Source organism: Gouania willdenowi, chromosome 20, assembly GCF_900634775.1.
Source record: "Gouania willdenowi chromosome 20, fGouWil2.1, whole genome shotgun sequence".
Lineage (NCBI taxonomy): Eukaryota > Metazoa > Chordata > Actinopteri > Blenniiformes > Gobiesocidae > Gouania > Gouania willdenowi.
This window is the reverse complement of record NC_041063.1, coordinates 5219173-5281133: the sequence shown is the minus strand read 5'-3', so window position 1 is coordinate 5281133 and position 61961 is coordinate 5219173. Positions and strand designations below refer to the sequence as shown.

General features: G+C 39.3%; 1 protein-coding gene across 3 annotated transcripts; it reads left to right on the top strand.

Annotated features, from left to right (window-relative positions):
- The first annotated feature begins 16217 nt into the window (after positions 1–16217).
- On the top strand, positions 16218–42830 carry snx16 (sorting nexin 16). Of its 3 annotated transcripts, XM_028435059.1 has the most exons (9): positions 16218–16446; positions 21994–22510; positions 28842–28928; positions 30116–30264; positions 31862–31931; positions 34207–34343; positions 37925–38047; positions 38358–38404; positions 41264–41399. In XM_028435059.1, the coding sequence occupies exons 2-8, from the start codon at positions 22097–22099 to the stop codon at positions 38374–38376; spliced, it is 999 nt and encodes a 332-aa protein (XP_028290860.1). In that variant the 5' UTR covers positions 16218–16446; positions 21994–22096; the 3' UTR covers positions 38377–38404; positions 41264–41399. The 3 variants fall into 3 exon arrangements, with proteins under 3 accessions (XP_028290860.1, XP_028290857.1, XP_028290858.1); XM_028435056.1 differs by lacking the exon at positions 38358–38404 and having other exon boundaries at positions 41264–42830; XM_028435057.1 differs by lacking the exon at positions 38358–38404 and having other exon boundaries at positions 16218–16464; positions 41264–42830.
- The last annotated feature ends 19131 nt before the right edge of the window (positions 42831–61961 follow it).

Sequence of the window (61961 nt, the reverse complement as noted above, 5' to 3'; positions counted from 1 at the left end):
CCATGTTACTTTTCACAGTTAAAAGGTATAGTAGTAGTAGGGAGTAATACGTGGTCTCAGTTTTCAAGAGCTCCTCATGCTATATGACATCCATTCTGTAAACATTGAAGTCAAACACTCTTATTTTATGTATTACAAGTACACACCTTTGGCTCTGGAAGCTCTCTTAAACTGTTCCTAACAGTATTAGCTATATCAAATATTGAACTGTTTTTTTTTTTTCAAGGAAAAATATTTTTCATGATTTGAAACCTGAGTAAATATTTTCTAATAATAATAATTAAATATATTTAAATGTAGTGATTCCCTTCATGACAATGGTACAGTTTTCTTTCATCTTAGCAGATACAATTTCATCCTCATATTTTGTCTGTATAGTCTGTCTTACCTGTTGAAGCCATTCCTCATTTAGGTTTTCACAGTTTAAGCTTTCAAACTTTACAAAAATGCTAGTTTCACGATTTGATACTCAGAAGAGAGACAGTTCCCAATCTAACCACTAGCACTGAGAGTAGCTACTGCAGTTCTGGTTCTCTTTCATCTCTTCATTCTCTTTCATCTTGCAACCATGGCAACCATTGGCTTTCAAGTAAACACATCATGAAAGTGTTTCCTATATTCGGGTCCGGCCCTGCCGCCAGGCAAACCAGGCGGCCGCCTAGGGTGCCATTTGCTGGTGGGGTGCCACATTGCAACCCCCCCCCAAGAAAAAAAATAATAATAATTTAAAAATGTATAGTACGGTTCATGACTCCTCCATGAACCGCCACCTTAACGTGGTGGAGGGGTTTGAGTACCCGAATGATCCTGGGAGCTATGTTGTCGGGGGCTTATTGTCCCTGGTAGGGTCTCCCAAGGCAAACAGGTCCCAGGTGACGGGTCCGACTAAGAGCGGTTCAATAGCCATATATGTATAATAAAAAACAAAGGCAGTTCATGTCGCCCAGATTGGCGCTACCGGGGCCCCACCTTGGAGCCAGGCCCGGGGTTGGGGCTCGAGTGCGAGCGCCTGGTGGCCGGGGCTTTGCCCACGGGCCCCGGCCGGGCAGAGCCCGAAAGGACGACGTGGGCCCGCCCTCCCGTAGGCCCACCACCCTCAGGAGGGATCGTATAAGGCCGGTGTAGTGTGGATCGGGCAGTCGTCCAGGGCGGGGGCCTTGGTGATCTGATCCCCGGCTACAGAAGCTAGCGTTAGGGACGTGGAATGTCACCTCTCTGGCGGGGAAGGAGCCTGAGCTTGTGTGCGAGGTGGAGAAGTTCGGACTAGATATAGTCGGTCTCACCTCGACACATAACAAGGGCTCTGGAACCAGCCTTCTCGACAGGGGTTGGACTCTCTTCTACTCTGGAGTCGCCAATGGTGAGAGGCGCCGGGCCTCCGACTTAGTGCCTGTACGTTGGAGTTTACCCCGGTAGACGAGAGGGTAGCCTCCCTCCGCCTTCGGGTGGGGGGACGGATCCTGACTGTTGTTTGTGCCTATGGGCCAAACAGCAGCTCGGAGTATCCACCCTTCTTGGATTCCGTAGAGGGAGTACTGGAGAGTGCTCCTTCTGGGGAATCCCTCGTTCTGCTGGGGGACTTCAACGCTCACGTTGGCAGCGACAGTGAGACCTGGAGGGGCGTGATTGGGAGGAACGGCCCCCCTGATCGGAACCCGAGCGGTGTTTTGTTGTTGGACTTCTGTGCTCGTCACAGATTGTCCATAACAAACACCATGTTCAGGCATAAGGGTGTCCATATGTGCACTTGGCACCAGGACACCCTAGGCCGCAGTTCGATCATCGACTTCGTAGTCGTGTCATCGGACTTGCGGCCGCATGTCTTGGACACTCGGGTAAAGAGAGGGGCGGAGCTGTCAACTGATCACCACCTGGTGGTGAGTTGGCTCCGATGGCGGGGGAGGATGCCGGTTAGACCTGGCAGACCCAAACGTATAGTGAGGGTCTGCTGGGAACGCCTGGCAGAGTCTCCCGTCAGAAGGAGCTTCAACTCCCACCTCCGGGAAAACTTCAACCATGTCTCGGAGGAGGCGGGGGACATTGAGTCCGAGTGGGCCATGTTCCGTGCCTCTGTTGCTGAGGCGGCTGATCGGTGCTGTGGTCGCAAGGTAGTCGGTGCCTGGCGTGGCGGCAATGCCCGAACCCGTTGGTGGACACCGGGGGTGAGGGATGCCGTCAAGCTGAAGAAGGAGTCCTACCGGGCCTTTTTGGCCTGTGGGACTCCGGAGGCAGCAGACAGGTACCGACGGGCCAAGCGAAGTGCAGCCACGGCGGTCGCCGAGGCAAAAGCCCGGACATGGGAGGAGTTTGGTGAGGCCATGGAGAACGACTTCCGGACGGCTTCGAAGAGATTCTGGACCACTATCCGGCGTATCAGGAGGGGGAAGCAGTGCACCGTCAACACTATGTATGGTGCGGATGGTGCGCTGCTGACTTCGACTCGAGACGTTGTGGATCGGTGGGGGGAATACTTCTTAGACCTCCTCAATCCCACCGACACGCCTTCCAATCAGGAAGCAGGGCCCAGGGACCCGAGAGTGGGCTCTCCTATCTCTGGGGCTGAGGTTGCCGAGGTGGTTAAAAAGCTCCTCGGTGGCAGGGCTCCAGGGGTGGATGAGATCCGCCCGGAGTTCCTCAAGGCCCTGGATGTTGTGGGGCTGTCATGGCTGACACGACTCTGCAACATCGCATGGACATCGGGGGCAGTGCCTCTGGATTGGCAGACCGGGGTGGTGGTCCCCCTTTTTAAGAAGGGGGACCGGAGGGTGTGTTCTAATTATAGAGGGATCACACTTCTCAGCCTCCCCGGTAAGGTCTATTCAGGGGTACTGGAGAGGAGGGTCCGCCGGATAGTTGAACCTCGGATTCAGGAGGAGCAATGTGGTTTTCGTCCTGGCCGTGGAACTGTGGACCAGCTCTACACCCTCAGCAGGGTCCTTGAGGGATCATGGGAATTCGCCCAACCAGTCCACATGTGTTTTGTGGACCTGGAAAAGGCATTTGACCGTGTCCCTCGGGGATTCCTGTGGGGGGTCCTCCGGGAGTATGGGGTATCGAACCTCCTGATAGGAGCTGTTCGTTCCCTGTATGACCGGAGTCAGAGTCTGGTCCGCATTGCCGGCAGTAAGTCGAAATCGTTTCCGGTGAGGGTTGGACTCCGCCAGGGCTGCCCTTTGTCACCGATTCTGTTCATAACTTTTATGGACAGAATTTCTAGGCACAGTCAGGGCGTTGAGGGGGTCCGGTTCGGGGGCCTCAGTATTGCATCACTGCTTTTTGCAGATGATGTGGTCCTGTTGGCTCCAACGTACCGTGACCTTCAACTCTCACTGGATCGGTTCGCAGCCGAGTGTGAAGCGGCCGGAATGAGAATTAGCACCTCCAAATCCGAGTCCATGGTTCTCGACCGGAAAAAGGTGGAGTGCCTTCTCCGGGTTGGAGATGAGGTTCTGCCCCAGGTGGAGGAGTTCAAGTACCTCGGGGTCTTGTTCACGAGTGAGGGAAGGATGGAGCGAGAGATCGACAGGCGGATTGGTGCGGCGTCTGCAGTGATGCGGAGTCTGCACCAGTCCGGCATTGTAAAGAGGGAGCTGAGCCAAAAAGCGAAGCTCTCTATTTACAGGTCGGTCTACGTTCCAACCCTCACCTATGGTCATGAACTTTGGGTCATGACCGAAAGAACAAGATCACGGGTACAAGCGGCCGAAATGAGTTTCCTCCGTAGGGTGGCTGGGCTCTCCCTTAGAGATAGGGTGAGAAGCTCAGTCATTCGGGAGGGGCTCAAAGTAGAGTCGCTGCTCCTCCGCATCGAGAAGAGCCAGATGAGGTGGCTCGGGCACCTAATTAGGATGCCCCCTGAACGCCTCCCTAGTGAGGCGTTCAGGGCACGTCCCTCCGGAAGGAGGCCCAGGGGAAGACCCAGGACACGCTGGAGAGACTATGTCTCTCGGCTGGCCTGGGAACGTCTCGGGGTCCCCCCGGAAGAGCTGGAGGAAGTGGCCGGGGAGAGGGAAGTCTGGGCCTCCCTACTGAGGATGCTGCCCCCGCGACCCGGAAACGGCTAAGCGGGAGAAGATGGATGGATGGATGGATGGATAGTACATATGAAACACACCCTTTACAATCACATGTTTTTTTCCTAATTAAAATATCAATATTAAAAATCTGGTGGTACTTATATGGTACATATACTGTATGTATAACGCCAACTTATCTGAATCCATAGCAGACTAACTTTTGGCAACAATAAGTATTTAATACTCTTCAGACATCCTGACCTTTTCATCTGAAATGGTTTTCTCATTCTTAAAAGTATTTAATCATTAATAACAATTATTGTAAAACTTAATGTTGCAAGAAAAAATGGGCTGGATATCACACCCGCATATCCAGCGCTAAACCACAACATTGCCTCATGATTCGAACTGTTTCGGTTTGGGTTCGAAAGGCAAAGGCGGGAGCAGCACAAAGTGGATTCTGGTGTTTGTGAACACCAGGAGAATCCATCTTAGTTTTACCGTTGCACCCATGAGATCCCGCCCCTGCCTGGCTCATATTTCAATTCAAGCCCTGTTCTTAAACCTTTTCTTGATTTATGAAACTCTTGATTTACTTTTTAAACATTTTGATTCTTTTTTAAAATAATTTATGTGTTACATTCTTCTCTCCTTACTAGTTTGGCCCCGCCCCCCTCCCCAGGTCAGGACCTATCAGATCTGATCTTTACACAGTCCTGTGTCTGCTCTCTACCAGCAGGACATCCTTCATTCACTGCAGTGTTTGTACAGTATGAATAAACAACTGGAGATGGGTTGACATTTTTCTCTCTCTCTCTCTCACACTCACACACACACACACACACACACACACACACACACACACACACACACACACACACACACACACACACACACACACACACACACACACACACACACACACACACACACACACACACACACACACACACACACACAAGGAAAGCTGCGGTGGATTAAAAAATGAATAAAGGATTGTTTTATCCCGTTTTTCTCCTTGTTATTATCACATTATAAAAAAGTTTAAAAATAGCGGGAATTAGTGCTGGTCTCGAATGGTCTTGAGGGAAAATCCCGAGTCCAGACAGTCCAAGTCCAAGACAAGACCGGGTCAAAATGCTTCTGAGTCCGAGACGAGACTTTTAAAATTTGGTCTCGAGACAAAGACCGGTCTCGACCATTACAACACTATCCACAGGGTTATGGAAAAGTGGATAGGAAAGGAGATAGTAGGGACTATTCGGACGCAGCCCAAAATCCATCTTGTACTGTTCCCGCCTTTGCCTTTCGAACTCAAACCGAAACGGTTCAAACTAATCATGAGGCAGTGTTGAGGTTTAGGGAGGGATATACGGGTGTGACGAAGGCAGAATTGTAGAAGAAAAACTGGTGCATGCGTAGTTGCGCGGAGAAGAACTAGCTGGGCTACCGCTATTAGCATAGCTCCGAATCAAAATAGAAAGATGTCGACGCAGGAGGATGAACGTTTGGAAGTTGCTATAAACTCAGTTTTAGAAGAATCCAGCATTTCCTTTCCATTGAAGCAGCGACTCTGCGGCGCATACCGATGATGATATAATCATTTATCACCGTTTGATTGGCTAAAACAAATCATGGTGGACAGGTGCTTCGCCCAATCAGCTTCTGTTCATGTTCCTCCCTGGTTCCAAAAGGATTCGCCAGACACAGAACCAGATCGATGTGGAGAACTGGAGTTAGAGGGAGGGCTACACATCAATCTGGCTCTTGCCAGGTTAGACTTTACCTTGTAGTCAAGAAAAAAAATGGACAGGAGGAAAAAACGCCCGGGGGACACTGAAAAACAGCGGGCCAAAAAGATAAAGTCACTAAAGTCACCAACCAGCAGTGGTGCTGCTGGGCTGAGAGACAAGCGAGGAAGGGCCGACTCAGCAACGGAGGCTAATGGTGTTAAAGTCAGTGACTAGCCATGAGTAAAGTAAGTAAAGTGACGAAAAAAAGTAACAGGTGGCATTAATTGGTCCAAAAGTGGCAAAAACTTTGTAAGAAAGGAGTGAAAAGTCACTAAAATGGGTCAAAATAGTCAAGAGTAGCAAATAGAGGGAACAGTTAATATGTAATGGCAAAATGTAGCTTAAATGAGCAAAATGTGGTAAACAATAGTCAAAAAGGGGAAAAAAAAAGTGGAACAAAAACAGGCAAATATAGGGAAGAAAGAAAACTGTATATTTGTTGGAAAGACACACACACACACACACACACACACACACGACATTTCTGCTCCTGTTTGTTCATTTCCTACTGGATACTGTTTTACTTCATCTTATATCATATTTTTTAATCTTATATCTTAAATCAACTGAGGAGCACGATCGCCTCACACATGGAACGTGAGAAGGTCACAGGTTTTCCTCCCGATGTCTCCAGCAGATGGTTGGACCAGTTATTTTAGATCAACTCACATTCTTTAAATATTTAATAGGTCATTATTGGACGATGGAGATCAGAATCAAACCAGAGACACAAACCCTTAAACTGTTTTTATGCAACAGATATTTAGTAGTTCATTTTTTTATTTTAGTATTTATTACAGCAAGGTGTTAAACTCATTTTAGTTCAGGGACTAAAATACAGACCAGTTTAATCTCAAGTGTTCTACAGATTATAGGAGGGAAAATTAATAATTATCATTCACGTGCCCTAGTTTACACTTCCACGTATAATAGTATTTAAAGAATAAGTGACAGAATTCAGTCCCTGCAGAAACTTAAATTTCCTCAATTTTGTGACCAAAATATACTGTATTTGGTGAAATTTTGGGGAACAATTTGAAGAAAATTGCAGGATTTTGAAAACATTTACTGTACTTACAACAATATCAGATTTAAATTGACTTTGATTATGTGATATAGGCGTGGAAAAACTGATCTCTGGAAATAAAGTGCAATTTCATTGACTGTGTATTTGCAGCTTCTATCCCAGAAAAACAGCTTCATTTCTAGAGCTGTTGTTTACTGAACGCTCATATGTAAATATCCATGTCCATACCACATCTTGTCTTTTTTTATTTTACATTGGCCATTGTGTGTGTGTGTATATATATATTCACTTTTTATGAGAGCTGCTATTTTTTTTTTTTTTTTTTTTTTTTTACATTGTTGTGCTTTGTGTAGTGACAAATAAAATGATTCTGATTCTGATTTGGAGGGAATCAGAAATTCTACAACTAAATTAGGTAGTGATTTACAGCAGTGGGATGAATCCAAGTCCCCCCTTTGTCTGCATTGAAAAAAAAATTAATGCAGTGGTTCCAACCTTTTTTGGATCGTGACCCCATTTTGATATCAAGAATTTCCCAAAAGACATTTTTTTTTCAAGAATCATGTTTGAGCTCAGATTAATTTATTTTTACTGCATTTTAGTTAAACTAGATTTACATTTCACAAAGTGAAAGTATAGAAATACACTTGTTTAAAATTGTGTCATGTTTTAATAAAAAAAAGAAAGAAAGAATAAAAATTAAAAAATTCCAAAAATCTATTTCAAAGTGAAACTAACGTCACAGAAACATTGATGATGATCAGTCACATTGATCTGTTGCTAATGATTAATAATATATAGATAGCAGAGCTTTTACTGTGTTTAAATGAATGAATGAGAGCTTTACACATTGTTTCTCCATTAATATCACAGCAGACTCTGAACACTCACTAATCCAACACATCCTGCACAAATGTAATCACATTACTTTAATGTGTAGAGATGTCTCCCACCATGTGAAGCCATTTGGTTTATTTGTGATGATAAATTGTTGAGGCATTGCTTGGTTTTCTTTTTAGTTTCATCACAGTTTGCTGAGGTTCTTTTTCCTCCTGTAGAAAATTACTTTTCCACTTTATTCTGTTTTTCATGTTCCAGTTTTTCACAGCGATGACAACATCTGTGAGGATTCTGTCATCGACGCTTTCTTTTCCTCAGACACTTTGTGGTTTTTTTATGGTTTGAAGAAAAACACAGATCATACTATACATGTTTGTTCTCCTGCTAACACATTTTCTTTGATTAAAGATTTTTCTCTGATTACCACAGGGATTATTTTAAGTCCAACTATATGATCCCATAGAAAGTTAAAAACTTACTAAAAATAATGATTAGCAATGCTAATAGATTGAAGCTGGGAAAACATTTGAATCCTAAAGAGCAGCATTTATCTGTTTAATCAGCTTTTTAAATGGAGTTTGGTTCAGGTTAAATCATTACATTCACAAACTAACAGAGCAAATCATTTATGCAAAGTTAAATCAAACCCAAATTGTCTGTGACCCAAATAAACATATTCTGACAAGACACTGAATGATATTTTCAGTTTGAGTTCAGATTTGATTTTAGTTTACATTTCAGATCCTTTTATAGTCACATGATTTTAACCCTTTACACCAGGGGTGCCCAACCCTGGTCCTCAAAGGCCACTCTCCAGCGTGTTTTAGATGTTTCCCTCTTCCAACACACCTGATTCAAATCATCAACAAGCTCTGCAGAAGCCTGGTAACGATTCTCATCATTCGAATCAGGTGTGTTGGAAGAGGGGAACTTCTAAAACATGCTGGATAGTGGCCCTCAAGGACCAGGATTTGGCACCCCTGCTTTACACGTAGAAACATGAAACACAGTGTTATTGTCATAGACTCTCAGGGGTGGATTCACTAAAGTTTTAGTGGTATTAAAAAGTGTGCAAACATCACTCCACGCACTAATAATCCATACAAACCCCAGGGAATCAGTAGTGTGCTGCTGCTGCATGTCACAATGTGCCCTCAATCCATTTAGCGTGTTTCCCTCTGATGAATATATATATATAGTAGGCGGAGCTTACAAAGGGAGCAAAAAAAATTGCTCCCTTTGAAATTAGAAATTTGAAGTTTGCATTTCCTCCTGCAAATTTGCAGTTTCTGATTTTTCATCAAATCAGGAACTGTTTGTGGTGATTGTTTTAGCACCAGAAAATAGTATGACTGACTAGCAGGCGCAAACACACACACAGAGATCTGCTGCAGTAAATGTTGACACAAAACACAGTGGAGATGGAAAAAAAAGGCTCCAGTTAACCTTTCTCGTAGAATAAATTTTTTTAAATTAAACAATAGTCTATATTAACAGCCACTGAATGAGAAAATAAAATGTGAGTAGTGTGTGTTAATGAGAGAAAAAGCTGCACAACCTCAGCGGTGCGTGTGGAGTCTGGCGACGCTGCTGTGGAGAGAGGATGCTGTGCGCACTTTGATGTCAGGCCAGAATCGGCACTGCTCAGGAGGTCAGACCTGCTGGATGATGGTCAGTAGATGATCTTCTAATGGCACAGATTGATTGACAGACTGTGTTGCTGCATTAACTCAGATCAATGGCACCAACAGATCAATAGGATGGTTTCTGTCTAAATCTGCCTGTTTTTCATGGACTAATCAGAGCAAAGTTACAGGACTTGACAGAATAGCCACATTAAATTAGGGAGAAAAAACATCATTAGGTTTTAAAGTTGGTTCTTAAACATTTTTATTTGTTTATTTAGTTTTCTACATTATCAAATGTTTGTGTAGCAGACAGAGAAGTCCACTGCCTCCAACTTAACTTCCTCAAATGTCTCCACATTGAACGAAAAAATGCTAATTTAAATAAGGCGGTCTCCACCACTTCTGCACGTGCACTAATCATTGCTGCAATTTTAGGCTGCACCCAAATAGTCCCGTAACTGCACTGTAACTGTTGCGAAACAGCAATGGCATTGATAAGTTTCCATTAAAGTCAGTGTGTCAATTTCCACCACATGCAAATCTGCTCCAGCAGAGAATGGTGACTGCTGAGTCATGCTGCTGCCCTCTGCAGCAAATACGCAGCACTTCCATTTTTGCTGGACGCTGGAGCTGTACTGCAGCAAGTTAATAAAAATTAGCCTGTGCAGGACAGGAAGTAGTACATAGACACAGAATAAAATATCCAGATTATTTTAAAAAAAAAATTCTACGTATTCAAGGGGGAGGACACCGACCTTCCGATGTCATGGTCTGAGTTTACCTCAATACTGAGATTATAACCCTAACCCTAACATAATCTGATAAACAAATAACACATGGGTCCATTCATTTTGAAAACAAAAATAAACAAAAATTATTATGATATTTTTTTTAGGAAAAATTCACCTCCAACGGGCCCATTTCAGACTCCATCCAAAAACCGAGCACGTATTTGGATTCAGGGGAATAAAACCTGTCTGCTGATAACGCATTTTCGAAAACATTAACATGTAATGTGTGTTTTGGCTCTAACGCTCAATTTGGACTCTACCAAAAAGCCAAGCACATATTTGGACTCGGGAGGGACCAGACCTTTCCATCGCAACCGTGGTTGGCCTGACCTGAGCACTTTTAAAATCGTATTTTACATATAAATATTGCATTTATCCATGGTTGAATCACACATATGTATCGCGCGATTACACTTGAATTAGCAAGATCTCCTGAGACCTTGCTGTAACAGATATGCAGCAAAACCGGAGGCGGTGGGGATTGCTGGTCTGCAGATTGCGCGGAAGTCACACAGCGGAGCAGTTTCAGCGCAGATACACATCCAGTGGAAACCCAGGGTTAGTGAATTCCTCGCAGCAGGTGAGGAAACTGCGTAACCAAAGGAATTAGGGATGCACCTGGTTTACCACCCTTTATTTCAGATCGTAGTGAATCAGCCCCAGAGTGTGGAGAAGGTCTAAGGAGCAGAGAACAGGTATAGCTTATATAATATGATTATAAGTAAAACCCAAAGTAACTAAAGTGGAAAGGCAGCAGTGAAACATGATACAACAATGAAGCATCAACTATTCAGTGTCCAAACACTCAGATATATAGAGAGGGAGGATTGATTAGGAATGGAGAACACCTGAGTGGAAACAGAAGGGAGATAATCACTGACATCACTGGGAGGTGGAGCCACAAGCAGGAAAACCTGGAACACAAAGAATGAAAACTAGAAACTGAAACTAGACACAAATAAATAAAGTCAGAATAAATGATGAGAACAAAGAGCTGATCATGTGACATGTTTCCTGATCAGTGTTTGTGATTAAACACCTGACATAAGATGATGTTAAATATGATCTCAGTGAAGGATCAGATGAAGTTATTGAGGACTAACTAATATCATCATCTGACAGCAGCAGAAGTGTTGTGTAGATGTAGTAAATGTATTTACACTGAGGATGTATTTAAGTCTGTGTCATCGTCACATCTGTTCCACTCTCACATTTCCTCTTTGTCCAAAGCTTTTCTGCTCAAAATAGAATTGATGAGTAGAATCCTTTTCCTCAGTCCAGCTCTCATGTTTTCCTCCTCCTACACACATCTCTGCTATGGAAACATACAGGAAACACAAAGGAAACACGCTATAAAGTAGCTACAGCACATTTGTACAAATACTTGACAGCACAGACAATTTCAAGGTTAATGTGTGCATTGTATTGGAGCAGGAGGTATGGATTGTATAGCACAAACCCACTCATTATTGAAGGACACATTTATGCCCCCTCTGATCGTCTTTAAGATGGGAGAGCCAGGTGCATCTTCACCTCGTCTTCTGTACAGTGGGTAAGAGTTGTCTGAGAAGTGTGTGGTATGTCTCAACTGTTTGGGGTAGTCCTTTGAACACTTTCTGTCAATCATACATGGACTGTTACGATTTCATTGTCCAAATGGGCCGTGAATCATATGTGATGTGACAATGTGATGTAGATGTGGATTTGTGTCTTTGTTTGGAATCTCTGCAGATCAATATCAGTGGAGGTCCATGGTTTGTCACGTTGCACCATGGTGATGAGCATATGTATGTGAGGAAGATGTCTTTTTTGAGTTTCTTTCACCATCACAAATGCATCCACATGTCCTAGTATGTTTCAGAAGGTCTGTGAGTAGAGCTTCCACGTTCTTGTGGAATCCTCTGGCAATGATGTCTGGTCTTTGATGGGTCTGCTGACCTTCAAAAAGCGATCTTTTAATCTCTGCCCAGTTGGGGTTGCAAGTGAAGGTGAGGAAGAAGTCTGGTTTACCATTGACTCTGACCAAGGCCATGGGTCTTTTAATTCTTTGGCGTACCTTCTTGGTGATCCATAAATCGTGGTGGGGGCAGTATGGTTAGGCGTCCCGGGATGATCTCAGTGTCACTACTCAGGGCATCAACAATGACATTGTGTTGCGCACTTGAAGGTAGAATTGGTAAAAGTTTGTTGGGGTGACACCTATCAGTTCAGTGTGGTATCCTTGAGAGCCCTGTGGTAGAAGAAGCACATATGATAGCGGATCATATGCTGGATGAATGGCATGAATTTTCTGAAGTTGTCCTCCTCTGAGGTGAAGAGTGACAGCCAGCTTTCCAATTTGCTCAGTAGGAGTAGTTCCTGGAGCAATGACTGTCCAGTGACGGAAGATTCACAGTGCCACGATGAAGGTCACACTGTTAGAACAATTCTCAGATCATCAGCAGTGTCATTTTGGTTCATGTACTCAATTGCTGACTTGAACTGTTGCACATACGGGTTGCACCTGTGAATGGCCTCTTGTGCTCTAAGCAAGAATTCTTCATTCAGATCACTGTTTGAGGCATGAGTACGGCGTAATTCCACTTCATGGGAAGGATCATGAAAGTAGATCTGAGCAAAGTTGGGTATTTGACCCTGTTCAGGAAGGGGGCCAGGAATGAAATGAAAAACTTTTCCTTGTATTCGTATGCCTGGGTTGAAACCAGGAATAGCGATCTCTTTTATGCCAATGCTTGCCATTGCCAATGCATTGTTGTATTGTTTAGCTTGTTTAACAAAGTTTTGATTCATGAAAAGGTCCTTGATAGCATTTGGAGGCTGTGGTGGGATTGAGCCTGGTTTAGGATTAGTGGGATTGTATGTGAGGTCTATTTTTCCAGACACACAACAGAATCCTTTCCTCTCTTCGTTCCATACATAGACATTGCAGTGTACATATGTAGGACACTCAAACAGTGAGGTGATACTGAGTGTGTGTGTGAAATCACCATAAATCTCCTCTTTAAAAAAGTATATGTCATCACACCAAGCAAGGTTGCAATTGTTTTTGCGTGCCTGTTCTACGCGTGCACAACGCATTTCTTGAAGGCACAGGGCATCTCTTGTTTGTCGGTCCTCCTGCTGCTGAAGTGTTTCTGCTGCACGGCGTGTTACCTCGCGCGCAGCGTCGCTCGCCAAGCGATTATTCCGTTCATCACTCGTCTCTGCTGCACGGCGTGCTGTATCGCGCACAGCGTTGCTGGCCAAGCGATGATTCCGTTCTTCACTCGTCTCTGCTGGACAGCGTGCTGTATCGCGAGCAGCGTTACTGGCCAGGCTATTATTCCGTTCTTCACCTGTTTCTGCTGCACGACGTCTTGCATCACGCGCAGCACTGCTAGCCAGGCCGGCATTTCGGACTTCAGGTGACTCAGCATCACGTGCCTGGCGCATTGCCTCACGTTTCCACTCTTTTTCTGCACGTCGATTTTTTGGCATGATACAATCAAAACTGATTTGTAGAATAGTAATAGTAGTGCGTGCGGCTGAGCCGCTCCTCCCACCTCGCAAGTCCCATTTGGTTTAACCCGCGTTTAGTTTGAAATAATATTTTTGAAACGTAATTGCCAAAAAAGTCAAAGATAAGGGATGCTCACCCTTGGATTATAAGTAGCGTGAGGGTTGAGAGAACTGTTAGCTAGCTTACCCCCACCTCCTACTAAGTGAGCGAGTGAGAGTGTGTTGGAGACTGAATGTTAAATGCATAAAGCTTACCATTGCTCCAGGCGCAGGAGTTCCCAGGGTTGAATCCTGGTTTAACTCCTTGGTTTCTGCTTAATATTCTGTTAAAAAGTGAAAAAGTACAAAAGTTTATAAGTTCTAAAGTAGTAACAGTTTTTTTAACTACTGTTATCAATCCAAAATCAAACCAGGTCAAAGATAGAAAATCTAAATGTAAACTCGCACCGCGTCGGGGAGAAATTTGCTCCACACACACGCACGCACGCAGACACGCACACACACAGACCTCCCTTGCTTTTTAGTTAGATACGAGGCTGGGTTTTTGGCGATTACTCCATTAATAAATTGGGATTCTGTCTAGTGTCTATTTCAGGGATTCTCAACCTTGGGGTCAGGACCCCATTTGGGGTTGCGAGACACTGGGAGAGGCTCATCAGATGCCTTCAAGAAACTAAGAATATTTTCTGAACAATTTGAGTAAATCCTTTTAATGCATTTTTGCTACATTACTCCTATTTCTGCCCCTTCATCATATTTCCATACATTTTCAGCACTTTTAACCTCTTTTCACCATATTTCATGCTTATTTTTGCCAATTTAACCACATTCACGATATGTCATGCCCATTATGTCACCCCGGCCATAAAAAAAGGAACAAGAAGGCCCAAAAATGGATTGATGTACTATTTGTGGCTTCTATTTTAATAAGAGGTATGTTATTTCTTTTTTTTTTTTTTTTTACTCATTTCTGGTTGTTACTTTTACAAATGTTTGATAAATAAAAAGAAAGGAAAAAGTCATCATCCTTCCTTTAAAATCAATGATGCGTACATTATGTACAGCAGAAATTTAAGACTTTTATCACATGGTCTGATCTGAGGGTCAGGTTATCAACATTCATGTCAGCATTTGCAATGATGACCATCCATCCATCCATCTTCATACCCGCTTATTCCCGTTTAACAGGGTCGCGGGGGTCTGTCGGTGCCAATCTCCAGCTCTCATAGGGCGCTAGGCGGGGGTACACCCTGGACAGGGCGCCAGTCCATCACAGGGCAACATAGACACAGACAACCATTCACTCTCTCATTCACTCCTCTGGGCAATTTAGAGACTCCAATCAACCTTACAGTCATGTTTTTGGATTGTGGGAGGAAGCCGGAGGACCCGGAGGAATCCCACGCAGCACGGGGAGAACATGCAAACTCCACACAGAAAGGACCCAAGTCCACCCCAGGGCTTGAACACAGGACCTTGTTGCTGTGAGGCGGACATGCTAACCACTAAGCCACCGTGCACTTTTCTGTCATTTTGTGTTAATTAATTTTTTTAATTTGTTTAATATGTTTGTTGTCCTTTTCAGTATTTTCTTTCATTTTGTGATACTTTATAGTATTTTTCTGTCATTTCTGCTGTCCTTTTCACTATTTTTCTGTAATTTTGTTGTGCTTTTGAGTATTTTGCTTTCATTTTGTTTATATTTGTGGTTCTTTTCACTATTTTTCTGTCATGTTGTGTGTTTGTTGTCCTTTTCTGTATTTTCTTTCATTTTGTGATCCTTTATAGTATTTTTTCTGTCATTTCTGGTATTTCTGCTGTCCTTTTCAGAATGTTTCTGTCATTTTTATATTTTAGTTGTCCTTTTCAGTATGTTTCTGTCATTTTGTGTATTTTTGTCGTCCTATTCGGTATTTTTCTGTCACTTTGTTGTACTCTTGAGTTTTTCTTCTTTCAGTTTGTGTATTTTTATGGTTCTTTCACTATTTTTCTATCATTTTTTTGATTATTTTCACTATTTTTCAAGAGCTGTCCTTTTCAGTATGTTTCTGTCATTTTGTGTGATTTGTTTTTCTTTTCTGCATTTTTCTATCATTTTGTGTATTTTTGTAGTCCTTTTCGGTATTTTTCTGTCATTTCTGTTGTCCTTTTCAGTATTTTTCTGTAATTTTGTTGTGCTTTTGAGTATTTTGCTTTCATTTTCTATATATGTGTGGTTTTTTTCATTATTTTTCTTTCATTTTATGTATCTTTTTTGTCCTTTTTAGTATTTTCTCCCATTTTGTGATCCTTTATAGTATTTTTTCTGTCATTTCTGGTATTTCTGTTGTCCTTTTCAGTATTTTTCTGTCATTTTGTGTATTTTTGTCATCCTATTCGGTATTTTTCTGTCATTTTGTTGTACTCTTGAGGTTTTCTTCTTTCAGTTTGTGTATTTTTATGGTTCTTTAACTATTTTTCTATCATTTTTGTGATTATTTTCACTATTTTTCTATCATGTTGTGTATTTTTCTTGTAATTTCGTGCGTTTACCTTATGGGCCACTTATGGTCTCACTCTCCCGCTTTGCTCCACCATATTAAAAGTCATATCGCCCCCTGCTGGTCATATACAGGAATTGTTGCTAATTATCGGCTAACATGATGAAGGGACACCGGAGGACACCGATCAGCTGATAAACATTACTACAGTCAGGAACTGAACTCACCCTGTTTAAGGACACGCTGTTTCTCCATTAAAAACACATTTGGAGTCCGGTGGTGAGCTGGGAGCTTCTGTCGGGCTGGTTTCATCTTTTTTTCCGTCCAGTGGAGCTTCTTCTCCCGGTGACTCGCTAGCAGCTCCGTCCCTCAGGTAGCCACTCCGAACCCGGTACAGATATTCATTGTTTTTAGCTTTAACAGTGCGTTTTTTTATTTACAGGCTCTTTATTAAAAAGAGATACGAGTTCAATTTAAACATTGCAAGTTGCTTTACGGTTCGGCTCGTAAATACTGTCATAAAACGCTGCATTTCATATGAAATTTGACTTTAGCAGTTGTGGCTGCAACGCAACTTTACTGCGTTTTGTGAACGTTAGCTGATATCAGCCACACGTCACAAATATCCATATTTTTACTGGGACCTTAGATGTGTGCTTGGCTGCTACAATATGTCTGTTATCGCGATTTTATCTGACGAAACCATGACATGAAACAGGATATTAGTAGGAAGTAGGTCATTGTTTTGTTGACACGTTGGCTCCAGTCCCAGCTCTGCGTTATGTGTGATACACACTGTTAAACACAAGGAAACATGAGTATTAACAGCTTTTCTTTCCTCTCTATTATTAACCATTGTAATCTAATGCCTGTTTGTTGCTCTCTCTCGTGATTTTGTCTGTATATTTCAGCTCAATGGGTTCCTTAATTGTAGGGTGACCATATTTTGATTTCCTGATTATTATTTTATTTCTTCTTGAATATACCATGTACATGAACAGTCATATTGTTCTATGAATCTGTGATAACCACATGTATTTATTAATCTAAATAATATCCAGTGTTATCCAGGAAGTGTACTAGTATTTGTGCCATAGTATATAGACATCTTGAAGATGGAAATCCTTGTTTTAATCAGAAATAAAATGGGTTAAGAGTGACCAAAAAATGGTGGAAAAGGTGGTGAAATGTGATTTAAAAAAAACTGACAGAAATTGGTGAAAACTTGCAGTGGCCAAAAAGTGTCAATTTTGGCTTAAAAGTGGCAGAATCGGGGCAATGTTATTCAAATGGTTGGAACAATTAGTTTAAACTGGCATATAATGGGCATGACAAATCATGGATTTAGTAAAATTCTTTCTTTTTATTCTTTGTCTCAAATTTCATGACAAAAATCAACTACAATAAAAAACGAAACATGGAATAGATATGTTCTCATCACTATTCAACAAAAAAAAAAACAAGATATAGATTTAACACAAAATCTATATCTTGTGTATCTTTCAAATTGGGGGGGGAAAAAAAGCATTAAATTATGGTGAAAAGTGGTTAAAAGTGACAATAATGGGTCAACATATGTGACATTAGGTGGAAAGGGTTTATAAGTGCTGAAAATGTCTTCAAAGTGGAAAAAATGTGCAGAAAAGGCATTGAATTTTGATGTAGAAGTGTCAGAAATGGGAGTAATGTAGCAAAATGCATCAAATGGAGCAAAAATATGGCAAGAAAAAGTGATGAAAATAGGTTAAAATATGGATAGTTTGGTGTAGTTGCAGAAAAAGGGTAAAAATAAGTAAAATGGGCTCAAATTGTTTATAAAATATTCTCAGTTTCTTGAAGGCATCTGGAGACCCTGAGGTTGAGAACCACTGCTCTAGTCATTCACCTTTATTATGCACTTTAACAATCTGTCCTTGAAAAATCTCATATAAACCTGCCGTCATTGAAACAATATGATGAACATCAGCTCCTAAAAAATAAAACTATAACAAAGTAAAGACTAGCTACAGAAAAGCAGGGAGACATTTATTCATCCAAAAGTTAAACTTATGTTACCTTTACTTCCTGTAGGCTAACTTTCTTTTCTTCTTCTTTTTTTGTTTTCAAATCCCTCTCTGAACCGCCATGGAGGTTTATCATCCCAGAAGATCTTCCTGCTGACATTTTTCAATAGAATCCACTTTTATTTGGTCTCTATTAATCTGTCTTTGACTTTAGTGTGTGATGATTTAGTCAAAACAAAGCGTCATCATCTGTAATGATTCCATCACGTGATTAAAATGACCATAATCACAATCAGAAATACTTTATTTATCCCAGGGGTGAAATGACTTTGTTACAGAGGCTCTAGAAATATTACAAAGAAAATTAAATTAGACTGTTATTTAAATAAGGATTAAATACAAGTGCACACATTATAGTAGAACAAATAAAATAAAAATAATAATACAAATGTACCTTTCTTACATTTTAGATTGTAGTGAAAAGTTTTTCGCATAATTTTACTAAAGTTAACAAAAAAAGGTAAAAATTATTTAAAAAAAAAAAAAAGGTTTAGAGACTAATGCACACGGATGTAATTTAATATAATAATAATAAAAAATGATGAATATGATAATCAGAGTGAAAAACAAAACTATTTATAAAATATAGAACTTTAAAATTAGCATTAAAAACATCAATAATAAAATAATATCTATCTATATATATATATATAAAATGATGAGCATAAAAATGATAAAGCACTAAATTATATTGGCTGTAAAGAGCAACCCCTTAGCTTTCAGAAACTACTAGAATTTATTAGATAGAGCAAATATTAGCAGAGTTAGTCATTTCATTTAATGTGTTTCTGAGATGTGTTCAGGGTCCCTGGGAAATATGGACATTTTCATGAATTTGCTAAATTGGGTATCATGGTCTGAATTCACATCGCACTGAGATTATATATGAATGCGCACTACTGAAAAATGAATTTTTGCCTAAAAAAAATAAATAAAATGTTTTTGTTTATTTTTCTTTTCAAACTGAACGGACACGTGTTTAATTTGTTTATTAGATTATGTTAGGGTTAGGGTTATAATCTCAGCACGGAGGTAAACTCAGACCTTGACACCGGTCTGAACAAAATGTGAAAGATGATATTTCCCAGAGGTTTGGTCATCCTACTTAATTAATGTAATAATATCTCTTTAAACCTCTTAATAGGAGTTAACTTTAACATATTTCAAGCACAAATACCTCACTTCTTTATATTAACTTTATACATTTGATCTGTTCCCTAGTGAAATAAGTGAACAATAAACATAGCGTTTTATGTAGGTGTATAGTTTAAAACCTTAAAAATAGTCTCAATGACCAAATATTTATAGACTTTAGTCGTTAAATCTCTAAATGTGTCATTTTAAGGTGTAGAAGTCCTGGTTTGTTTGAGTTCCACTGATGCAGAAACAATCCAAACATGTTTGACATGTAGCGGCTGATTCCCTCCAGCACCAAATCTATTTTAGGACATAGTCAGAGAAAAAGGAAAAGCTCAGTTATCATGGCTTATTCTCTACTAGTGACTCAATGATGGTCTATTGCTTCTGATTTACTGCTGGGATGGACAACCTTTATCACAGAAGGCACACTAACATGGTCACATGATTTATGGGTTTTTGTTGTCATTTTATGTGTCATGATATGTGTGTTTTTTGTTGTTGTGTGTCTTTGGAGTCGTATCATGTTTTTTTTGGTTTCATTTTGTATTTTTTGTTATTTTAGTATCCTTGGAGTCACTTGGTGTATTTTTGTTGTCATTTTGTGGGTTTAGTAGTATATTTTTTGTTGTCATTTTGTGTGTTTTTGTCGTCATTTTGTGGTTTTAGTATAATTTTGTTGCATATTTCATGTTTTTGGAGTCGCTTTGTGTATTTTTGTTGTCATTTTGTGTGTTTTTGTCATTTTGTGCGTTTAGAATATTTCTGGTGTAACTTTGTGTGTTTTTGCAGTCGCTTTGTGTATTTTTTTGTCATTTTGTGCATTTTTCTTTTCTAATGATGTAATATATGTATTCATAATTTGTGTGCTTTTGTCATCATCTTGTGTATTTTTGTTGCTGTTTGTGTATTTGTTTTATGAGGCCACACTAAGTTGGCCCCAGGGTCGTGCGTGGCCTCTTAACTGGCCCACATCTGCTCTACTGCTACTGTTGAAATTGTCATGGTAAAGCGTTGTAGCTCATTAGCTGTTAGCTAACCTAGCTGTGATGTATGCACACACAGAGGAGCACAGTTCATAAATAATGACTGATGTTTGGCCTTTTAATAATTAATTAATCCTCACAGTTGAATGTTCTCCGTCACAGTTAAACACTGGGTCACCACTTTTGTATAATAATTTGTGCCCTATAAAATACATTTAATTTTTTTCCAAATTCCGTTTAATTTTTTTTTTTTTAAATTAAGTTTTTTTTTTTAAGAAAACATATTTTTATTCTGAAAATATTATTGTACTTTTTAACTCCTGTGAGGAAACAAAATAAATATTAATAAAAAGAAAACCATAATTAAACAAAAACGTACGTCAAAATTAAAATAGTCTGTTTTCATTGGTCAATTTGTGATACAAATTTGTTTGTAGCTTGTTTAGTTCTTCTAAAATCAGCAGTTGAATAGAGCAAGTTTTACACAAATCAGCAGTTTCAAAAAGCTGAGAAAACAGGCTTTTTCTAAAAAAAAATCTGTCAGCGATTTTGAAGCAATTTATTTTTATTTTTTGCTTAAGTGAAAACCATAACATCTAAACATTGGTTTCCTTCTTTAAAAAATAAAATAACAACACAGACAAGTCTTTTGATGGCAAAATTATTATTGTTATGCTATCTGGCTCACAGTTGAATGTTTTGTTTACTGTATTTTGTATCTCCTCCCTCGTCAATCACACAGACGTCACTTCCTCTTCCTCCCGACACGCAGAGATGACCCGTTTGGCCCGGTTAGTTGATGGTTTTATCTCACGATCGCAGCATTATCAATAATCCACTCAGGTCCACACATGTTCTGTGTTAGTATGTGGTCCTGTGAGCTGCTGGATACTTCACAATATCACGTCATAGTGCCATAATCTCCCTCCTTAGCTAATGGTAGCATCAGTGGCTAATCTGTCATCCAAAGGTGCGCTGCTGTCACCTTCAGGGCAAAGTTGGTCACTACATCATCAGAGAAGCCTTATAGTCACAGTAGAGCACTGTCACAGTGTATCCTAGCAACTTCTGTTAAAAAACGCAATTGGCGAAATATTACGTCAATGGCACTGTGTGAATTAAAATGTCTTAAATCAATGTTTCAAAAGTCTTACATTTTTTACACATAATAATTATGATTTTATGATTGTAATTAGTCTCATATTTCAAAAATAAATGGTAACATTAGTTTAAAAAAAGAAATGTATAAACAACATGGGAAAATGTAAATTTAGCAAAAAATGCCTGTCCAACAAAGATTTTTCTTAATGGGTTTTATTTTTTTGTATTTTTGTTGTTTTATAGATGTCTGGCTTTTTCTGTAGTCATCTTGTGTTTTTGAATTAATTTAGATTTTTTTTTTTTTTTTGGTCTTTTTTTTTGTGTATTTTACTGTCATTTTGTGTATTTTTGTGTGTTTACTTTATGGGCCGCCAGTTGCACGTCTGCACGAGACACTAGAAAAAATGTACCCTAACCCTATGTAATTGTTGTTGCATTTTTCCCCCCAATTATGATTACTGTGAAGCTGGTTTATCGCATTGTTTGGTATCGGGATATATCGTATCACAACATGCATATTGTGAATTGTATCGTATTGTCAGATTCATGGCAATGCCCATCCCTAATAATAATTGTGTATTATATTTGTGATATTTTTCACGTGAAATTGAAAGATATTTATTTTCTCTGCAGGATCTTCACCTGCATTGGCAGCCCCTCATTGTGAAAATATCGGCTTGTGACATAAAATCGGTGGGAGTGAAACAAACGGAGTAGGAGCATTCTACCCAGGATCATGGCGTCTCCCTTCGTGCCCGTGGCCGTGCCGTTGGACAGACGGTTGACCAGTGGCAATAATAAGCCGAGACGACCACAGAGAGCGTCGTCACTAGGAAGCGTCTCCAGCAGCTCAGAGTCCTTATCCTCCGTCACTAGGGAGCCGGGGCAGGACCGAGGAAGGGGACGCACGTCCTCTGGTTCCCAGTGTCAGTCCCGCTGCACGGACTCAGTGGGCCGCAGCCTGACTCCGCCCCCTCAGCAGAGCCCGGTGTTGCGGGCTACGGTGAACGGGGCAGTGGAGCCGTCTGTGGAGTACTCCTGCTGCCCTCGCTCCATCTCTGACCATGATGGTAGTCACCAGGAGGAGGAGCGGCCCCTAACACCCACTGTGCTGGGCTACGAGGTCATGGAGGAGAGGGCCAAGTTTACGGTATGAGCTCAGAAAAATGTTTTCATTTACGATGTACTTGAAGTTTATCAGTGAACTGAGACAGAAGCAGTGTTTGGATTAATTATTGATATCAACTGATATGAAATACGATAGCTTAGTTTTTATAAAATCAAAAAAAGGTTGAATTTAAATAGCATATTTTCCGGCGTATAGGACGCAATTTTTTTCATTTTAAGTTGAGGGTGTGGCCAATTTTCTTTTTTGCCTGACTAAAACAAGATGTTTGCTTGGCTCATATGCATTTAAGGTGGGAAGAGTGCATAAAAAGTACTACAAGCTTTAAAATGTAAGATATCTCAGCCAGTTTGTAATAGGAAATAATTAACAGGATAAAGTTGCCAAATCACCACATTGACTTTGTTCAGGGGCGATCGTGTCCGGAGTCCACGTGATCGCTGCTGACACTGATAATGTACAGTAAGAATAACAGAGGGAGGGAGCGGTGTATCAGTTTGGTTCCAGTAGAAATGAAGCATAAATTGCTGTAAATGGACTGATATGCAGACGTGGGCGCGCACTGTAGCTGTTCCCACTAAACGATCTTGAAGCCAAAATACGGCACTTAGTGGCACTTCTATCTTGCAAATTTTGGAGCCAGAGTCTGAGCAGTAGGGTCCGGTGGGAGGAGCTCTGATAACACGCCCCGCCCATTTAGCGTACTGCCCTGGTGACTTACGCAGCCCAGCTACGCCAAAAAACACAAGTATCTTTCCTGCTGTAAAGATCTCTGATTTCACAGGTTGGTTAGAACAGTTTACTGCAGAACAAGTTATTTTGACAGCTCAAAAAAATTAAAAAACTGAACGGGAAAGTTAAATGGCGTCTCGGCTTTCCTTCACGACGTGACTGCTATTCACAAAGAGAGCTATGCAAGATACGCAAGCTGTCAATCATTGTCATTAGGGATGTAACAATTATTGGTAAGGCAGTTAAAAATTGATTCATAGGTATTACGGTTGATATCGATTTTCTGAAAATTTCATCACTACTTTTTTTAAACAGCAGAGGGCACTATATATTTATCCTTCTCTTGTCCAATTGCTGAGACGGCGGGCAGAATCTGCTACTACTTTCTTTCTGGCCGCCTTCTACTCTTAAATATGTTCATAAATGATTCCTTTACCCCTTTAGCACCGAAAGAACATCTGTAAAATTACGTGAATATCTGTAAAAGTCACGTTTTTCTATTAGCTCTGTCTGCTAGCATAGCATCTCTTCTTCACTGCACAGAATATCTGCATGGCAACCGACCACTGGGTTACCAGCACCCTCTGCTGGTCCAAACAAATATCTGATATAATTACAAGGCAATGACTGTTTTTTTTTTTTTTTTTTTTAAAGTCCAGTTGTTAAGGCACAAAATACGTTTTCAGTTGCACTTTTAAAAAGAAAAAGAACTATTAAGCAGTTTTGCATTGTTTATTATAGAACCAGAATTTAAATTAATAGGCTTCTTCTTCATTTGTATTATTCCTTTATTTATTTCATTCAAAATGTATTTTTAGTTAAATTGCATTGTTTTGAATAGTTTATCAAGGATTCTTTTGACAATGAAAAAATAAGGAAAATAGTACAGTATTTTCTAAAAAAATAAAGTAATATTTTTCAATCATCATTTGTCTACAGTCCCATTTTGTAAAATAAATCATGAAGAATCGTATCGTGAACCCAGTATCGTGAATTGAATTGTATCTGGAGTTGTGCGGGGTTTATGACCTATACTGCAGCCGATCAGCAGGGGGAGCTCTAAAAATAAAAGCTTCACTCCACCAGGGAGCTTGTTCCATCCATTCTTTTTACAGTCTATGATATGCAGACGTGGAGCTGTGAGGAGGAGCTTTCATTTGGAGATGGAAACTCATCAGTTGAAACTCATCAGAATACACATAAACCGCCATTAAATCAAACAGGAGTATAGCAGCCTGTCTACCCAACCATTCTGATTGGCCGCCTGACTCGTTTGCCATTACATGGATTTTTTTTGGAAAATAGCCAAATTATTGGACTGCCAATACAGCGGTGCGTTCAATAGCCTGGAAAATAATGGTACTTTAAATGTAATCTTTAACATTTAAGAAGAGCTTGACACAAATACAAAACTATGGAAAAAAAAAATGAAAAACTGTCAAATGTGCAAATATAGACATTACATGAAAGCAAAATGTGCAAAAGTATTTTGTAAATAATAAATCAGTGTACCAAGGACACAACGACAATGACTCGGTTAGAGTGGGATTTGAACCCCCAACCCTTCGGTTACTGGACAACCCACTCTACCACTGAGTCATGGTCGCCACAAGAATTAACATCAGTGACACGAAGCAAACAGTAATATGTCGGTATCAAACCAAACCAGCATAAAATTTTATAAAAAAATAATAATTCAAAAACAACTTTAAAATGGTTTCACATTAAGGAAAAGTATTTCATCAGCTCAGGCTTTAAGGCCATACTGATGTATGTCACAATATACAAATAGAAATCAGAATAAACTTGAGGTTGTCGGAACATCTGTGACATGATGAAATGGAAATGTCACAACAGATTATAAAAATAAATAAATAAATCAAACAAGGACTTTTCAACCATGGCTTTACTGCTGCAATGAAAACCAGCTGGTTCATCGTCTCAGGTTTAAAGGCTGCCCTGGTACTAAAAATCCTTCCAGATGGTGAAACAGGAAACGGCTCCTGTTGAGAGGCTAACATCCTTCCTCTGCTCACATCCCCCAGAATGCATTGCGGTTATGGGTCAGGGGTTTTTTTCTGGATTTTTTTTAACTGAGTCCAATTTTGAGGGACCGGCATCTCCACCAGATATGATGTGTAGCAGATCTTTTTTAGGCCGGGCTACCTGACTCACTTTGTTGTTGTTGTTTTTCTTCTTCTTCTTGTGTACACGAGTTAAAATCGCTACTGTATTATTCGTGAACAGATTGGGCTGGAATTTGGTAGGTATAATCTATGGATGTGTACACATCAACTCTCGGAGCTCGATTTTTGATTTGGGGCCCCAAAAAAAAAAAAAAAAAACATTTATTTGCGAGTCAAATATTATGACGGTTAGTAGTACCGAATCATTGGCACGTACCAATATATAAATGGGGCCCATTACCCTGTACTTGTCACGGGGGCGCTAGGGGCCTCTATTTTTCAAATGACTACTCCTCCTTTAGTTCTTGTTAAATCAGAATGAAGTTTGGTATGAATTCTCTATCAATGAAATGATGAGACGCTCGGAGCCCTTTTTTGAGGCCTGGCGGCCCACCCCTCATTTTCGGTAATTTCCAAATTTATGGGAACATAGTCATGTGATATATCGTTTCAAAGTTAATTCAACGTAGATTCCGATTATGCCTCACACAATTCCATTAGGGACCCACCCCCTTTTTTTTTTGCCAATTTCCATAAAGTTGTTTTCTCATTTATTTGTGAGTCAAATATTGGTACCACAGTTGGTGGTACCAAATAATTGATACATACCAATATATGAATGGGGTCCATTACTCCGTATGTGCCACGGGGGCCCTCTTTTTCAAATGACCACTCCTCCGTTAATGCTCGTCAAATCGGGCTGTAATTTGACATGGATAGTCTATGAGCGGATGTCATTTCACTGAATTCTCAGGAACGTGGGACGTGCTATTTGGCGCAAACGTTCCACGGGGCTGGCAGTCGTTCATCCGAACTTGTTTCATAACCTGAGAAAGTAGGTGGAGTTGTTTTACTGTACAAAAATTCAGTTTCCTATGTGATGTACTGCAGTTTCTGAGATATTAGAAGCTGAAAATGGAAGAAAAATAATGAAAATCAACACATACCCTCCTTACTAAATGGTTCATATCTCATCTGATCAAACTAAAAATGTACAGTGTGCCTATTGAATAATCACGGAAAAATTGGTAAAAATTAAGAATATTTAATAAGAATTTTTTTAGACCGAAGTGGCCATTTATTGAAATGACATTGAACGAGCCTTTTCTCTTTTCGCTGTCATAATTATCTCTGCTACACGTTCAAACAGCAGATACTGTAACTCCAGCCTATAACAGCCGTCTTCATTCAGCACTTCCACTGCCTTATTCTGCTAAAGTAGCAGTTATTTTACTGCAGCAGCTCATTTATAGGATCAGATAAAAAAAACTGCCGTTCTTGTTCCTGTTTCTAAGAGACTTAAATATTTAAGCAAGGCCTGAATCTTTGAAGGAATTTCATCAAACCAGTTTTAAGGGGCGTTTGGTGTTTGTTTTATGATGTTTATTTTTAGTTAAAAATGCTATTTATAATAATGATGATTAGACCATGAACTGAAAATGCAATGAAATTATAAAAACTATAGAAATAATTCTAATCAGGATCAGGAGGCACGAAATATTGTTTCATACCACTTTTTTACAAAACAAGATTCTTTCAAATGTGTGTTAACAGTCATGTATTCCATCATTATGGTCTATATTTGTTTTTCATAGTATTCTGAAAAAATATTAGACAAAAGGGTGTACTTGGTTTCAGAAATAAGAGCCAAAAAAGTTTGAAAACCCCTGCTGTAAGGCAAAGCAAGGCAAATGTATTGGTATAGCACATTTCATACATAAGGCAACTCAGTGTGCTTTACATGATCAAAAAGTGCAACAGAAAACATTCAACAGCTTAAAATCAATAACAATATTAGAGTCGGCAAACAGAATATTTAAAATCGTTAGTAAAATCATCAAAAAACACATTACAACAACATGACCATAAATCTCCCTCTCAATCATACGCAGTAGAGAAACTGCATATGATTCAAAGTTAAACTGCCTTTAACTTTGATTTAAAAAATGTTCACATGTGATGCTGACTTCAGCTCTGCTGGCAGTTTGTTCCACTTCTTTGCAGCATAACAACTAAAAGCGTCACTATGTTTACTGCAAGTTCTGGTCTCCACTATCTGACCTGTGTCCATAGATCTGAGAGACCTGCTGGGTTCATACCTGACTAACATCTCACTGATGTATTCTGGACCAAACCCATTCACATTAATATACACCAGCAGCAGAACTTTAAAGTCTATTCTGAGTTTGACTGGGAACCAGTGTAAATATTTTAAAACTGGAGGAATGTGTTCTGACCTCTTTTTTCTGGTTCAGACCTGAGCTGTAGTGTTCTGAACCAGATGTAGATGTTTGATGAAGACAAATGCATCGAAATGTTTTTTTTAATATTATTTTTTACTGTGAGTTATGTGTTAATGTAAAAACAGCATTTCCACATAAGCCAGATTCGAGCAACTCCCTTTGAACAGAAAGAGACCTCCTTCAGAAGCAGAGCCAGAGGTTGAGAACATCTGGTTCGTGGACGGGAAGAGGTGAACAGAGCAGAATTTAAAAAAACTGATTTTTATTCCTTGGCTTTCAACCCAGCATTTGACTCTGCTCTTGTTTTATTGTTCTATGGTTTGTTTTTATTTAATGTTTTGTACAACTTAGTTTATTCTTGTTATTTTATTGTTTTCCAGTTGTTGTACAGTGTTTTGTTTCAGCTGCAGTTGTTTTTAAAATGTTGTATAAATAAAGTTGAGTTGACAATAGAGGGAATGAACATTAGCGGAGAACTTTTATTTAACACATTAACACATGACAAACTAATGCACTTCTAGAGAACCCAACAGTCATGTGAAAGAAGAAATGTTTTTTTCTCCTGCAAACAAAGCCTATTTTTATACCTTTTATTTTTAGCTGAAGCAATGAATGTTGTGTTCATGTTATTCCTGTTTTGACTACAATTACACTGAAGAAGCTTTTTCAGCACTGCCAACAGTTTGGGAATAATAAACACTCATACTGTTTAATGTTTAAAATCATTCTGTCTCTTGTGTAATTATGTTCCAATGACCAAAATAGGAATAATAAGGCACTATTGACACAATTAGCATAATGAATTGATAATCTAGCAGTAATTTGTTATTGTTCTTCAGGAAAACAACAAAATAATCCATATTTTTTGTAATTATTGGTGTTTTTTGTTGTTGTTTTTTTTTTCCACTGGCTTGGTGGACCCCATAAACAATGATAGATCTGACTAATATTTTACCTGGTTGTTTTTTTGGTTTTAGAACAAGTTTGGGAACAGAAAGTTATTTAAATTTTTTTATTTTTTTTTTTATTTGATGCACCTTCCTGATCACTATTCATTCTATCTCAAAACCAACTTTTCACATTCAATATTCATCTGTCATTGATAAATCTGTTGAGCAGTGTAATCACAGCAAATGTGTCATTAAGTCACTTTTCAAAGGCAAAAGATGAATGATGAGGATTTCTGTGCTGCAGGTCTATAAGGTTCTCGTGAGGAAAACTCCAGAGGAGAGCTGGGTGATTTTTCGAAGATACCTGGACTTCTCCAGACTCAATGACAAGGTTTGCTTCTGTGTGTGCGCTTTCTGTGACTGTAAAGGGCCTTGAACCAATCGTGACTTTCTGGGGTCCTATTGTTGTGTAAATCTGAATCACAGCTAAGGTTTCACACACAGTGGTGAGTCTTTTCTGGGCTCTGACAGTTTCCATCAGTTGTCCTAAAGCATGCAGGTTAGCCCTTTGCTAAGGAATGTAACAAAATATTTAAAATGGACCACACATTTATGCTGGTTGCTTTTATTTGTTTCACCAGATAACATCAATGAGAAACTTTTGTGAATTGAATATATATATATATATATATATATATATATATATATACTGCAATAATAGACTTCCCAATTAATGTGAAAAGGATGAATTGTGCTTTCGTAAAAGGGTCAGTGACGTTCAATGATTTTTACTGCATATGTACTGTATCTATTAAATCAAGTACCGTCTGTCTGTCTGTGGAGTACATATCTCCCTGATGCAGTGTCTGTTTGACCTGAAACTTTCTGAACAGCTTCCACATGGCCCCATGGTGTGCATGATTAGCCTGGACAGCACAGTCATGTTTACCACAATTGAAACCTATTGATCTTTTGACCTCAGTGTGAGGAGGCGCTAGCGCACCAGTCTGTTGTCAGCATGCTTGCTGTATGCTTTTAACCAGCATAGTGGTAATGCATGTACATGTGCAGTCACTTTCCAGTTGAGTGATCATCTCCTCTGCATTTTTCTGTTTATCTTTTCACACACACACGCACACACACACCAGATAAGCACCCCTGCACTCCAAAATGTTAAATGCGAAATAAATTTTTTTATTTGTACGAATTTGTGTCTTTTATCAGATTCTACCTAAACTACCACATTGTTGCAAACTTTATTTATCAATCTATCATGCGAATGTCCATTAGAATTTAACCAGAGAAATTGCACTCTCTATTTTACTTTGTACTTGCAATTATTATACCCCTTTATAACACTACAGAGTACACCGAGTATGTACACCTCTTTATATTTCATAAAATGGACATCACAGGACAAGTATATACTTATTGAGTTTGAAGTATGTAGTACGGAGTGAGACATTTCTAGCATAGCCCAGGTCTTAGTATGTGCTGCTATGATCTCTAATATCTATTTTATTCAGCTGTCATTGATAAACAAGAATACAATCCCTGTTGTGTTTGTTGTGTTGGTAGTTAAAGGAGATCTTTCCAGGCTTCCGCCTCTCGCTGCCTCCAAAGAGATGGTTCAAAGATAATTATGACAGCGACTTCCTAGAAGACAGACAGTTGGGCTTACAAGCATTTCTGCAGAATTTGGTTGCCCACAAAGACATCTCCAACTGGTATGTACACCGTTATTATTTTTAAAGTCATTGTTTATTCGTATTTATAATAAAATAAATGTATAATATGTATTTACAGTCTTCAGCAAGTTTAAAGTAAAGTCCAGGCTTTGTTTGTGAAGGGCTGTTTGGAATGTGGTGCTAAAATGTATCTACCTATAAAAGCAAGGTGTGTGCGTGCGTGCGGAGCAAATATCTCCCCGACGCGGTTCGAGTTCGACCTGAAACTTAGTCAATGGGTTCCAAATACCCCAAGTGTGTATCTGTTATTTTGGAGTAATTTGGTCATTTCAAAATGTTTATTTTAATTTTATTTCACTTCTGGACGGCCCCTAAATGAAACCTTATTTAGCTTTTCACCTCAGGGCGTGAGGGGGCGCTAGCGCACCATCTATATCTATTTCACTACACAGTTCCTCACGCGAGCAAGAGTCACGTGTGCGGCCAGAGCCAATCGCTGCGCACACAGCCAAGCAGACACCGACTGTAAACACACGAGCGACAGAGAAGAAGATAATTTAGACCGAAACACGGAGCTCTCTGAATAGATCATTTGAAACCATCAGCCACTGGTGAGTCTTTTGCAGACACGTTTCTCAACCCGTTCAATTCTCCATCTGGAAAAATGTGGATTCTCTGTGGTGCCGTGCATGGAAGCTAAGCTCTGACCACTCGGTTCAAAGGTAAAAAACGATTTTTGCTTTTTAAAAAAAGACAGCCGAATTGTAGATAATACTTTAATTTACTTACTCACTCAGGTAGTTTGGAGCTTTACGTTTTGTTTTGCGCAGTTTTGTTACTTTTCTGATTGGCGCTACAATGTCTATGGAGTTTGGTTATCTGTGTCTCAAACATTTCCCGGGAACACACACACACGGTATTTATTTATTTATAATAAAAATATACTAAATTAGTAAAATAAAACAAAAAACTAATCAATATTTATACAAAAAGTACACAAATGACTCCAGAATCACTCTATAATGGCAACCAAAAACACTTACACAAAAAAATGTACAAAAGACAACTGAAAGATAAAAAAACACACAAAATGACTCCAAAAAACATACATTACAGAAAAATACACCAAACAACAAAAACATCAGAATGACTCAATATACAAAACTAAATATTTAAACAAAAAAACACAAAATGACAACAGAATCACACTCCAATGGCAACAAAAAAACTATAATTATACAAAAACACAACAGAAAGATACAAAAATACACATGACTCCAAAAAACATACATTAAAGAAAAAATACACCAAACCAAAAAATATAAAAATGAGTAAAAAAAAAAACAACAAACACATTTATTATGTTCATGTCTCATAGAATCAAACCAGGGAAATAGCACACACTGTAATTAATAATAAACCCCTTTATAACACTACAGAGTACAGAGTATGTACACCTCTTTGTACATCCAACCTTCAAACACATACTCATTTGGCCATAATTAACTATACTTAAGCTCCCACATGAATGCCTACTTCCAATGGGCACTGTACTAATTGAAATAAATAAAGGAGAAGCATGTGTTGCTCTTCTTTGGGTATTAATTTCAAAGCTTTGTTTGTTGTTCTTTGACAGCGTGGCAGTAAGAGAGTTTCTGTGTCTCGATGACCCTCCGGGACCCTTTGACAGTCTGGAGGAAAGCAGGGTGAGAGCACACACGTGGAAGCACAAAAGCTTCTGCTTTAAGATCCAAAACATGACTCCTCAGGGCACAAAGACATCCTGACATATGTTACTGAACATCGTCTTCTATAGCAGCGGTTCTCAATCTTGGGGTCGCAAGACACTGGGGGGGTGTCAGATGTCTTCGAGAAACTAAAACTCTTTTCAGATCAATTTGAGTCAATTTTTCTTCTCCATCAAATTTTAAAGCCTTTTCTGCACATTTTTCCACTTTCAAGACATTTTCAGCACTTACAGTATAAACCCATAAGTCACATATGTTGACCCATTATTGTCACTTTTAACCTATTTTGGTCATCATTTATGCCAGTCATTTGCCAGTTTAAACTAATAGTTCCAACCTTTTGAATTGGTTTCTGCCACTTTTAAGCCAATATTGACACTTTGAACCCTTTTTACCACTTTTTTTCCACTCTTTTTGGCCACTCAGGTTTGCACATTTTAACCAATTTCTGTGGTTTTTAAAATCCCATTTCGCTATCTTTTCCACTATTTTTGGTCACTTTTAACCCATTTTATTTCTGAATAAAACAATCATTTACATCTTTAAGATGTAAATGATATTAGTAAACTTCCTGGATAACAGGATATTATTCAGATGAATAAATAAATGTGGTTATCACAGATTCATAGAACAATGGACCATCATTTTGCTGACTTTATGGATGGACCCAAAAATATCTCCCCTTTATTCCTCCTTATAGATGACCCTGTCTCCACATGTCTGTGTTCAAGCACCTTTAGGTACAGTGGGGGTCCCCGCTCTCTGTGACCTTTATTTAGGGGGTCATGGGCTGAATAGGTTGAGAACTACTGCATTAACGTGACGCAAAAATCCTATTAAACTTTTTTTTTTAAGTGCACAAAACAAATAAACATAGAAGAATATGATGAAAAAAATCTCATAAACACGACCACTGTGATAAATGGAGATAAAATAGCTTTCCCCCAAAGTTTGACAATTGAAAAATAACATTTAACTTAAAAAGTAAAACACAGCAACTTAAATTTAACATTTTTTTACTGTGATAATGTGCAATGCTTGTAGCTACAGTGTGTTTTAAAACCAATATCTATTAGAACCACCAAATAAGTAAATAATAAACACAGCTTCCTAATGAGACATATTATTTTTTATCAGATAAAGACAAAATCAAAGATAATTTACTCACAAATGATTGTAGAAGGTTCAAATTGATGCTCAAAAATGTGCCCACGGGACTCCACATCCCACAATGCAATACAGTTAACTTCTCCAACAATGTCAGCAAGAGAGTGTTTACAGTGGAGATTAAAATAGAATTTTGAGTGTCAATATCGACCTTTTACATTTGTTTGTGATTGATGTTATCAACATTCATGTCAGCATTTTCAGTGCATTTTTAAAATATTTTTTCTGTCATTTTTGTGTGTAACTATTGTTATTTTGTGTGTTTTTGGAGTCATTTTTGTTTTGTTTATTTTTTGTTTTTGAGTTGTATTTTGTAGTTTTCAGTTATTTTTGTGCATTTGTCATTTTTTTTTTTTGTATTTTTCTACTTTTTGGGTCTATTTTTCTGTCATTTTGTGTGTTTTGGGATTAATTTTGTGTATTTTTTGCTGTTTCGTGGAGTGGTATTTACCTTGTGGACTGCATTAATCCCCAGGTCACCAGTTTGTGATATATAAGATACATATTCAATGTTGTCTAAAATGAATAAATGAGCAATACAATTCCAATAGATATTAAAAATCTGAGTTAATTTATAATGTGAATGGTTGTTGTGATATGTATATAATGATGTAGTATGAATACTGTAGTATGAGTACAGCAAAGGGAGTTATTGTATGAATGGTGAAGGATTTACGTTGATTTCATGCCTTATAACAGTTTTCTTATGAATTCACTAATCTGTTTAAATCCATTTTGGTTTGTCAGTCATTGTGTTTAGTTCTATATCAGATTACAGTCTGTCAGTGAGTCAGGAAGCTTTTGCAGCGCAAGTTGCCAGGGAAGATTGTTTAGGAATCAAAGATATTCCACTGGGTCATTAAATCCCCTGTGACATCCTGCAGCTATGAAATCAACACAGTGTGGAAGGGTTTAAAATAATAGGCAGATGTTAATCCATTTATTCTTTAGTGAATTTAGGTCTGGCTCTTTAACATAAGCACCTCCTCTTTCCTATGTTAGCAAAAGTCAAAATGTCTGGATTCCACACACATTTATTTACCTCTACATGTTGATTCACCTGCAGGCGTTCTGTGAGACTCTGGAGGAAAGCAACTATCGGCTCCAGAAAGAACTGGCAGAGAAGCAGAAGGAGATCGTTTCTCTAAAAATGAGGCTGGAAGAGAAGGAGAAAGCCTTCAAAGTTCTGCAGAAACATCTCAAGTAGGAGTTTTTACAATAAAAGATTAAACTTACAACGTTTGGGTTTGACATCAGAAGGTGAATAGGAGACATGAAATCAATATTTGAATCAATAAACACATTGCTAAAAAAACATCAAAGGGGTTTGGGACTTTTAAAGGTTTTATGTTGATCGTGTCAGTCTACAAACTTAAAACCTTTAATGTCTGCTTCACACAGAGGTGGACACCAGTGTTGTAGTCTGGGGCCCTTTGATTTTCACGTTAAAAGAATCCCAGAATCAACCAATATGAACCGAATCCACTGTTAAAACGCGGGAAGTGACATAATGTGAATGAAACGCCGTCATCGTGACGTGAAGGACGTTTATCTGGGGAAATGTTTCCTGAGACCGCTCATTCAGTGCACCCCTCGCCCCCCTCCCGTCTTGGCTGCTTCAACATGTGGAAGCGTCTCCACCCAAAACACCGTCAAAACTGCCAAAAAAAACTATGCAACTCATCACTCACTCTAAAATATTGAGCAAACCAGTTCCCGCGTGGTTTAGTTACGGTATTTTATTATTATTTGTTTTGTTTTTGTTTCCTCACAGGAGTTGAAAACCTAAACTTTTTGAAAAAAGTATTTCTTTAAAAAAAACTGAATTTTATTAAATTAATGTGGAAAGTATGGAATTTGGAAAAAGAAGTTTGGAAGAACTACGGCCGGGCCCGTGGAACGTCTCCGTGCCAAATAGCACTTACCACGTTCCTGAGAATTCAGTCAAATGACTCGGTTCCACCGAGTAAAAAAGGTCTCCGAGAGGCTCTTGACATTCGCTCATAGAATATCCATGTCAAATTATAGCTCGAACATTAACGGAGGATTAGTCATTTGAAAAAGGGGGCCCCTTGGTGCCCCCGTTGCACATACGGAATATTGGGCCCCATTCATATATTGGTATGTATGAATGATTTGGTACCACCAACTGTCGCAATATTTGACTCACAAAGAAATGAGAAAATTACTTTAATGGAAATTGCCAAAAAAAAAAGGTGGGGGGGTGGGCCCCTCGGGCCCCTAATCGAATTGTGTGAGGCATAATTGTAATCTACATTGAATTACCTTTGAAACGATATATCATGACTGTTTCTATAAATTTGGAAATTACCGAAAATGGGGGCCCCGTTTTAAAAAAAAAAACGGCTCAGCGAGTCTCATCATATTCATTCATAGAGTATTCATACTAAACTGCATTCCGATCTAACGAGAACTAACGGAGGAGTAGTCATTTGAAGAATGGCGCCCCCGTGAATGTATTGGTATGTGCCAATGTTTTTTTTGTTTTTTGGGGCCCCACGAATATTGGGCTCCGAGCGTCGATGTGCTTGTTAGGTATAGTCCATAGATTATGGATTATGTTAGGTATATTCCATAGATTATACCTAACAAATTTCAGCCCAGTCTGTTCACAAATAACAGGAGTAGTGCATTTCACTAGTGTACACAACAAGAAGAACAACAACAAAGTGAGTGGCGTTTTGAGTCCGGTAGCCCAGCCTAAAAATAAAATGCTTTTATAGAACCCTAGTAGTCCAGTCACCAAAGCTCGAGTTGAGTCTCAAGTCTTCACTGCTCGAGCCTGAGTCACCAAAGAAAAAACCTGAGTCGAGTCCAGATCGCGTCCTCACTAACCTTAGCCCAAGGTCTATAAAAGCCTCTAGAGCCCAAGTCTGAATCCCTAAAGTTGAGTTTGAGCCAACGTTACAGAAGCTCTTCAGCTCTACATTTTTACAAATCTTAAGAAAATGCCAAGAGATTAATAAAAATGCCTTAATTAATCATTTCAACAGAACTATATTAAACTTCACAAATGTATTAAGTTCATTAATGTCTGTTAATGTGAACCTTTGAGTGTGACTGTTATATAGTGTCTTTACTGGAAACGTTGGTTTCAAGGTCTCATATCATGCTATTTTTCACCCATCTCCATTTGTTCTAAGAACCCCAAAAACATAGTATTTGAGGTTTATTTTCCCAAACTCGCCTGTTTTCCAAAGTTTTAGCCTATGAAAAGTCACTTTCTGAGCAACTTTACACAAACAGGTTGATTTGCGGCTTAGTTATGCATATTCATGAGTGGACGTGTCTATAGATGGGACACTGACTTTCTCCTCCCGGTACAGTGACGTACCCACTCCGTAGCCGAGCTCATGCTGCTTTATAAACATGAGACATCATCAGTAGGGTAAAACTAAGGATGCTGAAATGCTCCCCTTCGTGGGAGTGTCTGTTTACATGTCAATCATGGCAGAGAGCTTCCTGGAGGCATAGCTTCTCCAGCTCAGTGCCGCGTCAAATTTGTCATCAAAATGGGAACATGTCATCAAAAAGATGTTTGGGCTCACCCTGCAAATCACCCTCTAACAATTAAGGGAATCAATAAAAAAAAAACACTTTGGGCATGTGTATGAAGCCTAAATAGCACTTTATGATGTTTAAAGCACAGAAACGTTAATTTAGCTTAACATGGGCCCTTGAACTACATTGACTGAAGTTTAATCCATAGAATAGATGCTTAATTACGTCTCACTTCTTCCAACTTACAAGAATATTCTTTACATGCAGAACCCTCCTGCAGTCAGCATTTATTTACGTAACGTTACCTAACACAACTACACCAAACACAGAGGAACCATTGTTTGAGTAACTTTAGAGACAATCATTGTCGTTGTTATTTAGCAGATAGCTCCTGACAACGTTATCAACAGTCAGAGTAGCATTAGCATCTACTGACTTCTCTGGGTGTCTGTTAGAAATAGATGTTGTCCCTGCCTTCTCTTCCATCGTTCTGTGAAATAACAAACATGTTGCTCAGCGTTTTATTTATTTATTTTTTTATTTTTATTTATTCAGTTTATTTCCGACATGGTTACATTCACTTTTTTTTACATTTTTTATTTTTTATTTTTTGTACATGCTGGCTGTAAAAAAAAAAAAAATGTAAAAGTTTATTTAGTTTTCTGTTTTTAAAATAATATGTTAACGGTTTAATTTATTCAGAGAACATTTTTCAGGAATTTACGTTAATCTACTGATTGCTTTGTTGTGTCCTTATGAGGTCTTTCTGGAACTTGAGAGTTCTGTCAGGCTGGCCACGCCCCCTGTCCCTATATGATCTCTGGAGAAGAGAGTCCTTGGTGTGGGATTTCAAAGTAAATGTCCCGAAAGAAGTTGTCTGAATAAATAAAACGTTAACATATTACTCGGCTGTTTTCTTTAATAAATGAGAGACAAACATCTTTTGATGCCAAACTCAAATGTTTTCAATGTGCTGCAACGATGAAGGTAGATGTCTCACTGTTTAACACACATTCAATATTGTTTATTGAAGATATTTTTACTAAAAGTCTTTCAAAAAGATCCATAGATAGAAGTAATCAAACGTTGCAACAAGGAATATCAAGTATCCACAATATGTCTGTCTGTCTGTCTCTCTCTCTCTCTCTCTCTCCTCTCCTCTCTCTCCCTCTCCTCTCTCTCCTCCTCTCTCTCTCCTCTCTCTCATCTCTCGATCTGCTTCTCTCTCTCTCTCTCTCTCTCTCTCTCTCTTCCTCTCTCAGTGGGGAATGTGTGAGTCCAGACTCTCCGTGTGCGCTCTCAGCTCAGGGCAGTGACAGCAGCGTAGACGCAGACGTGGAGTCGTCAGCTGCAGAGGCCGACCAGGACATGCCTGATGACACCGGGTAACGGCAATACACACATTTGATATTTGTTTTAAAAAAAGAAAGGAGTAAAAGTAAAAAGTTGCCAAAAAAATACAATAAGTACAGTCACAAAGTATTTGTACTTTGTTACGTTTCACCTCTGTGTACAACCCCAAGCACACACACACTCAGGGAGAACATGCAAAGTCCACCAGGGCCTTCTTTCTGTGAGGCACAAATGCTAAGCACATTTTTCACTGCAAATCACGACTCATTTGCACATTTTCCTCCTTTTTTCACCTTCTTTCTGTTCACCTTTTTCTCTCCTGTGTTCCTTTATGTTTCACAGTGGTGCTGCACCAGTATGAGAATAAAACAGAGGCCGTAACATGTCAGGTACACTGAATAAATACCAGCCGCCATGCTGTTTGTCATGTCATTGTGTTCACTGTCAGGTTTTATTTTTCTACAGGTCAATGGAAGCTCAGTGCAGTCCCATCTTTCTGTATGTGCTGCACACTTTACACTGAGGTGTTGGAAACAATAAGAAACTTTTAAATGTTTGCAGGAAATATTTTGTTCAAGGTAGTATTAAAGTATTAAAAGCCTCTAATCTTCGCCAATGAGAACCTGAGGGTTGTAGGACCACAATCACAGAGCTTAGGGGCGATATTTAAAATAATGTAGAAATAGTGTTTTCCAAGTTTTATGTAGGCCTGGGCAAAACAATCGATTTAATCAATTTTTGAATTTGTAGATAAAAACAATTGTAATTTTTTTTTTTTTTTTAATTCAACTTTTTTTTTTTTTCATTTACTCATTTACTTTTTATTTTGGGATTGTTCTATATATTTTAACTCTTGAGGACAATCACAGCAATAAAGTTGCACTTTTGACAATATATCTGATGTCTGCAAAAAAAAAAAAATTTTGAAAATCAGAGATTTTTTTTAGGCAAAATCACCCAGCTCTCATTTTATGTTTTCAATTGTACAGAGATCAGTGGAGGCCTGGGTCGGTTACCATGGTGATTCAGGATGCTTGTTACCAGGAAGACTTTAAGCAATGCTTGAGCTTTTTATCACTTATTAGTCAGAAAGTCCAGAATTGGTCTTTGTTAAAAACTATAAAATCTTCTTTGAAGTTAAAGCTGCTGGAAACTATTAAATAAGTGTAGTCCTCATAGATCAATGCATTTGTTGAAATTGCTGCTCAGAAGTTTGTTTTGATCTCCATTAATTGACATATTTGGAAAGTTGTGCAACTTTGCATTGTGGGATGTGGAGTCTTGTAGATGATGCATAAAAGTGTTTCTTACCACTTCATTCTTCTTCTTTTTTCTGAGCATATCAATTTGGTTTTATTGATCTATGAAGCCTACACAATATTTTTATCTGATAAAATATAATAGTCTCCAGTAACATTAAGTGTTTAAGTGAGTGTAAAATAGCATTTAACTTTTGTAAATAAGATAAATTAGCCTGAGTTTGGTTTTGATCATTAGTGATGCTTTTTCAAGAGCACTAACTAAACTCTACCAATGGCCAGTGACGCCATCTGTCTGTAATAAACAGAATAAAGCAGTGGAGGACATTAAAGGGACCCTCAGCCAATCAGTGGCCTGCAGCCTGATTTATCACATTTTTGACTGAACTCAGCATGCTTTGTATTTGAATGTCAAGTTGTGAAAAAAAGTAACTGTTTGACAGTATAGGAACGTAATGGAAAACAAATCTAAAGGGTCGAGTAGAGTTTTAGTGATGTCCCGAAAAAAAAAGTAGTAGGCTAAAAAAACAAGTAAAAGGCTTAAACTTGCGGCAACGTGTGTGGTTTGCTTGTAGTTGGTTTTGGTAATATATTCAGTTGTATTAATGCATGTATGAATATATTATGAAGCACATTAATATCCATGATATATTTTACTGAAGCACAAAAGTTGATCGTGGATGTTTAAAGTCTGTGTAAAGCAGAAATAAATTTGTGTTATGAGTTGGAGGTGTCAGTGGAAAGCTCGAGTTCGAATATGTGAATCTCTGACGGGGAGAGACCAAACTTCGCCCGCTAGAGGCGAAACACACAATCGTGGTGCAAAAAAAGTGCTCATTCCATGGAAAATGTATCTGGATGTATCCTGGAATCCATCCTAATCTCCTTGTATTAGTCTGGAGGTGCTCAACAGGCTTTTGAGTTCTGGTGGCTAAGCGGGGCGGGACAAACACTTGCAGAGTAACCAATCAAACGATGAGCAGATCTGACGACAATAGTGCGACAAGCGTAGTTATTTTTCCCTAAACAGAGCCAGCAGACGAAAACGGCGTGTAGTACGGTACAAACTTACAGTTTTAAAGCCTCTTCTTTTTGTGTTTTCAACAGTATATCCAGGTCTTTTAAAACAGAGCAAAGCGCAGTTTCAAACGTCTTTTCTATGCCGGCCGCCATGTTTGATTTGATACTGCTTGGCACACAGGATATGACATTTTTTCCTGTTCGGCTCGAGAAACGGCAGCATCACCAGGCCCACTTCCTTACAACAAGTAATTAAGGAACTGGGTGTGGCTTCGTCAGGCTCGCTGCTTGGTGTAGCGTTAAATGAACTTTTACGAGATTGGGTGGGAGATTTAGAAAATGCCCACCGAAACAGTGTTGCAAAAGTTGCTCAAAGTGTGGAAAACTTCAATCTTTCATGGATTGTAATCATTCTTTTGGTGTGAAAGGAATCCTTTATGAACATGTTTAAGAGTAGAAGGCGCCCAGAAAGAGAGTAGTAGGCAATTCCGCCCGCCACAGTTTATACAAGTGGAAAAGCATCTTTTTCTTTCTTTCGGGATGGAAGATTTTAAGTCCTGCCTTGGATCTTAGATTTAATTTAACCTTTTTGCATGTTTATATTTGATATAATTTATCAGATACTACCCCTCCATGTCTTGTTTTTGTGATTTCAATGAACATGTACTGCAGGAATGGTCGAAAGGTTTTGCTATACGTGTCTTACTTTGTCAAAGCTGTTTTTACTAACAGATGGTTGGACTGGAGCAAACCTGACTTCTTCTGCATTTTTACTAAACCTTTGGCTTCTTCATGGATGTTCTTGTGGATTTCTTCGTCTGCTTATTCCTTCCTACATTTAATCTTCTTGGCTTCATGTTGTCATTTCCTCGCTGTTTTGTTTGTTTGAGCTTTGTTTGAAATGCCTACTGTAGTCCATCTGTAATACTCTCTCTCTCTCTCTCTCTCTCTCTCTCTGTCTGTGTTTAGTGGCAGATGTGAAGTAAAGTTGCTGCAGTCGTCTGCGTGCTGGTGTGTTGCTGCTCCAACCATTAGCATCAGAACTCGGGTCGTCCCACTCACTCCACTTCAGAACCAGAACAAGGAACAGTAACAATCCTCTCTGTCTTATGCAACACCCTATCCCTTTCTTCTTCTTTTTCTCTCTGTTTTCACCGCTCTCTGCTCACCCACCATCCCATCCTGAATGAGGATTGGATGCTGTGTTTCCATAGAGATCTGTGTGTAGAAACGGAAAGATTTAATACACAGTTCTTAGCTAAAAGGAGGAGGCTGACTACGGGTTTAATCGTGATAATCAAGCCTTTAAACACCAGAGAAGCATCGCCACCATGTGGCCACTTCCATGAATGTGGATGAGGAGGGTCAGAGACGCTTTGCTTCATGAAAGACTCCAAACTGTGAGTTTGTACGACTAACGGCTGTCCTCAGTGCGAGCAGATCAACGTCAGCTTGATTACAGTCTAGCTCAGTTAAAGCTAATCTGGGGGTACAAAGATGGCCAGTGGGGTGGGTGCATGCTGATGGTTCCACTCCTATGGTTTATCACATGTTTTTTACAGAAAGGTGAAGCTGCTGTCTAATCTGCTGATGTGCGGTAAATATAATTCAGGATCGAAACATTTAAAATGACATTTAAAGAGCTTCAAAGCCAAATCTGAGGACCTGCATGTTGTCCAGATGGAGACGACGCAAAGAAATGCTTTGTTTTTTCTGTCCTCCATCTTTATTTCTACTACACAACGCAATAGGACATGCCAAGTTTTTATTATAGAATAAAATAAACCAGTTATTTAAAACGCATTGGATCCTTCCTTTGAGACCTTTTAAAGGGAGTGACATGAAGATGCAATAAAGACCTCGTTTTGCTCGGCTTCTTGTCACTAAACTGTTACCAGAAGAACTAAATAATTAAAAAAAAGCCATAATGTTGGACCTATGGAGACGATGAGGCTCATTGAGCTGCAGCTGACCGTCAAAGTAAAAGCGTGGTCTGTGACGCACTTTACAAATAAATCGGCAACATGTATGAACAGAATTTTTAATTTTTTTTCACTTATTTTGTTGTTCGTTTTCCATCTGGATTTAGTTTCAGTTCGTTTGATAAAGTTGTGATGAGTTTTCTATGTGTTATTTTTTATATCCCTTCCTCTCAGTGCCTTATGATTGCACTTTGTTTCCGTTTCTTGGTGTGTTGACGTCTTGACACAACAATATGACTTAAAACAGTCTCTGCATCCATCTGGTGGAGGTTTATGCTACTGTTTTTAGTGTTGGAAAAGATTAAAAGCTGTTTTTGTTCTGTAAATGACTTGAACTATCTGTAGTTGAGATAAACACTCATCGTTGCACTATAAAATCTTTCCATAAATAGGAGTTGGTTTCACCAAAAAAATGCCCCTTTGGTTCAAAGGGAGATTTCACTGATTAGTCAAATCAGAAAATGTATGTATGTGTTCAGTACTGTTACACAAGCTATCGCAGAAATGTTAATCTGGAGAATTTTTATTCACACAAATAAACAAACTGTATTTCATCTTCTTTGCTTCTTTTTTCTTGGTGTTCAAATCACTGGCTGTTCTAAAAAGGTGCAGACTTAATAAAAAAATTAATAAGGAAAAGGCCACAATTGTCAAGACCCCCTCGGAGGGGGGGTCTTGACAATGCAGAGAGGCAGAGGCTCTAGTCCGAGCCCATCCTGGGTGACTAAGCTTCTCACCCTATCTCTAAGGGAGAGACCAGCCACCCTTCGGTGGGAAACTCATTTCGGCCGCTTGTACTCGTGATCTTGTTTTTGGGATCATTACCAGCTCTGCTCCTTCTTCACCAAGACGGATTGGTCTTGGTAAGTCTGTCGATCGCTCGCTCCATCCTTCCCTCACTTGAGAACAAGACCCCAAGGTATTGAACCCCTCCACTTGGGGAAGGATCTTATCCCCAACCCGGAGAAGGCACTCCACCGGTTGAGAACCATGGACTTGATCTAATGGTGCTGATTCCAGTGAGAGCTGAAGGTCACGGCTTGATGGAGCCAACAGAACCACATCATCTGCAAAAAGCAGTGACCCCCAAACCGGACCCCCTCAACGTCCTGGCTGTGCCTAGAAATTCTGTCCATAACAGTTATGAACAGAATCTGTGACAAAGGGCAGCCCTGGATGAGTCCAACGAAGAAATTAATTAGTTTTTCTGTCTCTCTCAGCTACGTGCTAAATATTTCTATTTCTAATTGAAAATCTGCAGATGAATATCTTACTCTAACGCACAATTTTCAAATTCGAGGCCTGTGAGGCCAAATCCAGCCCTTCAGAGCATCCGATTTGGCCCTCAGGAGATAGTCAAATAGACATAGAAACCATGAAACACTGTGTAAATTGCCAAATAATTCAGTTGTAAATTGTTGTTGAAAGTACTCAAAATGTTTCCAAAATCCTGCAATTTTTCTCATTGTTCCACAAAATCTCAGCCCACTTAAGGTCAAACTGTTCTGTATTTGGCCCCTTGAACTAAAATGAGTTTGACATTCCTGCTCTAATGTTTCTGTTGCTGCAGTATTTTATCTGAACCGAGCTGAGCTCCACCAGGTGATTTGTCCCATATGTCTCCTTCTCTTTTCCAACATGTGTTCTTTTAACCCAAAGGTCACACAAACATCTGGAACCCAACATTCTTTTTTTAACTGCATTCTGAGAGTTTCAACATGACAAACTGGATACAACATAGCTGTTCATATACTTAAATAATAAGGGGAGCTTTATAGTAAACCAATGTATTCAACGATCATTAGACCATCAAGTTACAACAAAGAGAAACCATGTGTTCACAAACGTCTTTTATCAAATGCAAACAGCAGCTAAAGAACCGACACTCTCCTCAACATCTCCATATGTTCAACACTGAGAATCACACTGACCTGAAGAACACTACTGCGACATCCATTATATCTAGAATTAACCGCTAACACCTAACACATTCAAAAGTTTTATTTTTTTTAGATAGTTTTGGATTTTTAAATCAATCTCATTCTTTATTTTATTTCATCAGATGAATCTTAATGTCAAAGACAACGTGGTGTCTGCTGAAATTAATGAAAGCAGCTTCACATGATTGAAGCTTTTTTTTCTTCATCTTCAGTTTATTAACTTCTCATCTTAGAGTGTCATTCATTCAAGCGCAGTGCAGAACTAATTTTAAATTATACACTATTTGAATTTGGAAATCGATCTCGACGCTGGATTTAAAGACACTGACATCTGACGATGAGGTTCCTTCATCAGTCAAAGATTTGTTAGTGGTCAGCAGTGTTTGATCTGTTATTTACAGGAAATTCAAAGAAGAGTAAAGAAATAATGCTGAAAACTCTGCATTTACATGTTCAAATTTCAGAATATTGTCAGAAACATGGCTGACCAAGACAAAGTTACACTTTGAATAAAAATTGTTATTTTACAGTATTTTTTTTATTAATTTGAACAAAAACTAATCAAGAACCCTTTTATTTCCATTGGTTGAGACAAAATTTTGTAGTCATGATTAATATTATTGATAATCCTAACTGTGGTGTGTGAGTTGATGAGAAGAGAGAATTATTTAAATTTATTTATAGTTTATTTTCAATTTATTTTGTTTGAGTGTTTTAAAACATTTGGGACACATTGTGAAATGATAATAAATAACAGAAGAAGAAAGTAAAAGGGGAAAAATACAGTGTACAAAAATATTAACGCAGTAATTTATACATAAGCTACAAAGCAAAGGCAAGTTTAGCAACAACCAGTTAATAAAACTATTCATGAACACTCACTTTTGGTTGGATTTTGGTCACTGTTTGAGTTCTCTGTTGCTGTTATTATTGATAAATCAACATAATCGTCTGTTTTTGCTGTGTGGAGATTGTGTAGCTCTGTTCTTTCTGCATTAAATGCTGGATCATCAAAATGAAAACACTGGGATTAAGTGCACGAGTTCTTTTTGTCATTTGTTCTTCCTATATGGCCTTTTTTTTGACTTGTTAACTGTTTTAGATTTGAGCAACTTCATCATTGAAGATGACTTTTTTTTTTTATATTGTTGTTTACATTGTTTGTCCAGAAATCCAGTATCCTGTATGTTGACAGTTTAACTTTTTAAAGTTCATATTTGGGGTAATATTAAAAAAAAATGATTTATCCATTCCTGTGTATATCAATATTACTTTTTTCATCATATATATATATAGAGAGAGAGAGTTCCAAAGTTTTTCCCCTTTTTACAGAAACAACAGACTAATATAATGAAATCCTTCATCTTGGGACAAGACTAACGGTGCATCCCAATAGTTCCTCCTATCTCCTGTCCTGTCCACTTTCCAGAATCAGTGGTGGACGGAGGACTGGGAACAGCTGTAGCCTGTCAGGCTTGATTAGCTCAGGTGTGGCCACTTCACTAATCAATCCTCTGTCTTTAGAACAGTGAGAGAGAGCGTTTTGTAGAAAAGCTGGTTTGGACACTGAATGGATCAAACCGGAGCCAAATGAAGTGAAATAAACCAAACTGCACTGCAGTGGGAATGGACTGAGTATTAAAGGTGCAGTCCGCAACTCTCAGATCCCTCCCTCCCCGCTGCTCTCTTGACCTGCCACCAAACTTTCCAAAGTCCCTCCCTCAGAGGAGCTAACAAGGTAACGTTAGCCAGACAGCAACTTCACAGTAATATAACATGCTCTTTTAAAAGCATATTACCGCAGCGCTTATCTCTCAATATGCACACACCTCAGCAGCATCAACAACACAGTGTCACTTGCAGCAGCTCACATGGAGCCTGCTGCGCGCACATGAACAACACATGTACCACAGAGTTCTAGTGTAACAATTACAAATCAAACATAATGTAAATCAAGCAGCAGTAATTACCTTTCAAACCGAAAAGTCACCAATTCCATGTTCTACACCTCCAGACCATACACTGTAAAAAAAAAAAAAGGGGCGGAGCCTGTGAGCAACTGTTGTCAGTCAGCCCATTAAACACAATCCTGGCTCTGATTGCTTCTTTTTGCTAGGTCGCGGTGCATTCTGGCAATCTGCCAAGGGCGGCAGGAGCAGCAGGGGGGACTCAATGAGTCTGTTTTTTTCACATAAACTACTAGTTTGATGTAAAGCTGTCCTTACATAGTGACAGCTTTAGCAAATATGACAAAAAGTCACTTTTATAAGAGTTGCAGACTGCATCTTTAAAGGCAAGGAAAATTTATTTGTATAGAACATTTCATACACAAGACAATTCAATGTGTTTTACATGATTAATAAGTTCTGATGAACTACGACCCGCGAAACATCTCTACGCCAAATAGCATGTACCACGTTCCTGAGAATTTAATCAAATGACTCGGTTCCACCGAGTAAAAAATGTTCTCTGAGATACTCTTGACATCCGCTCATATAATATCCATGTCAAATAACAGCCCGATTTAGCAAGCATTAACAGATCTCCATTCATATATTGGTATGCGTCAATGATTCGGTATCGCCAACTGTCGCAATATTTAACTCACAAAACTTTAATAAAAGGGGGGTGGACCCCTAATCGAATTATGCGAGGCATAATCGTAATCTACGTTGAATTACCTTTGAAACGAAATATCACACGACTGTTTCCATAAATTTGGAAATTATCGAAAATGGGGGGTTGGCCCCCCATTTAAAAAAAGGTCTCAGAGCGGCTCATCATATTCATTCATAGATTATTCATACCAAACTGCATTCCGATCTAACAAGAACTAATGGAGGAGTAGTCATTTAAAAAATGGACATTTATATATTGGTATGTGCCAATGACTTGGTACCACCACCCGTCGTAATATTTGACTCACTAATAAATGAGAAATCGACTTTCCTTTTTTTTTCTTTTGAGGCCCCAAATCTAAAATTTGGCTCCGACCGTTGATGCGTACACATCCATAGATTATACCTACCAAATTTCAGCCTGATCCGTTCTCGATTAACAGCAATTTTAACTAGTGTACACAACAACAACAAAGTTAGTGGCGTTTTGAGTACGGTAGCCCAATAAGGACAATCCCATTTACCTGGTCGACAGGTGTACCACACTAAGAAATAACTGAAATTCAACATGTTAATTTTGTATATTAAATAAAATAAAACAATGTTTACCAAACGTATCATTCATCTTTTCAGGTATGCAATCCCTAACCAGTTTGGGACACATTAAATTAGATTCTTCACAGGAATCTATTGGACATGGATTTAGTCATCATGCATTTATCATTACTTTTATTTTTCTTATCCAACAAAACTCCTCTTGTTTTGTGGTCGTTGCAACACACTCATGATCTAATGACGTCTTTTCTTCATTTAACTGCTCAGCCTGACAGATGCTGATTAAAAATAGACGTGCTTTGAATTATAGTTTGAAAACAGCACTTTCCTCTTTGTTTAGACAAGGCTGCATTCTCTTATAACCAAATATATCAATCAGCATGAATGAAAATGTTATGACATGTCCAGTATATACGCTGTACAGCTGCTGTAATAATATAATAATTATATTTAAGCCTCTTTTTTGACTAAAATGGATGTTTTCACAAATTTTTGCTTGTTTCTGATGGGAAAAACTGAAGAAACCAGTTTAATTCTATTCTATTACATAATATCTAATAAAAACAAAGTGCTTTATGATATAACAAAAGAGAGTTATTATAGTGTCATTAATGGGCAGATTTACTGCTTACACGTCATTATTTCCTATTATTCAGCAGAGGATCATCATAGCAGTGCAGCATGAAGACACGTTCGGATTATAAGAGCCAGTTTTTTTACACCGCTTGAACAAAAGTTTGTTCGTACTTTGCAAACGTTCATGGTTTTAGTGAATCCTACAATAAATCACAACATTTTGATGATTTTGACTCCACAGTGAAAATGTGGCCCTTCACTGTGCCAACTAAAATGTAATGAGAGCTGCATGTTTCCATGTAATAAATTGGAGAGATGTGCAACTTTTACCTCATAAATGTGATTGTCTGATCACAGGGTTGCATTACAAACATTTATGCAAATATTTACAATAATGATCAATTAGTACAGAAAGATCAAAGGATTGGTAAATGGTAAATGGTAAATGGACTTGATTTATATAGCGCTTTATAACCACACTGAAGCAGTCTCAAAGCGCTTTACACATTAGCTCATTCACCCAATCACTCTCACATTCACACACCAGTGGGACAGGACTGCCATGCAAGGCGCTAGTCGACCACTGGGAGCAACTTAGGGTTCAGTGTCTTGCCCAAGGACACTTCGACACATAGTCAGGTACTGGGATCGAACCCCCAACCTTTCAATCAGAAGACGACCCTCTACCACCTGATCCACGGTCGCCCGTGATTGGTGAGTTGTTGTTGTCGTTTTGTCTGCTTTTAATTTATTTTTTTTGTTTGTGTTTCTGTTCTTGTGTTTTCATTTTGTGAACTTTGTTGCTTTGTGTGTGTTTGGAGTCAATTAAATTGACCCGAATTGTTATTAGGGCGATCGTGACGTCTCGTGATCGTCTTCTGATCGAGAGGTTCGATCCCAGTACCTGACTATGTGTCGAGGTGTCCTTGGGCAAGACACTGCACCCTAAGTTGCTGCCAGTGGTCGACTAGCGCCTTGCATGGCAGTCCTGTCCCATTGGTGTGTGAATGTGAGAGTGATTGGATGAATGAGCTGATATGTAAAGCGCTTTGAGACTGCTTCAGTGTGGTGATAAAGCGCTATATAAATCAAGTCCATTTATTTTAGTTTTTTCTATTTTTATTATTGATTTATGTATTGTTATTGTTGTTTTGTGTATTTGGAGTCATTTTTTGAATTTCTGATGTCATTTTGTGTATTGTTATTATGGTTTTGTGTATTTTTTATTGTTTTATGTGTTTGGAGTCGTTTTTTAAATTTCTAAGGTCATTTTGTGTAATTTTATTGTCATTTTGTGTATTTTTATTGTTTCGTGTGCTTCTGTTATCATTTTGTGTGTTCCTATTGTTATTTTGTCTTTGGAATCATTTTGTGTATTTTTTATTGTTTTGTGTGTTTTGGAGTCATCTTGTGTATCTTCTAAGTTTGTGTATTTTTTCTTGTTTTGTGTGTTTTGAGTCATTTTGTGTATTTTCATCAACATTTTGTGTGGGTTTGGAGTCTTTTTGCATACATATCTGTCTTTTTATGTTTTTGTTATCAAGTTTTTTTGTTGTATTTTGTTGTTCTTTTGGCATTTCTCGGATTTTTGTGTATTTACCTTGGGGGCCGCACAAATCTAGACTAAGAAGGGCCACAGGTTGCTCCCATTCCACCAGTTAACGATGCCTGTAATAAAAAATTATGTTTCCTAACATTATGTACCTAACCCCTAAACCCTATCTAACCCATAAACCCTACCTAACCCATAACCCTACCTAACCCCTAAACCCTATCTAACCCATAAACCCTACCTAACCCCTAACCCCTAAACCCTATCTAACCCATAAACCCTACCTAACCCCTAAATCCTATCTAACCCATAAACCCTACCTAACCCCTAACCCCTAAACCCTATCTAACCCATAAACCCTACCTAACCCCTAAATCCTACCTAACCCCTAAACCCTATCTAACCCATAAACCCTACCTAACCCCTAAACCCTATCTAACCCCTAACCCCTAAACCCTATCTAACCCCTGAACCCTATCTAACCCATAAACCCTACCTAAACCCTACCTAACCCCTAAACCCTATCTAACCCCTGAACCCTATCTAACCCATAAACCCTATCTAACCCATAAACCCTACCTAACCCCTAAATCCTACCTAACCCCTAAACCCTTTCTAACCCCTCACTCCTAACCCTGCCTAAACCCTATCTAACCCATAAACCTTACCTAACCCCTAACCCGTAAACCCTATCTAACCCCTAAACCCTACCTAACCCCTAACCCGTAAACCCTATCTAACCCCTAACCCTACCTAACCCGTAAACCCTATCTAACCCCTAACTCCTAACCCTACCGAACCCCTAACCCTACCTAACCCCTAAACCCTAAACAACCCCTAAACCCTATCTAACCCCTCACTCCTAACCCTGCCTAAACCCTATCTAACCCATAAACCCTACCTAACCCCTAACCCGTAAACCCTATCTAACCCCTAAACCCTACCTAACCCCTAACCCGTAAACCCTATCTAACCCCTAACTCCTAACCCTACCAAACCCCTAACCCTACCTAACCCCTAAACCCTAAACAACCCGTAAACCCTAACACCTAACCCCTAAACCCTACCTAACCCCTAAACCCTACCTAACCCCTAACCCCTAAACCCTACCTAACCCCTAAACCCAACCCCTAACCCTACCTAACCCCTAAACCCAACCCCTAACCCTAACCCCTAAACCCTACCTAACATCTAACCTTAACCCCTAATCCCTAACCCCTCCTCCTCATCTCTATTAACTACAGAATTAATGCATTTAAGGTGATAATTATTGGTTTTGTCCAACCGCTGCGTTGCATTGTGTCACAAACATGTCAGATCATGTGATACAAGGCGGTATAATGGATGCTAAAAATGTAACTGCTCCCTGGGTGCTCCTCAGGGAGGGGTTAAATGCAGAGAACACATTGTGTTATATTCTATATATTAAATATTAAAATATATATATATATATATATATATATATATATATATATATATTCTATATTAAACCACAGTGTTTGTTTTAGCTGTGAGCCTGTTTGAGAGCTCACATTCTTATAGGGTAGGAGGAGTCAGGATTGTCTGGAGGAGGAGTTGCTGCATTGTGACATCACATGGCGAGAAAAATCCAATTAGCCTGTTTGGAGCTGACTTTTTACATTATGTGGAATAACAAGGGAGGGAGGAAACAGAACTTTTTCAACTTTGTCCTTCTGAATGAGGCTAAAGGGATGAATATCACTGTAGCAAAACCATTATAAAGTGATTTTTTAATAATACTTCCCCTTTAGCTGTGAATCTAGTTCAACTAAAATACAATAAAAATGTAATTATGTATCTGAGAAACTAATTTTAGAGACTAATTCTAATTCTAAATACTGCTTCTTTTCATTTTCCACAAAATGTGATTCTTTAAAATGTGTGTTATCACTCATTCATTCCATCATTATGATCTATAGTTGTTTTAAAATAGTTTTCTCAGCAAAACATTGTAGTTGGATAAAGGGGGTACTTTGATTCAGAAATAAGAGAAAGGGGTACTACTAGAGCCAAAAAAGTTTGAGAACCACTTCTGTAACCAATTAACTATTGAGACCAAGTGTTGATGCTACAGTTACGACTGATGTTAGATGAGAAGACTTTTCATTTGGTCTGAGTGCGCAGGTCATCAGTCATGTTTGTACAGTTGGCTTCAACAGACGCTTCACCCAAAGCATCAAGACTTTATTTCACTGGCTCTATGGCGGCTAATCCACCTACTGTAACACCATCCACCATGATCCTCCCTCTCTACCAAACTGCCATTAGGCCTGTACAGGAATGTGGAATTTACACCATTTCTTCCATTTTATAACATATGGTTTGGATTCAGCTGCTCAGCACAGAAAACGTTCTTCTGTAAATATTAATTCTTAGACAGTTATCAAACACCCATTGACCTGCTCTGTGGTTTTACATGTTTACCATATTTTGTCTGAGTGCGATGGCGATAAGTTACTGTTTAATACTTGAAGGAAAACTTACACCTGCATATTTTTATTGTGTGACAGACTGTGATCCTAGAATATTGATTTATTTTTATGCTCCATAATGTGTGTTTCACTTCTGACTGACATTCAACGACTAGAAAATAAGCATCTCAAATGTTTTAATGGAAACATCCCAGTATTTCTTAAAAACAATTCTGGGCTCTTATTTTAACAGTTAAACTTGAGTTTGACATCTTTGTAAAATATATGACATATACTATAACATGAGATCACACCACAGATTTTCTACATCTGACACAATGTGGCCACCGAAGTGATTTTATCACCATTTAGAATAATGACTGTTACGACTCCCTCTAGGCTTGAGGGGCCGCAACATAAACAAGACGCCACACAGAAATCAAAGGTTTATCAAAAGTATTTATTAACAAAATCCTAAAAGTACCAACAGAACAAACTAAAAGGGACTGGAGACCCTGGCCAAACTGAACAAAAGTAGGGAGGACACCGGGCCAACCCTATACAGGGCCGTCATACTAGCATCCACCCTCTAAAAAACATACAAAAGACTGGACTACTGGAAATCTCCAGTCCAAACTAAAATAACAAACTTACAAACATCTCCAGTGGGGAGCTGAAGAACTCTCCCCACATGTCTGCTGCTGGTCTGTTGTTGTGCCTCACTCCTTCAGAGGGCTATTCCATAAAGGAGGGTTAACAAACTCTGAATCTATCCATAAACTCTGGGTCAAGCGATGGGAAACTCTGGGTATCAGATTCCATTACAGCTGGTATGAAGGAGTATGTAAACCTTGGTTTACTTACGTGCACGCGCGCGATAACAAGCCATCATCAATGGATCAGAGATTTACTCAAGCTGCCATGACAACCAAACGGAAGAGAGTGATGTATTCCCCCTGATGGTGAAATAAGCCGGTATTTGAGGAATATGAGCCTGTTCTAAAGGTGCGTTCAGTCTTCAGTGATTATAGTGGCTTAAATCACCCGTAATTAGTCACACTGTTTGGTCGTTTCATGACTTTATTGCTTCAGTGATGTGACGAGTGGGGAATAATATGAATACAATGTGGCTGCTTAGAGAGCCATCCGGTTACACTGGCTATAAAGACAGTGACTGCCACTATAAAATCAATTATATTGATTTTTAATGTAATATTGTCGCCAGAGTCATCTACTAAAAAAATGTAATAAAAAACACTGAAGCGGGACGCGAACCCGTGACCCATTTAACTGTATAACAATATAAACAACAGTCGAGCCTTAAAAGTGGATTCATTTCAATTATCATCTCCTTTATATTATCCACAGGTTTGTATTCAGGGAACTTTACTACAGACGTCAGTAGATGTTTTAATGCAGATCAACCTCTCAGTGACTTTCACTTAATGATCTGTATCCACAATGTCGTAAAGAAAACTACCGTTTGCACAAAAAAATTAGTAATGATGTGAACACGTCTGTGGTGTGTGATGTTACTAATGTGTTTCAGAGAAAAGTGTTAAGGTTTATTAAAGTGTTCAGAAATGATGCTCAGGTGGGCGGAGCCAGGTAGAAACCCAGGGTTTCTTTGATAAAACCTGCCAGCGACCAGGTTTAGTTTACGGACAATGTTACCATGGTAACATACTCAGAGAAGAACATACCTCATGTTTAGGAATGAGATACTCAGAGTTTCCCTCATTTGAGTCCAAAAATACTCAGAGTTTGAACATAACCCGCTTTATGGAATACCCATCTGGTCCTCTCAGCCCTTTATAAGCTCCTCCTCCCTCTCCTACCTGATTGCTGATGTGAATCAGGTGTGTTAGGAGAGAGGAGGAAGGGCAGGCTGAGAGGCCATGAGGCACCAGTGTAACAATGACTATGAATATTAATACAGGAAACGACTACTGAGGGTTTTTGTGTTTGTTTTCATTTTTGTGTGTTTATTGTTTTGTTTTGTGTTTTGTGGATTCATTATGTGTGCCGTATATTTATCTTGTACATTTATGTTATGAGTCTTTTTTTTAATGCTTTTCTCTTGTTTTGTGTGTTTATGTTTTTCATGTTTTTGTAGTCACTTTGTGCATTTTTGTTGTCATTTTGTATATTTTTCACTTCTTACGTGTTTTTTTTATTTTTTGTGTTTGGGTTAATTTTGTGTATTTTAATGTTTCTATCATTTTGTATATTTTTCTTAAATTTTTTGTCTGTTGTTTTGTGTTATTGGATTCATTGTGTGTATATTTGTCTTGTACGTTTCTGTTATTTCAGTAATTTTGTATGTTTTTCTTTAATTGTGTGCTTTGGCTTTGCATGTTTTTGGAGTTACTTTGTGCGTTTTTATTGTTGTTTTTTATGTTTTTCTGTCTATTTGTGTATTGTAGTTGCCTTGTTTGTTTTGGAAATCATTTATCACATTTTTTGTCATTATGTACATTTTTGGTGTATTTTTGCGTTGGTTATGTGTATTTATCTACTATTTTGTGTATTTTTAGAGTCATTTTTATATTTGGTGCATTTTGGAGTCACTTTGTGCATTTTCAAAGTTTTGTACATTTTTCTACTTTTTTGTGCATTGTGTGTTTTGGAAGTATTTTTTGTATTTTAGTGCATTTTAGCTGTGGTTTTATGTATTTCTCTGAGGGGTTTTTTTTGAGTAATTTTATTATTTTGTGTGTGATTTTGTAATCACATTTTGTATTTTGCCGCAGTGTGGGTTTTTGCTTCGGTTTTGTGTATTTTTCTATAATTGTGTGTGATTTTGGAGTAATTTTTGTTGTTTTGTGTGTTTTTGGAGTCCTTTTGTGCATTTTTTTGTTGTTTTGTGAAATTTTCTCAATATATTTTTCTATCTTTTTGTGCATTGTAGGTGTATTGTGTGTTTTGGAAGTCTTTTTTATATTTTAGTGCATTTTTGCTGTTGTTTTGTGTATATCTATGTTTTTGGAGTAATGTTTTGTATTTTGGTGCATTTTAGTTGTGATTTTGTGTATTTCTCTTTCATTTTGTGTGTTTTTGGAGTCACTTTGTGCATTTTTGTTGTTGTTTTGGATTTTTTTTTTTTTTTTTACCATTTGTGCATTGTATGTTTTGGAAGTGTTTTTTGTATTTTAGTGCATTTTTGCTGTGGTTTTGTGTATCTATCTGTTATTTTGTGGGTTTTTGGAGTCATTTTTGTATTCTGTGTTTATTTTTGCATTGGTTTAAGTGTATTCATCTGATATAACGGATAACCGATATAAAGGATGTGTTTTAAAGTGAGTGTGTGTTCCGTGTTTTGATTGGCTGGGGAGGCCGTAGTGGGCGTGACTCTGTGTGACAGCCTCCTTGAGTCTGGTGGTTTGTTTGTGGTGTGAAGCAGACAGTGAGGATGGAGTTTCTTCACACGCACAGGATGAAGCTGACACTCTTTCTTTGTCTTCTCTATGTAAGCCTGGGATGCTGTCGACTCTTTGCTCGCACTGAATCGCTGACGGACCACAGGGACCCGGCGGGGCCCTCCCCGGGCCCTCAGAGCGCAGGTGGGTGTCGGCACCACACTCTTTACCTTTACTGCATTCATATTATATTGTGATTTTCCCAAATTTAGGTTTTGGAAAGATATTTTTCAGTCCCCACTGGGTTAACAACATTATTATTAATATTTAGGAGAATGGGATGTCAAAGACTTTTAAAAAAAAAAAAAAAATTTCTTTTAAAAGAAAAACATTGCCTTTTTTGTTTTTTATTCAGCAATTTAGTGATAAAAGGAGCAGGACAAAACCAAATGCTTTGGATTTTTTACCAGGCTCACATTGTAGCTAATCATTGATTCTGTGTTCAACTCTGAAGATTTCACTTACATCAGCAAAATGAAACACATTTTGACAAGGAATTTGTCAGTTTAGCCTAAAAAAAAGACCACATTTCAAACTGAATCGACAATCTGAGCTTGTTATGGAGTAAATGCGTGTGTTGCTGGAATTTCCTTTTTTTCTGCATGTTCTGACCTTTAAATATAGCAGGACACAATATAGTCTCGAGAGTTTAAGTCATTTTAGTTCAGGGGCCAGATATGGAGCAGTTTATCTTTCGTGGGTTGCAAATTTTAGGCGAAAGAATGAGTATTTGAATCTTTATTGTGCTATAGTTTGCACTTCCACGTTTCAATAAATGATAAAACATGTACGGCACTAATAATATCAAAGCAATAAGTGACAGAACAGTCCCTGCAGGATCTTCACTTTCAATTTATTTGATTTTTGTGCACCATTTTCATGTAATTTGGTGAAATTTTGTAAAATAATTTAAAGAAAATTGCATGATTTTGGAAATATAAGTGTGGAGAAAATGTGAGCCCTGAAAATATTGTGACGTTTCATTGAATTTGAATCTACAACTAAATTAGTTTCTCATTTCTACGAGGATTCATGGTTCCTCTGACTTTTTTGTTTTGTTTTCTGCTGTATATAAAACTGGATTCCCTAAAGCAGGGGTGTCAAACTCATTTTAGTTTAGGGGCCAAAATTTGAATAAGTTTGATCTCAAGTGGGACGCACAATTTCAAGTTTCAACATTAGTGCTGCTTTGCATTTCAATGTATAAATGAAATAAAAGTATGTGGTACATAAAGAAACAACAATATCCAAGCAATAGTTGGCAGGTAGTAATGATGTTCATTTAATTTGGGGAGATTTTGTCAATGAATTTGAGGATTTTTTAAATTTATTTTGTTTTTTTCAACGTTTTGAGAGTAGAAATAACTTCCATGGTGTTCTACAAGCATGGGAAAACTGAAAAACCCTGCAAATATTGTATATTTTCATTGAATTTGTGACAATGAATTTAATAAAACTCCACATGAATAATTGTGAAGTTCTACATCCAAATAAATCTGTTGGATTGTTATGTGTATTATTTTGCATGGAAGCCAGTCTTTATGTTTGAATATGATAGTGATTTAAAATTGCTCCTAATTTCTGGATAATTTCAAAAAATAATTCCCATGAAAAGTTTCAATTTAGTATATTGTCAAAATTTCTGAGTTTATGAGATATTTTACAGATATTGTACGCCCTTTTGCAACCCTACTGATACTGTTTATCTACAACTAAATTATTTAGTCATTTACACAATGATTCATGTTTTCTCAGCCTTTTTCACTTTCCCCTGCATACCTGTTTAGATGCTCTGAAGGGCTGGATTTGGCCCCAGGGCCTTGAGTTTGACACATGTGGCTTAAGTGTTCAGAGGACAGCTCACTGAAAAACTATCAACTATTGATTATTAAAAGCATGGATGGATGGTATTTTAATCTTGGAGCAGTAAATCCAGATTTTATAGGGATCGTAAATGACTTTCTCCCTTTTTCTTTGTTCCTGCAAATATTTTTTAACACTAAACTTCACCAGTTGTTAAAGCACATGTGATTTATTTTGCATATTATTGTATATGAACTGTTAAATGGAAGCAATTGTCTCTTTTTTGTGACCGTCCAGTCTGTGAAAACTGGCCACTTCTATGTGTGTGCGTGTTCGTGTGTGTATTTCAATGATGTGTGAAACACTGATGTGAGGCACAAACATGGGTGTCAGACACACTCAGTTCAGAGGATGGAGTACACACATGTTTCTCATTCAAACAGTTAATGACCGTACCTCCATTAAAACAGACATACATGTTTTTCATTTGTGTGAAAAACACTCAACAAAGCAAAGGCTGAGCTCTGGTTTCACTCCAACCACTGGTGTTTTAATAGTAGATGAAGAACACATCTAAGACTTTATTTTGTTTTATTTTATTTTATATTGCGACATATAAAGTCCCAGACTAGTTGAGCCGAGAACCACAGACCAGGAGCTGCCAGCTCCAGTTTCAAGAAGAAGAGAGAAAAGGGCGAGGAGAAGGCACTGACTGCAGAAAAACATGATACACTATTTAGCAGGTCTGCCTGCATGAAACACCTGGTGCTAAACTATGGCCACAGTTACATGATGATGTTACAGAAGTCAACAATTGCTAGATTTTCTTCCCATTTATTATGGGGCGCCGATTGTAAAGTTTCTCATGCATAAATAAACAGCAACATTTAGCAACATTTTAAAAACGTGAATTTTTTTTTTTACTCTTGACCAGATTTATATATAATATAATATAATATTATGTTAAATCTAAATGTTAGATATTAAATCTAAATGCTAAATGTTAAATATAAATGTTAAATATCAATCTTAAATGTTAAATCTGAATATAAATGTTAAATGTAAATATATATAGCCACTCAGCGAATAGTGCTCGTTTGTGTCAATGAGCTTTTATCTTGGCATTTCCGGTGAATTGGCATATTAGCTCAATATTTAGTTTCACCCGTGTCATTTATATTTAACATTTAAGATTTACATTCAACATTTGGATTTGACATTTAGGTTTAACATTTAGATTCAATATTTAACATTTAGATTTAGTTAACATTTAAATTTAGTTAACATTTAAATTTAGATTTATTATTTAACATTTAGATTTAACATTTGAATTTAGATTTAATATTTGAATTTAGATTTAATATTTAAACTTTAGATTTAGATTTAACATTTAGATTTAACAGATTTTTATGAGGGGAAAAAAAATCACAAATTTTACAAATATTGCTGTAAATCTGCAGTTTGTTGCTCTATGGATATTGTTTCATCAGATTTTATTTTAGTATTACTAGTACAGTGCCCTTTAGAAGTATGTATTCATATAGTGGGAGGAGCTTAAGTAGAGTTGTCAATTATGGCCAAATGAGTATGTGTTTGAAGGTTGGATGTAAAAAGAGGTGTACATACTCTGTACACTGTAGTGTTATAAAGGGGTTTATGTGTGGGTGCAAAGTAAAATAGCATGTGTGATTTCTCTGGTTTAATTTTATGGGACATGAACATGATAAATTGATAAAGTTTGCACCAATGTTTGCTGGACTAAAGCAAATGGATAATAAATGTTTTGGAGCGTCCCCTGTCCTTAGACCCTTCTTTGGCAAGGAAAAACTAAAAAAAACCCAGTGGGAAAATTAATTACACACAAACATGTCATGTACATCCATAGAGACAGAAAACAGGTGGGTTTTACACCCTCTCCATTTATCCATGCTTGGGACTGGCACAAAGGAACACACTGAGTGAGTCCACCATGTTAGAGGTTAGTTCTCATATTCTGCTTGTGGCGCCAATGGTGCGTGCAATGTAACAGCCTCACGCTTCCCCACGTGCTTTTGTTTTGCTTTACCTTATTAATGTAAGGTGCGCATTAGGTTTTCAACACGTGGTGAAAATATCAGCGTGGAAGAGAGCAGGGAGGAGCGCTTCAAGGTAGAGAAATGGAAGGGTGGGGAAGAGTTGATTACTGTAAAGTGAGAGTGAGATGTGAAGTTGTAGGCGTGAGGCTTAACTATAATGGTGGTGGCTGTGGGCAGAGGGAAGGAGTGAGTGGTAATACCTGAAACAGGTATTTGGGATCAACGTGTCTAAAGTTAAGCCCACTACAAGTTTTATCCCATAGTCCAAGGCATGCTAGTGCATCGTAGACCGATGTATGTGCAAGATACTGCCACTGTAAACCCAAGCGCTGCCCCGGACTCGAGGACTCAGCCAGAATAGCAGAAAGAGCGGGGGCCAGCGAGCCCAGGCAACCCCCCCCGGCCGAGCAGCCCCCCAGACACCAAGCCGAGAGGCAGCCACCGCCCCCCCACATACACACCCGAGAAAGCACCTAGAAGCCGAGGAGCTTCAAGGCCCCCCACCGACATCCACCACACCCCCAAGGGCCCAGCCAGACCGCCACACAGGCATGCGGCGCGTGCAAAAGGTGGTACTTTGGGTACCGCCCAAGCAGCACCCACTGGTATGCAGGAATGCAGCCCGCACCACCCACCCCAGAAGACCCCCGCCAGGACCGGCCAAGCCCGCCAGTCCCCAAGAGCAACCCCCCGGGACTGGGAACCCCCAAGGGCAAGACCCCGGGTGAAGCCCCCCGTGGAGCACTGGCCACAGTCAAGCAGGACCGCAAAGCCCCAGACGGCGCAAGGACAGTAGCCCAGCCCCCGCCGCCCACCGGACAGAGCAAGCCACAAGGCAATGCCACCCACCGGCCTGCGAGCGACCGGCGGCCGCCACCGCAGGAAGGAGGCACTCCAATGGCACCCACCCAGTGTAGAACAGCAGTCCCCAACTAAGGGCGCCCCGGACCCACCCACCGATCCGCAGATAGCAGGACAGACCTACCAGGCAGCTATCGGAAACCGCATCCACCGGAACAGCTAGCGCCGCCCCCCAGCAAACAGCATCATCTCGAAACGCCAAGAAACCCCGCCCCAACCCCGCTACAGATGCCAGCACCCCCCAGCACACCCACACCGGCGAGGCGGGCCGTCCCGGGGCCACACACACCGAGGACAGCCCCCAAGGCGACCAGGAGATGAGACAAAGACCAAGCCACACCCATAGGGAAGAGGCACCCCCATTTCCCGCCGGGCCGACCCCGCCCGGAGAGACCCCGCAAAGAGAGCCCCCAGCGGCACCCCCCCCCCGCTCCACCATACCCGACCGCACCATCCTGATGTGTTTGCATTCTACACGGTGGCCCAGCCATCAACAGAGGGATCAGGCCCCCACCTGACAGGCCCAAATATGTGATCCTACCCACCTTCCTGTTATGGTGCCTCTCCTTTCCCCAATGGAGAGGCACTTCCCTATCCCCTGTGTGAATGTGTGTGTTTCGTGAATGTATGAGGTGCAATATATGTGTATGTGGTGCAAATAGATCCGGAGGGCCACTACTCAGGCCACTACTCAGTAGCACAGGCGGCGGCACCCTCCACCCTCAGCCCCACCATCCAGCCTCCCAAGGGTTGGGTATGGGTGTGTGGTGCACCAAGTGAGTGAGCCAGACCAGCTGGGAGTGAAGTGAGGTGTTCATTTTAGGAGGCCTGTCTGGTACGAGCCCGGCCCGTTCACGCGGATCCGCCAGGGCAAGAATCACAGGCCGCGCACCCACACACCCACCCAGCACAACTCCAGGGAGCGCCCACACGGTACCCCAAGTGTGCCAAAGGGGGGCGGGGGGCACAGCGCTAGCAATATTCAAGGCGATGGTGCGCTCAAGGGAACAAAGCCGAGGCGCCCAGACAGGCAGGCGAAGCGACCCACGGCAGCACCCCGCCACCCAGCGACCCAGGATATAGGCGCCGCCCCGAGCAGTAGCCACCCCCACCCCAGACCCCCAGGCCAGGAGCCACAACACCCCACCACCCCAAGCCCCCCCCACCAGTACCCCAGGCCGACAGGAGCCCCCCAACGCCCAACCCAGCAGGAGAGCAGGAGCCAGAGCAAAGTAAAAGGAGGAGGGGAGAACAGGACAGGGGGACAGAGAGCAAGGGGAAAGAGCGGCAGAAAAACACGCAGGCCCCCAGCCCCACGGGCCTCCCAGACATGTATCAATGTTTATGTTGAAGGATTTTTTATCTTTCCAATTCACTAATATTGTTTTTTTTGCTATGGTGAGTGTCGCGAGGATGGATTGTGATTGGTTTGCTGGAAGATCAAGCTTCGTCAGGTCTCCTATCAGACATAGATCTGGAGAGAGAATAATCCTGCAGTCCAAAATGGAGGACAGTTTTTTAGTAATTAGAGACCAAAACTGTTGAACTGGGGAACAGAGCCATAAGGCATGTAAATAAGAATCAATAGTTTCCTGGGTGCACTGAGAGCAGATGTCTGTTTCAAGTCGATCAGACACTGCGTCAGGGATATATACGCTCCACACACAGACACGCACGCTTGTATTAATAGATAGATGGTGTATATCTTGGATGTGAGTCTTTTTTAGTGTCATTTATGTTGATAATGAAGAGGTGAGGGAGAGAGATCCAGATTTATGTTTTTTTTGTAGGTTGCCAGGACTGTAGATTGTATTTGCAGAAATTCCAAGTATTGAGTTTTCCTCATGCCAAACC

Excerpts from the sequence above, each read along its gene's own strand:
- snx16 (XM_028435056.1), top strand. The coding sequence starts at position 22,097 with ATGGCGTCTCCCTTCGTGCCCGTGGCCGTGCCGTTGGACAGACGGTTG. Across the intron at positions 22,511-28,841 it reads AGGAGAGGGCCAAGTTTACG|GTCTATAAGGTTCTCGTGAG; the intron begins GTATGAGCTCAG and ends TCTGTGCTGCAG. Across the intron at positions 38,048-41,263 it reads GACATGCCTGATGACACCGG|TGGCAGATGTGAAGTAAAGT; the intron begins GTAACGGCAATA and ends GTCTGTGTTTAG.